The 72089-nt window shown below is 44.2% G+C and overlaps 1 protein-coding gene across 1 annotated transcript; it reads left to right on the forward strand.

Moving 5' to 3' along the window:
• The first annotated feature begins 21493 nt into the window (after positions 1-21493).
• PEX11G (peroxisomal biogenesis factor 11 gamma) lies at positions 21494-52860 on the forward strand. The gene is made up of 5 exons (XM_044268919.1): positions 21494-21686; positions 26759-26947; positions 29166-29344; positions 30796-30846; positions 51230-52860. Exons 1-5 carry the CDS (start codon positions 21624-21626, stop codon positions 51453-51455), a joined length of 708 nt encoding a protein of 235 aa, XP_044124854.1. The 5' UTR covers positions 21494-21623; the 3' UTR covers positions 51456-52860.
• Positions 52861-72089: the final 19229 nt, after the last annotated feature.

Here is a 72089-nt window from a genome sequence, read left to right on the forward strand (position 1 = left end):
CCCACAAGCTCACATTTTGGGTGAAAACAATGTGTTATAATCATTTGGGTCATCTGTGGCAGATTATGATAACAGGGTGCCAAAAAAAAAAAAGGCATAGGTCCTCCCCAAATTATCATAACCAGCCAAAGGAAAACCAAAAGCTGTGGGCTGTCATTATCAGGGTGAGAAGGTCCATGGTTTTTGGCTCCTTTTCAGCCTGGTAATAACAGCCCGGAGCCACCACAAGAGAGAAACCATCACATCAGATGGTTTCAGGCTTGACGGCAACCCGGCTCTTCCCGGCACCCCTGGGGCTTTTGGTACCGGGGTAATTGAGTTGGGGTTTACTGTCAGCACAGTTGTCCCAATCAAAAACACGCTGGCTGACATTAAGACCCTGCCATAGTGATGGGATAGTCTGTACAGAAGCACTTATTACTACCACTGCAAGTATTGAATAGCAAGATGACAAATAGCCATGTTTGTAACCACTTTATTGAAATAATTACTCACCAACTCACGCCCCCATTAACCATTTTTATAAGTAGTTTTCACTTTACTGTTTTGTGCTCTTCCACGATCTAGATGCAGTCGGAGATATAATCTACAAAAAAGAGGAAATTATATCAGTGGGGCATGAAAAAAAAAAAAGATTACTATACAAAGACAGATGGTTAGACATTAAGACAACTTATTTGGTAGAAAATGAATAAAATTATTTTGCCCTTAGCCATCAGTAAGGAGAGATAGTATAAATGGCTTCAGTAATATTGCCCAGTGGACAACATATCTCCCTTATTGAACATGATAAGGGAGTATAATAGTAAACTTTAATCAAGCAAAGCATGTTCTGAATACAAGGGAGTTGTTGTTCAAAGTAGTACCAGCATGGTTGCTGTCCGAGTTGGTTTTTGTTGGGTGAATCAGTATAACCAACATGCTTGTTGCCTTAGGGGGGCAGTTATGAGGTAGGCACTATAACCCCAAACATGCTCATTGCCTGGGGGGGCAGGTATGGGGTAGGCACTATAACCCCCAACATGCTTGTTGCCTTAGGGGGGCCAGTTATGGGGTAGGCCCTATAACCCCCCAACAGGCTCATTGCCATAGGGGGGTTTATGGGGTAGGCACTATAACACCCATCATGCTCGTTGCCTTAGGGAGCCAGTCATGGGGTAGGCACTATAACACCCATCATGCTCGTTGCCATAGGGGGCCACTTATGGGATATGCAGTATAACACCCAACATGCTCATTGCCATAGGGGGCCAGTTATGGGGTATGCAGTAAAAATCTCAACATGCTAGTTGCCTTAGGGGGGAAGTTATGAGTTAGGCACTATCACTCCCAACATGTTAGTTGCCTTAGGGGGGCAATTATGGGGTAAGCACCATAACTCCAATCATGCTTGTTGCCTTAGGGGGGCAATTATGGGGTAGGCACTATAACCCCCAACATGCTTGTTGCCTTAGGGGGGCAATTATGGGGTAAGCACTATAACCCCCATCAGGCTCGTTTCCATAGGGGGGTAGTTATGGGGTATGCACTATAACATTCATCATGCTCGTTGCATTAGGGGGGCAATTATGGGGTAGGCACTATAACTCCCATCATGCTTGTTGCCTTAGTGGGGCAATTATGGGGCAGGCACTATAACCCCCAACATGCTTGTTGCCTTAGGGGGCAGTTATGGGGTAGGCAATATAACCCCCAACAGGCTCGTTGCCATAGTGGGGCAGTTATGGGGTAGGCACTATAACCTTCATCATGCTCGTTGCCTTAGGGGGGCAATTATCGAGTAGGCACTATAACTCCCATCATGCTCATTGCCTTAGGGGGGCAATTATGGGGTAGGCACTGTAACCCAACATGCTCGTTGCCTTAGGGGGTAGTTATGTATACTTATTAGCACCTATCTGCACGTTGCCATAGGGGATTATGAGAGGTAAATAAACAATACAACCATTATGCTCGTTCGCCTAGGGGTGATTTTTACACTTACTAACAGGATGCTGCTGCTGTCGTCTTCTCCGATGCTCTCCGCTGGGAACTCCAAGATGGCGCTCAGTCCGGATGTCTACAAGCTCAAGTTCTCGCGAATCTCGCGAGAACTTGAGCTCCTTCTCTTTGGCTAAGAGTGGGGCGCTGTGATTGGATGCGCTCGCTGCCAGGGAGAAGATTACCACGCCCAGCCGAACTAAAAGGTCAAAGCCTACTATATCCAAGTTGCCTCATTTGCATATGAGGCGACGAAAGAAACGGGGAGCACAGCAGGCGAACGGGGGGTCCGTTTGAAAAAAATAATGTGTCTGGACATCAGTGGCAGCAGCCCCATTAGGTCGTATAAGAATTGCACACAATTTTTTCAGATGAAAAGTCCTCTTTAACCTGCTCACGACCGCCGTACGCAGGATTGCGTTTTCTCGGCGGTCGTGCTCTTCTGGGTGGACGCGCCGGTGCGTCCTCTCGCGAGACGCGAGATTTCCGGGGAAGCCGGCCCGCGCATGCACATTGCGGGCCGGCAAAATTCAAAAGACAATTTCGTCAGCAACCTGCCAGCCAATGATCGCGGCTGGCAGGTTGCTGATTTTTAAAAAAACGAATCAGCAGCCAGATAACCCATCATATTAGTACATATGATGTGGTTATATGGCTGCTGTGCTCCTCTGCTCCTTCTTTTGGTCGGTTGGTTCCAGCAGAGGAGCAGAGGAGCACACATCACTGTGAGTACCCACCAACACCACACTTAGCCCCCAGATCACCTCCCAGCACCCAATTAACCCTTTGATCACCCCTTCTTGCCCCTGTCAATCACTAGTGAAAAGGAAAAAAGTCATCAGTGCAAACTGTCACTTTTTTTTTTTTTCACTGGTATTGACCGTTAGGTTTTAGGTATAGTTTAGGCCCCTTGGTTAGGTAGTTTAGGGATCAGTTAGCGCCCAGCCCACCGCACCGCAGTCCCTTATTCGCTGATTAGCGTATCGCTAATCAGCATTTGTACTTTTATAGTATCTGTAAGTGATCAAAACTGATCACGGTCAGATCTATAATTGTATTAGTGTCACTTTAGTTCGCCCTCCACCCAAAGCGCAGTGTTTGCCCGATCAGGCCTGATCGGTCGCCCACACGTGCGTTCACCCACGCCCGCCCCACCGCAGTGAAAAAAAATTATTATTTTTTTGATCACTGCACATTCACTTTACACGCACTGCGGCGATAAAAAAATCAGTTTTGATATTTTTTATCAACCGCAGCGGCCTCCTGTACTTCGCTATCCTCCCCTTTGTAAGACAGGCTTGCTTTTTTTTCTTGGGTAGTCTCAGGGAATACCCCTAAATTTAGTTGCCCAAATGTCTAACAGGGGGTATTCTTCTGAAGAGGCCTACAGGCTTCTGACCCAGTCGGATGAGGAATGGGAACCCTCATCTGATGAATCTAGCGGGTCAGAATACGAACCTGTAGAAAGCAGTGGCTCTCTGACCCAAAGTTCGGACGAGGAGGCTGAGGTCCCTGATAGCACCAGGCGTACCCGGCCCCGTGTCGCTAGCAGGTTGCGCAGGATCCGCTTCAAGAGCAGCAGAGTGGGGCTGGTGCTGTCGGATTACGTGGTGAGGCATACACCAGCAGCCCAGCCCTTCCTGGACCTAGTACCAGCACTGCCGTACAACCTGGTGAAGGGGAGAGCACCAGAAGGGCAGTTGAAGCTGGTACGGTGGCACGAGCAGTAGTTACCCCGTCGCAGCCACCGCAAAGACGTGCCCGTAGAGCCCCTAGAATCCCTGAGGTGCTGGCAAACCCTGATTGGCAGTCCCCAACTTCAGCCGCACCTGTAGTTTTCCCTTTCACTGCCCAGTCTGGAGTTCGGGTGGAGACAGCTCAGATCGGTTCGGCCCTGGGATTTTTTGAGCTGTTCTTGACTGCGGAGCTCTTGGACTTAGTCGTGGCCGAAACAAATCGGTATGCCACACAATTTATATCCGCCAACCCGGGAAGCTCTTATGCCCAGTCTTTCCGGTGGAAACCAGTCCAAGTTTCCGAAATTAAAACTTTTCTGGGCCTCCTCCTCAACATGGGTCTAACTAAAAAGCATGAATTGCGGTCATATTGGTCCACGAACCCAATTCATCACATGCCCATGTTCTCTGCTGCTATGTCCAGGACACGATTTGAGACCATCCTGCGTTTCCTGCACTTTAGTGATAACAGCACCTCCCGTCCCAGAGGCCACCCTGCTTTTGACCGGCTCCACAAAATTCGGCCCCTCATAGACCATTTCAACCAGAAATTTGCAGATTTGTATACCCCTGAGCAAAACATCTGCGTAGACGAGTCCCTGATACATTTTACCGGGCGCCTTGGCTTCAAACAATACATCCCAAGCAAGCGTGCCCGGTATGGGGTCAAATTGTATAAGCTCTGTGAAAGGGCCACAGGCTATACCCACAAATTTCGGATCTGAGGGAAAAGATCAGACCCTGGAGCCGGTCGGTTGCCCTGACTACCTGGGGAGCAGTGGGAAGACAGTCTGGGACTTGGTGTCACCCTTATTCGGCAAGGGGTACTATCTTTATGTGGACAATTTTTACACACGTGTGGCCCTCTTTAGGCATTTGTTTCTAGAACGGATTAGGGCCTGTGGCACCGCGCGAACTAGTCGCGCGGGCTTCCCCCAAAGGCTCGTTACCACCTGTCTTGCAAGGGGGCAGAGGGCCGCACTGTGTAACGAAGAACTGCTCGCGGTGAAATGGAGAGACAAGCGTGACGTTTACATGCTCTCCTCCATTCACGCAGACACGACAATCCAAATTGAGCGAGCAACCCGTGTCATTGAAAAGCCCCTCTCAGTCCACGACTATAATTTGCTCATGGGAGGGGTGGACTTCAATGACCAGATGTTGGCTCCGTATTTAGTGTCCCGCAGAACCAAACGCTGGTATAAGAAGGTGTCTGTATATTTAATTCAATTGGCTCTGTATAATAGTTTTGTTCTCTACAGTAAGGCTGGGAGAACTGGATCCTTCCTCAAATTTCAGGAAGAGATCATCGCAAACCTCCTGTACCCAGGAGGTTTCGTGGCCCCATCCACCAGTGTAGTTAGCCGTCTACACGAGCGACATTTCCCCAGTGTCGTTCCTGGTACCTCAAACCGACCGCCACCCCGAAAAAAATGTGTCTGTAGCAGGAGTGGAATAAGGCGTGACACCCGCTATTTCTGTCCTGACTGTCCTGACCACCCTGCCCTGTGCTTTGGAGAGTGTTTCCGGAAGTACCACTCACAGGTACACTATTAGCATAGGGATCATCTCACCAGGACAGGCACACAGGGCTATTAGGGCCCATTCACTCACACAGCTGCTGCAAATGTCTCCTTTCACCTGGGACAAAGTGCATAACGCACTTCGCCACATCTTTGGGCAATTTGCGCTTTGCACATTGACCCATGGGGAAGGAGAGGTTTGTCCTATAAAGGTAAAAAAAAAAAAAAAAAAAAAACACCAGTAAGCAAAAAGGTTAATGTTTAGTTCAAAAAGTTTAAGTTTATGTATTCTGTTCCAAAGTTAATAAAATTACTGCGTTGTGGCCTGGTTCTTTCTTATTTTTTTATTTTTTTTACCTTCCAGGTGGACCAACCGATCTACTAGCTGCAGCACAGATGTGCATTCTGACAGAAGCATTGCGCTGCTGTCAGATTACACGCAAGTCGGTGTATGCGGCGCTGCAAGACGAGATTTCTCCTCTGCAGTAACAGATACGTTTGCCGAGGCATACGAGCTGAGGAGGAGGCGGCGTTCCTATGCTTTGGCAAACACTTTGTATATAAAAAAAAAAAATAAATAAATCCCGGCAATGATTTATTCATCCACATCGATTGATGTGAATGGAGAAATCTGGTTTGCCAGGACATACGAGCTAAGTGGGTATGGATGTTGGGCAGAGCTCCTATGTCCTGGCAGACGCCTTTCCCCTCCTTTTTTTTTTTTGGGCAGAGATTTTTTCATCCACATTGATCGATTTGAATGAAGAAATCTCTGCCGTTCATTTTTTTCTTTCAGCCCAGAGGCTGAACGGAAAAAAAAATCTCATTACCTGTATGCTCAATATAAGGAGAATAGCAGAAACTCCTAATGCTGGCCATACATGTAATGATTGCGGAGACCCTCAAATGCCAGGGCAGTACAAACACCCCACAACTGACCCCATTTTGGAAAGAAGACACCCCAAGGTATTCGCTGAGGGGCATATTGAGTCCATGAAAGATTTAAATTTTTGTCCTAAGTTAGCGGAAAGTGAGACTTTGTGAGAAAAAAAAATAAATCAATTTCCGCTAACTTATGTAAAAAAAATACATTTCTATGAACACGCCATGCCCCTCATTGAATACCTTGGGGTGTCTTCTTTCCAAAGTGGGGTCACATGTGGGGTATTTATACTGCCCTGGCTTTTTAGGGGCCCTAAAGCGTGAGAAGAAGTCTGGGATCCAAATGTCTAAAAATGCCCTCCTAAAAGGAATTTGGGCACTTTTGCAGCCTAGATGCGCAAAAGTGTCACACATCTGGTATCGCCGTACTCAGGAGAAGCTGGGGAATGTGTTTTGGGGTGTCATTTTACATATACCCATGCTGGGTGAGATAAATATCTTGGTCAAATGCCAACTTTGTATAAAAAAAATGGAAAAGTTGTCTTTTGCCAAGATATTTCTCTCACCCAGCATGGTTATATGTAAAATGACACCCCAAACACATTGCCCAACTTCTCCTGAGTACGGCGATACCAGATGTGTGACACTTTTTTGCAGCCTAGGTGGGCAAAGGGACCCACATTCCAAAGTGCACCTTTCGGATTTCACCGGTCATTTTTTACAGATTTTGATTGCAAAGTACTTCTCACACATATGGGCCCCTAAATTGCCAGGGCAGTATAACTACGCCACAAGTGACCCCATTTTGGAAAGAAGACACCCCAAGGTATTCAGTGAGGGGCATGGCGAGTTCCTAGAATTTTTAATTTTTTGTTGCAAGTTAGTGGAATATGAGACTTTGTAAGGAAAAAAAATAAAAAATCATCATTTTCCGCTAACTTGTGACAAAAAATAAAAAGTTCTATGAACTCACTATGCCCATCAGCGAATACCTTAGGGTGTCTACTTTCCGAAATGGGGTCATTTGTGGGGTTTTTCTACTGTCTGGGCATTGTAGAACCTCAGGAAACATGACAGGTGCTCAAAGTCTGAGCTGCTTCAAAAAGCGGAAATTCACATTTTTGTACCATAGTTTGTAAATGCTATTTCTTGTACCCAAACCATTTATTTTTTTTACCCAAACTTTTTTTTTAATCAAAGACATGTAGAACAATAAATTTAGCGAAAAATTTATATATGGATGTCTTTTTGCAAAATTTTACAACAAAGTGAAAAATGTCATTTTTTTGCAAAAAAATCGTTAAATTTCGATTAATAACAAAAAAGTAAAAATGTCAGCAGCAATGAAATACCACCAAATGAAAGCTCTATTAGTGAGAAGAAAAGGAGGTAAAATTCATTTGGGTGGTACGTTGCATGACCGAGCAATAAACAATGAAAGTAGTGTAGTGCAGAAGTGTAAAAAGTGGCCTGGTCATTAAGGGGGTTTAAGCTAGCGGGGCTGAGGTGGTTAAAGGATAACTGTCATATTTATATATTTTTTTATTTGCTAGTTTATTAGAGCTTGTCGGGTTTTTCTACTGTTTGGGCATTGTAGAACCTCAGGAATCATGACAGGTGCTCAGAAAGTCAGAGCTGTTTCAAAAAGCGGAAATTCACATTTTCTTACCATAGTGTGTAAACGCTATAACTTTTACCCAAACCATTTTTTTTTTGCCCAAACATTTTTTTTTTATCAAAGACATGTAGAACAATAAATTTGGCGAAAAATTTATATATGGATGTCGTTTTTTTTTGCAAAATTTTACAGCTGAAAGTGAAAAATGTCATTTTTTTGCAAAAAAATCGTTACATTTTGATTAATAACAAAAAAAGTAAAAATGTCAGCAGCAATAAAATACCACCAAATGAAAGCTCTATTAGTGAGAAAAAAAGGAGGTAAAATTCATTTGGGTGGTAAGTTGCATGACCGAGCAATAAACGGTGAAAGTAGTGTTGTGCAGAAGTGTAAAAAGTGGCCTGGTCATGAAGGGGGTTTCAGCTAGCGGGGTTGAAGTGGTTAAAGACTATGTACACCTTCAGAGGCAATATCGGTTTATGATTACATTTTACTCATTTTTGGCTAAAAATTATATTTTCAATTGGCCCTTATTAAAAATATTGAGCCTTTCTTTCACAAAGGATTAACTGTTTTTCTAACTGTGTGCCTCGTACTTTAACTTTGTGCCGGTCATCTAATAAATCTTGGGGGTCATTTATGAAACAGAAATACGCCTCATTTAGGCATAGAAAATGGTCTAAATGTAGCACCTATACATAACTTCGGCAGATCTACTACCAGTGCAGAGCTTTATTAAGACCAGTGTCTAAAACGCCAGTCTTAAGAGAGAAAATCCAGCGGCTGCTAATAGAGCATCTCAGCTCTGTACATAAAAAAAGCTCCATATTTTTATAATCAGATGTTTTTTTTATTGAAAAACAATAATAAACATTTTCTTTTAAAGACATTAAGTACAGGTAGTGGATTTATCAAGCAATCCCAACATAATAAACAGAGAGGGATACATACATTACAGAACATGTAATGAAATATGAATTCAATAGCAACCCCACAACCCAATTTCCCCCCTCCCGGGACAGCCAACCGAGACATATGCCACATGTAGAACCAAGAAACTGTATCCATAGCTAGATATAGTCGCAACGAACACCACATAGCCTGTAGAGCTAAATCCAGATATACGAATAAACAGACGGACAGACAAGCGGACGGCGATAGGCACCCTGCAAACACCCAAACACCCAGTATTGTCAGGTAACAGTAAGTTCTGATCAGAACATCCATAGCGCATCCCTCCTTTCCTTCCTTCCTGTTCCTTCCTTTATTTGTATGTAGATCCAGTTATGTCACATCAAACCCGCAGTGACCAGACCACTTCTCTGGAGGGCCAGCCAAGGGCTGTATACTCCAGACCTGTCAATCCAAAGGCCCCATATACTTTCAAATTTAGAGAGACAGTTGCATTTTAGGTAAATGCACCTCTCCAGCCGAATCATAACATTCATTCTATTTATAAACTGTGTGAGTACAGGAGACACTGGTTCAATCCAGCTCCATATTTTTAATAAAGACCAATTAAAAAAATTATATTTAGCTCAAAATGAGTACGACAAAAAGACTGCCACCAAAGGTGTAGATAGCCTTTAACCCCTTTGCTACCAGCGCCATAACCGAGCTATAGGCAAACATGGCGCCCACTCGCACTTGGAGCAATAGGCAAACATGGTGCCTGCACGCACGTGCAGTAGGCATCATGGCTGGCAGGTCTCTGCGGTAATAATGTCAATCGCGGTCATTAAAGCCTTTAGATGCCATGATCAAGTGAGATCACGGCATCTAAGTGCGGTTAGCAACATCCTCTGTGGCCAGTGACAATGTCAGTAATTGATATGAATGTGCTCAGCATAAGAGGCTGAGGACATTCATGATGCAATTTTTATTTTCACCACCAGGTGGCAAGCCAACATAAGAAATTAGCAATAGTCAGTAATAAATGAATTTTAAAAATCCATGATTGTTCAAAATAAAAAAATTGATTTTTTTGCACTCAAATACGAGCTTCAAAATCAGTACAAAAAAAGCTAAATAAAGTGTTAAAAAATATATATAAAAATGTTAACAATATAAAAAGTTTAAATCCATATAATAAAATTTAAATCCATATAATAAAAAATAAATAAATAACATAAAATATAAAAATCATGGGTATCACCGTGGCTGAAAATGCCTGTACTATTAAAATATATAAAAATATTTTTCTGATGTAATAAAATGTGATCAAAAAGTCACACACACTCCAAAATGGTATCAATAAAAATTGCAGATTGTCTTGAAAAAAAAAGAGCTCCCACACAGTTCAGTAGATAAAAAATTATGGGGTCAGAATTTGGTGATGTTAAAAAAAAAAATAATATATATATTTACACTATTTAGACATAAAAACCTATACATATGGGGTATCACTGTAATCATACTGACCCAAAGAATGAAGGGCATGGGTCAGTTTTGCCACAAACTCAATGCCATGGGAACAAAAGCCGCAAAACTTTGAAGAAACAGCTTTTTTTTCCCAATTCCACCCCATTTAGATTTTTTTTTTACCGCTTCCCACTACATTGTATGCCATAATTAACGGTGGTATTAGAAAGTACAACTTGTCCCGCAAAAAAATAAGACCTCAAAGAGCTATGTGAACGGAAATATAAACGGAAATATAAAAAAGTTATGGCTCAAGGAAGATAGGGAAGAAAAATGAAAACACAAAAATGAAAAAACCTCCAGTATCCTAAGGGTTAATATAAATTCTTTTATGTTCAGTTTTGAGTTTTTTACAATGTGTAGGAGCCCTGACGGGGTCAAAATGTTCACCTTAAGGGTCCATTCACACGTCCGTTTTTTTCGGAACAGATCAGGACCAGTTCTGGACCCATTCATTTTCAATGGGTCCTGGAAAAAATCGGACAACACAATGTGTGCTGTCCTTTTCCGTTGTTCCGTTCCGCATGTCCGATTAAATATAAAACTTGTCCTATTCTTTTCCGCAAAAATCGGATCCTGGTACAATACAAAGTCAATGGTTCCGCCAAAAACGGAAGACATTCGTATGTCATTGCGTATGTCATCCGTTTTATGCGGAATCCGTTCCTGGAAATTAAATCCTGCCCACAGAAATCACTTATTCACATTTTTTTTTTCAATTTTTTTTCAAAGAAATCCAAACAACTTTATTTGTTTTGTGAAATTTATACATGTATCCGTTTTTTGCGGATCCGCAAAAAACGGATGACATACGGAAACATTTTCAGGAACAACAGATCCGCAAAAAACTGACCGAAATTCGGGATATAGAAAAATACTGATGTGTGAATGTAGCCTAACTTGTTATTCTTTTTGTAGCTTTTTAAGTAGAGACCTTTTGAATCCATTTTTTGAGAATATGGTCTTGTATGGTAATTTCATTGATTATACACTCATTGCTGGGGGGTGGGTGAAACAATCATACGAGACTTTGTCAATTGCGTGAATAATAATAGCCTAAATTTAAGATTCACAGTTTCTTTATTATATAATAAAAATCAATTTCTGGATCTGGAGTTGCAGGGTGAATTCGTAAAAAAAAAAAATACATTCTACCATTTTCCGTAAACTCTGAGCTGGGAATACCATTCTCAATGCTATTAGTTGTCATTCTGTCAAACTATATGAGCTACAGTATACCGTAAGGGGAATTTGTTTCAGCTAGAATATGCTCTAATACAGAGATTTTTGATGATCAGTGTCAGGTTATTAATGATTGGTTCACATCTAGAAGTTATGGAAAGAAATTATTAACAATGCCCAAATAAGGACCCAGAATACAAGGAGAAGAATTTGTATAGAACAGTAGTTACATTTTCTACAGCCGAAAGCGAGCAATTTAATCATATGAAATAGGTAACATCTTGGAAATCATATCTGAATTGATGTAGCAGTGAATCATTGGTTACATATGTTTTTTAACAAGTATGTACATTGAGTGTGTATTCATGCCATGAATAAGGACCCCGCGTCCCAAACAGGTTGGCGGATGAACTACATTAAGCTACCATTTTAATTAGGGGTGGGCGATATAGGCGATATTCACGATATGAATTTGTGCAACTATAGAGATTTTGTCTATATGGCATATATCGCCGGACCGCGATATGACCACTGAGCGGTAGTGAATTGAAGAAGCTTCTCATTCACCGCTCTGTGGCCTCCTGATTCTGCAGTCCGCACCGCGCTGTACTGGCCAGGGCCTGGCGTGCACACAGCGCCAGCCCGCTGGCTGATGCTGTGTGTGACATCAGGTCCCGCCCAATGCATGCTGGGAAGAAGACGCGACACCTGCAGACTTCATCAGCCAGCTGCTGCTGAGCACCCAGCAGGAAAGGTAAGTATAATAACAGCGATTCCTCTGGGGGGTTGGAGGTTCGGGGGGGATCTATTTGCAAAAGATGGCCATTGGGCTTATCTGATGGCACTGGCTCTGGGGGACATGTCTGATGATGGCAAATGCCATGGGGCTGATGGCACTGGATCTGGGGGACATGTCTGATGATGGCAAATGCCATGGGGCTGATGGCACTGGATCTGGGGGACATGTATGATGATGATGGCAAATGCCATGGGGCTGATGGCACTGGCTCTGAGGGACATGTATGATGATGATGGCAAATTCCATGGGCCTGATGGCACTGGCTCTGGGGGACATGTATGAAATTTGTGTTTTATCAACACTTAGTCTTCATCTTTACATTGTTTTGAAAAAGATCTATAACACAATACACATATTATATCACGATATAGATTTTAGACCATATTGCCCATCCCTAAAATGTTTTTTCAATGCCAGTGCTTTATTTACTGTACATAGCACTAGTGATAATGTGCTGTACCCAGTGTGGGGATTTGCTCTGGTAGACAGGCTTGCGGACGCAGCATAGAGGTAAAGACAACGTCTTTAACTTAAACAGTTCGGTGTTTATTCACACATAAGGATAAACAAAACAAAAATCAGTTTCAAGCAAAACAGTCACCTTGAGTCTGGTGTTTGTTCACACCACGCAATGCAGAAGTCCTTGGACATAGCAGAAACCACCTGCTCTCACGGAAAACAAGGTAGCAGGCCTTTACCCAGGCCCAAACTCCCAGGTCCCAACACAGAGAGTAAATTCCTATCACCTGACAGTGCTGCCTGTGTTTTATAGCCCAAACCAAGACCCAGCCTGGAACGCGGGGAGCAGCCACCCATCCTGCACTTTGGCTGCTCCCAGTAAGAGCCGGCCCGGATCGGCTTTACAGCCATACTAAATAGCAAAACCATGTCAGCCAGCACTAGCTGCCCCTGACACCTGAAATTACCAGCTCTTACCTCACTGAGGCCAGGAATCTCTGTGACACATACCTTCCATCAATGACGGACCCTTGCGCCTTACTACATACCTCCCCCCTTTGTTCAACCCTGAGGGGGTGAACACTTGCCAAACAGTGTACCCGGAACAGGGCATCCACACTTTCCTGTAAGAGGCCTGCCCTGTGTTCCACTGATAACTTAAAGTTCTGTAATGACAAGAACCATCTGGTCTCTCTTTGGCTTGGCTCATCCACTTGAGAGGGGAGTGGTTGGTCACCAGACAGAACTTTCTCCCCAACAGATAATAGCGGAGAGACTTGAGTGTCCATTTAATGGTCAGGCACTCTCTCTCCACTATAATGTACCTAGTCTCGGCTGGGTTAAGCTTTCGGCTCAGGAAAACAACAGGATGTTCCTCCCCATTGATGTCCTAAGAGAGTACAGCTCCGAGGCCTACTTCTGAGGCATCGGTCTGTACCACAAATGTAAATGGTGCGGCGAATGTAGCAAAATTGGGGACAAACCTCATATAGTACCCCACCATACCCAGGAACAACTTTACTTGCCGAGTAGTGACAGGTCGGGGCGAATTCCTAATTGCCTTAATTTTGTCCACCTGGGGTTTGATCATTCCGCGCCCAATTACATACCCCAAGTCTTTTCTAACCCTATTGCGCACTTTATTGGGTGAGCGGTTAAGCCAGCCTTCTAAAGGGAGTCCACTACAGCCTGTACTTTAGATAGCACCTACTGGGAAAGTCACCTATGGATAACGATATCGTCCAGGTACACCGATGCGTACCGACAATGTGGCCGTAGTACAATGTCCATTAGCCTTTGAAACGTGGCGGGAGCACCATGTAGACCAAAGGGTAATACCTTGTACTGATACAGCCCCTCTGGTGTGATGAAAGCCCATTTTTTCTTGGCAGCCTCCGTCAAGGGTACCTGCGAATACCCTTTGGTAGGGGCCAACACAGAAAAATACTGGGGTTAGCCTAACTTCTCAATAAGCTCATCTACTTGGGGCATGGGATATGTTCATTCAGTGTGTGGAAGTCATTACAGAACTGCAATGTCCCATCTGGCTTGGGTATTAAGACTATCGGACTGGCCCATTCACTTTTTGACTCCTCGATGACACCTAGCTGTAGCATTAGCTGCACTTCCTCCCCAATGGCTTGTCGCCGAGCCTCGGGTACCCGGTAGGGTTTTAACCGGACTTTTGCCTGAGGCTCAGTGATAATGTCATGCCAGATTATGGACATGCGTTCAGGGAGGTCAGAGAATACATCTGCGTTCCGACTAATTATCTCCCTGGCTTCCTGAGCCTGCTTAGAGGAGAGTCTGTCAGCAATTTTCACTGGGGCAACCGCTTCCCTTGATACAGACAGAGGGGCCGAAACCGCTTCCCCTAAGAACCCTGGTCATGGGCTGTCTTCCGTAGAGGTTTCCCTATCTCTCCATGGTTTGAGCAGATTCACATGGTACACCTGCTCCGGCTTTCTCCTCCCTGGCTGGTGTACCTTGTAATCTACCTCTCCAATTTTTTCAATTACTTCGTAGGGCCCCTGCCACCTAGCTAGGAACTTACTGTCTACAGTCAGTACCAGAACCAACACCCGATCACCTGGATTAAAGATCCAGACTCAAGCCTGCCGATTATAGACCCTACTCTGGGCTCACTGTGCTGCCTCCAAATGCTCCCTAAACAGAGGTAACACTGTTTCCATCCGTCCTTGCATCTGGGTGACGTATTTAACAACACTTTTGTACAGTGTGGGTTGTTGTTCTCACTCCTCTTTGGCCACGTCCAACACACCGCGAGGGTGTCTGCCATATAGCAGTTCGAAGGGGGAGAACACAGTAAAGCCCTGGGACCCTTCATGCACTGCAAACATGAGATAGGGCAGAAAAAGGTCCCAGTTCCTCCCATCCTTAGACACTGCTCTTTTTAGCATATTTTTAAACTTTTGATTAAACCTCTCTACCAGGCCATCTGTTTGAGGATGATACACGGACATCCGTAACTGTTTTAGGTGGAGCAACTTACAGAGTTCCCTCATGACCTTGGACATAAACGGGGTCCCTTGGTCAGTCAGAACCTACTTAGGCAGACCCACTCGAAAAAATATCTCCATTAACTCCTTAGCTATGAGGTACCGAGTGGCGTAGTCGAGGATGACCAAGATGTGTTGGTGTCCTCTAGCGGACTTCGGTACTGGGCCTATGAGATCCATAACGATCCGCTCGAATGGAACCTCAATAATCGGGAGAGGGACCAGAGGACTACGGAAATGTGGCTGGGGACTGGTTATCTGGCAGGTTGGGCAATACTTGCAATACTCTTCCACCTCTCTGAACACACTGGGTCAGTAGAACCGCTGTAGAATCCGGTTCTGCGTTTTCTGCTGGCCCAGGTGTCCCTAAAGAACATGTTGGAGGGCTAACTCCAACACGAGCTTGCGATACACCTTGGGCACCACCAGCTGTTCAATATGCTCACCCCGTAGTTGATATACCCGATACAGCATCTCCTGTTGAACCACAAAACGGGGAAATATAGACTTGGCCCCCGGTTGTTGCGGCTCACCCTCAACTACTACTACATTCTCCCATGCTCGGGATAGAGTCGGGTCCTAGTGCTGTGCTGTACCAAAACTATCTCCGGAGACATTGAGGTCTGCCAACTCCGGTCCCGGCGCCAAGTCCTCCATGTCTCCCACCATCACACTTAGCAGGGTTGTCTCCCCCTCTTCCACCGAAGTGATGGTCACCCCAACTGCTGGCCCTTTAGACTCCGGTTCCCAGGGTTTTGGTCTCCTCCTGAACCAGGCCACTCTGCTAGGGTTACATCTTTTTCCCGGGTATAGGTAACTTTTGTATCCGGCTATAGAGCCGGGAAACCTGGGAAGGATCTCCCAATTATGAGTCCATACTGTAATTTTGTGAGTCCATATGCCGGCCACCGTTGATAGAGAGACCAGGGTGGTGGGATAGTCCTTTAAGTCTCCATTAATACACACTACGCCGACCTTTCGGCCAGTATACTCGGCGGGCCAAACTAGGGCAGCTCTTACCAGGGACACCAGGCTCTCTGAATCCAGCAGAGACACCGCAAAAGTGTCCCCCACTTCCACCTGGCATTGTCTATAGTCTCTGAGGCTCCTGTGGCCCACAACCTCCTGGCATATAATGAGTAGCGGTTGCCATAGTTGGTGTCCATGGGTTCACCCCGATGGGGACAGTCGGTCCTTGTGTGTCCAGGTTCCTGGGCTTGGTCTACAGGGGGTACGTCCCAGGTGGGTTTGGCTGTCACCGGCCCCCGGGTCTGGGGTGGAGATTTCCATGGTTTGACAGGCCCTCTGCCAAAAGAACCCCCCTGTAGATTTCTTGTAGCCTCATAGCGCTCCACCAGGTCAACCATCTCCAAGGCATTACCCGGAGACACCTGGCCAATCCAGTGATGGAGGGGGTATGGAAATCCCTCCAAGAGACATAGCAGTGGGCGTCAGTACGTCAGGGTTCAGCCATTTTTGCAAACAGTGTAACAGGTCATAATACTGCGGACTGGTGGGTTCAACGGGGTTAAATTCCCACTGATGCACTCGCTGGGCCAGACCAACACATTCACCCCCAGTCTCGCCAGGATCTCACCTTTTACGGTCAGGTAGTCGGTCGCTTGATCACCGGGGAGATCGAAAAAAACTTGCTGGGGTCCAGACGCCAGGAACGGAGCGACAACCTCAGCCAACTGGTCTTGGGGTAACGTTTCCCTCGCGGCCACCTTTTCGAATACCGCCAGATAGGTCTTTATGTCATCCGAGGGGGTCATCTTAGGGATCTCCGCACGGACAGCTTTCCGTGCATCGTGGATGCTTGCAATGCCATCACATGTTGCAATAGCACGTGGTTAGTTTCCTGTTGCTGCTTCTTAGCCTCCTGCTGCTCGCTGTGCTCCCCAATACCCCCAAATACTATCCTGAAGAAAAATTTGTGCCACCATAGTAATACTGCCCCCTACAGTGCCCCCAACCTTAATAACGCTCCCCAAGAGTGTCCCCATTAGTTTAAGAGCGCTCCAGTATGAATAATACCCTCAGAGAGCCACCACTAGAAATAAGGCCCCCTATTGTTCACCCAGTGGTAAAGCTCTGCTCTCTACAGACCCCTCAGTTGTACTAAGGCACCCCCATAGTGCTCTTAGTAGAAATATAGAAATAAAGCAGATTTATAGAGCCTCCAGTAGTAAAGAACTAGCACCACAGCCCTGCGTTAACACCAGCGCCTGCCCCCGTCAACCCCCCCAGTATTAAAATCATTGGTGGCAGTGGCGACAGGGTCCCATCCCCTTCTCATTGGTGGCATTGGCCACAGGGTCCCCTCCCCTTCTCATTGGTGGCAGTGGCCACAGGGTCCCCTCCCCTTCTCATTGGTGGCAGTGGCAGCTTCTGATCAGGGCCCCAGCAGTGTAATCCTGGGGCTCCGATCGGTTACCATGGCCGCCAGGACACTACTGAAGCGCTGGCTGCCATGGTAATCTCCCTGCTGCTGTGTGTACTATGCACAGTGTGAAGTCCTATTCTCCCTAATAGAGCTCTATAAGGGTGAATAGGACAAGGGATTAAAAGATCCCAGGTTCTGGCACCTAAGGGAGAAAATAGTCATTTAATAAAAAGTAAAATAAATAAATAAAAAAAACATCAACATATTAAGTATAAATCACCCCCTTTCCCAATTTTACATATAAAATATGTAAACAATAAATAAACATATCACATATCGCCCTGTCTGAAAAGTCCAAACTTTTAAAATATAAAAAAAAGTCTTATGCGGTAACAGAAAATAAATAAATAAAAACTGCGTGATTTGCCATTTTTTGGGGGTGTTTTTATTTTTTTCACGTGGTATCGAATGGCATCGAGTATCGCAATACTTTTTTTATGGTATCGAAATCAAATCAAAATTTTGGTATCGCAACAACCCTACCACATACGGTATATCTCATGTCCACCTGAGCCCTGAGGGGGATGAACTGAAGGAGGAGGAGGACATTCACGCACAAGCAATGTATACAGAAATGGGTGTTTTTTCTGCACAAGTGACAGGAGAGGAACAGGAGGAGCATGAGGAGCTGGAGGGCAAAAAGGAAGGCCAGGCGGATGACTCCGACACACGATGGCAGTATGCAGTGGAGATGAAGGCAGTGAGTCCCTCTGAGTCCCTTGTACAAAAGGCCAGATGCACGCTGAGTTGCTTGCATAGTGACAGTTGTATTATCACCATTCGACAGAGGGATGACTACTGGCTTTCACCATGATAGACCCTCGCTACTTCTACAAAATGGGGGCCTTTTTTTAACCTGCTAAGATGGAGGATAAACTCAACTACTATTGAGACATCCTATGCAGTCAGTTGGCTGCTGCCTATGTGCGCCATTGCCTATCCTCACAAAGGTCTGACCAAGGGGCCCTCTGTGCTCACGCTCCACTGTTATGACTTCTGGAGGGAGGGCACCAGCTCCATCAGCAGCAACTTAAGTCTGGAGTCTCTAACAAGCCTTTTTCTTCAGAAGCCTACTGAAATAACCACCCAGCAAAAGCAAGAGCAGAACATGATGCAGAACCTGAAGCAGCAGGTGCTTGCATACTTGGACTGCACCCTGCCACCCCACATCCAAGATCCCCCTGTACTACTTGATTTGTGGCCGCAAGTGGCTGAGTTCGCCCCATCACAAGCTTTCCTGCCTAGCCAGTAGTGTGGCATCAGAACGGGTGTTTAATGCGGCGGGGGAGGGGGGGATAGTTACCCCAAAGAGAACTCGCCTTTCCACTCAAAATGTGGAGGGACTAACCTTTTTAAAGATGAATCAGACATGGATGAGCCAGGATTTCCACAGCCCAATGCCTGATGCATCAGATTTGATCATTCTCGGTCAAAACTTTGTGAAATAAAGACCCGTTTCTTCTGGCAACCTGCTTCAGCCACTATTCTGATACTGCCACCTGCCTGTTGCCTCTGCTGCCATCTTCTCCTACTGCACCCACCACTTGGGCTGTGACTGCCTCTGCTATTTCCCCCCACCTCCCCACTCTGTGACTGGGCTACTATGTTGACTCCTCATGCGGTTGCCACCATCTCCACTCTGTAACTGGGCCACTTTGTTGACTCCTTATGCAGTTGCCACCCTCAACACTCTGTGACTGGGCTACTATGCTGACTCTTCATGCGGTTGCCACCTAACCACACTGTGACTGGTCTATTGTGTTGACTCCTCATGCGGTTGCCACCTCACCACTCTATGACTGACCACTATGTTGACACCTCATGCATTTGCCATCTCATCACTCTGAGACTGGGCCATTATGTTGACTCCTCATGCGGTTGCCACCCTCCCTACTTTGTGACTGGGCCCCTATGTAGACTCTTTATGTGGTTACCATCCTCACCACTCTGTGACTCGGCCATTGTGTTGACTTCTCATGCGGTTACCATCCTCACCACTCTATGACTGTGCCACTATGTTGACTTCTCATGCGGATGCCACCCTCCCCACTCTATGACTGGGCCAACATCTTGACTCCTCATGCGGTTGCCACTTCACCACTCTGTGACTAACCACTGTGTTGACTCTTCATGCGTTTGCCACCTCACCACTCTGTGACTGGGCCATTATGTTGACTCTTTATGCAGTTACCACCCTCCCTACTCTGTGACTGGGCCACTATGTTAACTCCTTATATGGTTACCATCCTTACCATTCTGTGACTGGGCCATTGTGTTGACTTCTCATGCAGTTGCCACCCTCCGTACTCTGTGACTGAGCCACTATGCTGACTCTTCATGTGATTGCCACCTAATCACTCTGTGACTGGGCCACTATGTTGACTCCTCATACATTTACCATCCTTACCACTATGTGACTGGGCCATTGTGTTGACTTCTCATGCAGTTGCCACCCTCCCTACTCTGTGACTGGACCACTATGTTGATACCTCATGCTGTTGCCACCTAATCACTCTGTGACTGGGCCACCATGTTGACTCATCATGCGGTTACTAGAAGACGCGAAGAAGTGACATCACCACTGCACTCCACTCTCGCTGTGTCCTCAAAAAGCAGAGACAGTTGAAAGCGGGAGGTAACTATAGAAGGTGAGATGACTAATGCACTAATGGCTGGCTGTGATGCCCTTGGTGAGATCAGTGAGGGTTGACAAGATCTGACAGTAGGACTTACCTCAGCTGTACCAGATCTGGCAGGAATGTTTTGGTGGCTGTCCCACGACTGTAAGGTATGACTATGGTGCAGTGAGATTGGCTTACATCAGCTGTGGTTGGTCTAGGAAATGGGTCCATCAGTACTATCTTCCATGATCTTTTCTCTTAGCCTCTCCCTATTCGATCACTATTTACGTTAATTTTGAAGCATTATACCAGTGATTTCTGGGGTGGGCAGTCCACAGCAATCAGCCATTGAGAGATTGGCAGCCACAGGACCTCACAGGGGAGGCTAGCAGAAAAAAGAAACAGTGCAGGAACATTGAAGATATGGCTATGAAGACACGCTGCCCTTTGTATTTATTTCTGTGAGGACCAGCCAGGTCCTCTTTATGAAAGCTGTCTTTTTGTTTTTAATTGTAACATTAATTTGGTACCAGACAAATAATATTATATCCCATGATATTAAGGGTTTTCCCATGTAAACAAAAAGGTTGGTATGACGGGAAATATTCGGTGTTTGTCTCACCCCACATACAGGGCATCATTTATCAAATGTAAAGAAAAACTGGCTTAGTTGCCTTTGACAACCAGTTAGATTCCACCTTTCATCTTCCAAAGGAGCTCTGAAAAATGGATCTGCTTGGTGGCAATGGGCATCTAAGCCACGTTTCATTTACACGTTTTGATAAATCTTCCCCTGTAATAGTAAGCGTTTTAGTCAGAACTATCAATACAAAATTGCGACGCATTAACAATTCGGGGGAGATATTGGTGTAAAGAAAAAGTGGCTTAGTTGCCCATAGCAACCAGTCAGATTCCACCTTTCATTTTCCAAAAAATGAAAAGGTGGCATCTGATTTGTTTCTATGCTCAACTAAGCCACCAGTTTTGATAACTCTCCCCAGCAAATTACCATCGACCACTATTAGCAATTCGCGCTACGGCTTTATGTAATATAAAATAGTTTTCCAGTGTTCCTTGTGATCCACAGTGACGGCTTTCTATGCTGCAACTATCTGATTGGCCGCCCTAGATAACAGCTGCTCATCGTCAACGGTTTGGACTCTGAAAGATTGCATGCAGACTAGTGACGTCACTAGAACTGGCTGTGGACTCCATAGCGCTCCCAGCGGCTGTTCAGTAATCCTGCATGGAGACGGCAGAGCTAATAGGGCCGCAAGACGTCTTTTTCTGGGCGGGGCCTGCGAGAAGGAGGTTTGGAACGCAGAAGACTGAAGTCCAATATAGTGCAGTAGTTGTAATAGCTACACGTATTAGGGACTTCGGTCTTCAGCTGCGTGGGGTCGTGAATATTACTGTGCAGGTGCCTGGACTGGTAGCATGGCAAAGGCGGTAACTACAGTGGTTAATGTCCTGGAATCATACAGGGGCAGAGACAGGATGGTGAGTGGGTACTGTCAAATCTTAGTATAGCCTAAATACAATAATACATAGGAGTGGTGGCGGGTGCACCAGTAATATTGTACAGAGGATCTGTCTACTGTACTTAGGGCAACAGTTTGCTATTTGCCCCCACAAACCCTTCCCACTTCTGAATGGGAGATGGGCTGTAAAACCAGGTTCTCACCCCAGAATGCTGTCTGCAATGGGAAAGTAATACGTTGCTAATGTCGCTACCATGTGACAGCATTGCCCCTCGGGTGTGTTCACACATGGTGTATATGCTGCAGTGTTTCACAGTACCAGAAAAGAGTTTCCAACAACATCACTGCCTCACTCTCTGGGGAAAGCAGACTCAGTATGTAACCTGACCCGCAATGCGGATCTTAAAGCTGCAGTATGTCTGGTTTTTTAGTATATTTCCTCCATGGATTTTACCCTTTGCAGTGTGGAGTGTGAAACCTGTGGCAAACCCTCAGTGTTTAAAGGGATTGTCCAGGTTCAGAGCAGAATCCCAGGCAGCCCCCTCACAAGCATCGGAGCAGTTCATGCTCTGATGCTCTCCCTTGCCCTGCGCAGGGCAAGGTCTCTTTAATTTATGATAACACACTGCTGGGCGGAAGCTTCCGCCCAGCAGTGTGCCCGTTGACATCACCAGCTCTGATGGGCGGGCTTTAGCTCTGCCCTAGCTGATTTAAAGGCTAGGGCAGCTCTAAAGCCCACCCATCAGTGCCAGTGATGTCACTGGGCTCACTGCTGGGCGGAAGCCTCCGCCTTGCAGCCCAAAGGAGAACCTGGTTCGTCACCGAAACTCCACAAAATGCCTTTACCCTGCGCGATTCAGTGCAGGGCAAAGGAGAGCATCGGAGCATTAACTGCTCCGATGCTCTTGTCAGGGGGGCTGCCTGGGTAAATTTATGGTCAGCCAGTTTCATAGGTATAAATCAGACAGACAGATGCCCTTTAAGCTATAAATAACACAACAAACACGTAGATTTTGCTACTGCAGAATTCTGACAGACACGAGGAATATCGACAGCGGACCAGTCTATGTACTGCTGGGTGGTTGCGAAGCCTGATAACCAGCTCCTTTCTGGTAAAGAGGCTGAGAAAATTGCTGGATCCTTTGAATAGACTCCCTACTAGGGTTTTTCGCGATGCCAAAATTTTGATTCGATTTCGATACCATAAAAAAGTATTGCGATACTCGATACCACGCAAAATAAATAAAACACCCAAAAAGCCGTGTGCATTCCATATTTTATGGAACGTCCAGCCCATAATAGAACAGTCCTATTCTATTATTTGGGGGGACAAGGTGACTAAAATGGCAAATCTTTTTAATTTTATTTTATTTTATTTTTTGTTACGCTGTTCACCACACTGGAGATTTTTTAAATATTTTAATAGTTTAAGACTTTTTCAGATGTGGCGATACCTAATATGTTTATTTTTTATTGTTTATATATTTTTATATGTAAAATTGGGAAAGGGGGTTATTTAAACTTTTAATATTTTTGGTGTTCTCTTAACTTCTTCTCTAATAACAACTAGCCACCTAAGCTAGAAGTTTTGTCACATTCAACCTAATAGAGCTCTGTTAGGGTGAATAGGACTTTACAATCTCCCTCCTGCCTTGTGCTTTGTGTACACTGCAGCAGGGAGCTCACCATGGAAGACTTTAGTAGGGTCCTAGTTGCCATGGTAACTGATTGGTGCTCTGCGATTTCACTGCTGGAGCTCCAATTTAGAAGTTGCCACTGCGCCACCAATGAAAATAATCCCTAAATACAAATCTAGGCGGCAAGTGACAGCTGTATCACACGCACCCAGCCTCAATGACCGGGAATGCTGATGCCGCCGAACTCTGTCAATTACCTCTCAGGTGCTGTGGTCAGCAAGTGATACAGCCAGTATCTGCCGCCTACTTTTGTATTTAATGTAATTATCTTCATTGGTGGCCAGTGGCAGATTCACAGCTCCCTCCTCTTAGTGGCGGCCCTTCACAGTGGGGAGAGAGGGACTCCCTTCCTCCTTCTCCCTTGTGCCGACTCAGGAGAACATGGTACGCGCCGCCCTCGGCGCTCACCATGTTTTCTAAAACAGAAAATCCTGGTATGGTATTGATCCAGATGTAAAAGTATTGATTGGGTATCGAAAGTTCTATACCCAGTGCAACCCTACATTCTACTATTACTATTAATTATTAAAGAACTATTCATTCCATGACGCTGTACATATGATAAGAGGTACACATGCATAATACAAAACAATTGCAATAAGCATGAACATGATGAGTTACAAACTGGTGCAGAAGGAGAGAGGACCCTGCCCCCTAGGGCTTACAATCTGCAAGGTGTGAAAGGAGAAGACCACGGTAGGTGTGGGTAAAGCTGGTCATGGTGGTATAATTTGAAGAGGTGGCTTTTCGGTTTCTTTTGAAGGTTTCCACTGTAGGTAAGGGTCTGATATGTTGGGGTAGAGAAGTTTTGGAGGCGATTGTGGGAAGAGGTTAGAGAAGGAGGTCTTGTGAGGATCGGAGATTACGTGTGAGGATGTATCGGGAAAGTAGCTCAGAGATGTCCGGAGGGGACAGGTTGTGGATGGTCTTATATGATTGGAGGAGAAGTAATGGAGGGAGAGGTGGATTAGTCAGGCAGCAGAGTTGAGGATAGATTGGAGGGGTGCGAGGGTGCTAGATGGAAGGCCACAGAGGACCGTGTTACAGTAGTCTAGGCAGGAGATGATGAGGGCATGGTTGAGGAATGCATATATTCAAGATATTTTTGAGTTGGAGGCAGCAGGTAGTGGAAAGGTTTTGGATATGCGGTTGGATGAGCGGTCAGAATCAAAGGTTACTCCAAGGCAGCAGACTTGGTCGACCAGGGAGAGCATGTGGCTATTGACCATGATGGATAGGTCTGCTGGGGGGAGGGGAGGGTTGAGTGAGATGGGGAAAAGTTGATAAATTCTGTTTTATCCATTTTGAGTTTTAGAAAGTGAGAGGAGAAAATGGCGCATATACAAGATAGGCAGTGTGGGATTCTGGAAAGTAAGGTGGTGATATCTGGCCAGCGTCTCATTAGCATAAAAGTGACACTAAAATACATGGGACTCTATGAGCTGTCCCAGGCCTAGATGGTGTAGATTGAGAAGAGCAGGAGTCCTAGGACAGAGCCTTGAGGTTCACGAGCAGAGAGGGGATGACACATGGAGGTGGTATACAAATGGGAGACATTAAGGGGGTAGTTTATTATCCTGAAATACGCCTATATTAGGCATATTTCAGGCACAGATTGCTGCACAATGGTTAGTTGTGCCACAATCTGCGACTTTTCCCCGCTCACGTCACGTCTAAAAAAAGTGGGCGTGGCGGGGAAAGGAAGGACCAGCAGCCCCCTCTCATTCATCATTTTCTACGCCTGTTTTAGGGTGTAGAAAATGGTCTAAATGTAAGACAGCAAGGAAGCTAGCTTACATTTAGACTGGTGATGGATGCTCCGAAGTTATGTCGAGGCCGGCGCAGATCCACCACACGATATAGGGATTATTAACACCGAGTGGAGTTGGAGTCATTAGAAATGTACCGACTTGGGCTCCAGCTTAAAAAAATAAAAATATCTGTTATTAGTATTGTGTAGTAAGAAAAATCCTGATTTCACCATTTTTCTACGGGAAATCTATTACTAAATTATTGGCTATTTATGAAGGATTCGGAGTGTGAAAAATTCAGGAGTCGAAGTCAGAGCTTTGGCTTACTGACTCCACAGTCCTGGGGAGAACAGTCCCCCATTCTCGTGACCGGCAAAAGCCCCAGCGGTCGAACCCCGGCCATAATCATTAGCATTTTTTTAAAGAAGTGCTGGAAATTTCAGATTTCCACAGATGGCTTTCAGCAGTGGTCACATAGGCATCAGCAGTCTTTGTAGCACTGTATTGACAAGTTAGGCTGGTTTCACACGGGTGTTGCGGGAAAAGGTGCGGATGCGTTGCGGGAACATGCACGATTTTTCAGAGCGAGTGCAAAACGTTTTAATGCGTTTTGCACGCGCGTGAGAAAAATCTGCATGTTTGGTACCCAAACCCGAACTTCTTCACAGAAGTTCAGGTTTGGGTTAGGTGTTCTGTAGATTGTATTATTTTCCCTTATAACATGGTTATAAGGGAAAATAAAAGCATTCTTAATACAGAATGCTTAGTAAAATAGGGCTGGAGGGGTTAAAAAAATTATAATAATTTAACTCACCTTAATCCACTTGATCGCGCAGCCGGCATCTCTTCTGTCTTCTTCTTTGCTGTGCACAGGAATAGGATCTTTGATGACGTCACTGTGCTCATCACATGGTCCAATCACATGGTGAGGGACCATGTGATTGGATCATGTGATGTGACGTCACCACAGGTCCTTAGCCGGCAGCTCAACATTACAGAAGAAGACAGAGATCCGCAACTACGCGATCAAGTGGACTCGGTGAGTTAATTTTTTTTTTATTTTTAACCCCTCCATCACTTTTTTACTTTGCATTCTGTATTCAGAATGCTATTATTTTCCCTTATAACCATGTTATAAGGGAAAATAATACAGATCGGGTTCACAGCCCGATCGTCACCTAGCAACCATGCGTGAAAATCACACTGCATCCGCACTTGCTTGTGATTTTCACCCGGCCCCATTCACTTCTATGGGGCCTGCGTTGCGTGAAAAACGCAGAATATAGAGCTTGCTGCGATTTTCACGCAACGCACAAGTGATGCGTGAAAATCACAGCTCATGTGCACAGCCCCATAGAAATGAATGGGTCAAGATTCAGTGCGGGTGCAATGCGTTCAACTCACGGATTGCACCCGCGCGGAAAACTCGCCCGTGTGAAAGAGGCCTTACAGTTTGGATTCTGCAGGTGTCTTCATCATGGCAATGATAGTTAAACTGGAATCATTCCCACTAATATACCCAATAAACTGGAGCTTCACATACATGCAATGTATTTTCAGGTATGATCTGCTGGAACTTTTATTTTGGGAGTTTATAAGGACATGTTATTGGTTACTTTGTTTTTCTCTTTCTCTCATGTTAGATACGGACGCTATGTTATGGCTGCCAGCTGCTTGGCGGAGCCATTACACAGAAGTATGGAGAGAAGCAGCAGTGTGGAATGAGCCTTCTCATTGTGGCGTCTCAGCTGAGCCACTGCAGGACGGTACTGAGATTATTTGATGACCTGTCCATGGTGGCCTACTCACTTCAGTATGGTCTAGGAAAGAAGGTTAGTTGATCAATGTGTACATGCTGTAGATCAGCAGGCACATCAGTTCTGTTGTGTCTGTGCTGTCAAAGGAAATCATATATTGTATGGTTCATTTCCACTATTTTGTTTTCCTGGTTTTGGAACATGAACAATTTTTTATTTATTTTTTGTTGGCACCTACGCTGTAGAGTACTGTTATAATGATGTCATGTCCGCAGAGACTGCAGTAGTCACAATTGGACATCACTATGCATGGCATGCCATTGTGGCAGCAAGTAAACAACAGAGCACACTTTTTACATGGTGTCTGGTGGCATTTCACCAGAATATTTTTTATTTATTTTTTAAAGGGAGGGGTTGTCTCACTTTAACAAATGACATTTATCTGATAGACAAAGTTAATACAAGGCACATTCTAATGTATTATGATTGTCTGCATTGTCTCCTTTCCATCACATTATACACTGCTTGTTTCTATGGTATTGAGCCCCTAGGACGGAACTCAGTGCCGGAAAAGAAAACCGCTAGTGTGAAAGTACCCTAATAGCAATACATTGGTAAGTGCCTTGTATCTAATTTTCTGGAGTCGTTCTTACTGGATGTCCTATCTGTTCTTTTAATATTGATGACCTATCCTCAGGACAGGTCATCCATATCAGATCAGAGGGGGTCTGACACCCAGCACCCCTACCGATCAGCTGTATAAAGAGAAGGCAGGTGGTGTGTGCACGTGAGGATAGGTCATCAATATTAAAAGCCTGGAGAGCCCCTTTAAAGGGATTCTGTCATCAGAAATGAGGCCTATAACCTAAACATATGGCGATGTCCCTAGTAATACACTGAATCCTAAAGTGACTTTATCAAATGCGCCTATGGCTCTATAATCATAAACGGGTGTATATCACCTGTCACTCACTTCAAAATGCTCACTTCAGCCAGATCCCGCGCGTGCGCACTAGGTATAGGGATCTGGCTGAAGCGAGCGGACGTTAGAGAGGCGGCGATGAACTGAGGGTGGCGGATCTAATGAAAGGGAGGGCTGCGATTTCACTTCAGAGGGCAGCGCTGGGCACCTAAACGAGATGGCTGCAGCCGGGCACCCTTCACCATGAGACATCCCCTTGGACACATTTTGAAGTGAGTGACAGGTGATGTAAACCGTTTTTTTTATGATTATAGAGCCACAGGCGCATTTGATAAAGTCACTTTAGGATTCAGTTTATTACTAGGGACATCGCCATATGTTTAGGTTATAGGCCTCATTTCTGATGACAGAATCCCTTTAAATTAACCCGAGAATCTCCATTTACATCAGCAGTGTGCATCCAAGGCTTCTGTTGGGAGAAAGTTTAATGGATGTCACTGAGCGGCATTAAAAATGGAAACCCAAGCAAGTACTACCAAATGTGGACCTTCCTTGTAATGGAGGCCTATGGGTCTATGAGCCTAGTAGCTTTCCCAGAGCATGTGGTAAAGGTAGACTATAAACACAGTGTGAAAAGACCCTTAGTAATATACAGGGGGGAATGTATCATGATGCAACATTTTGAAGTCCATTTTGATTTCACTTACAGTTGGCAGACGGTGTGGCAAATTTATTAAAAGCCCCCCCCTCCAGCTGTTGTGGTGAGAAACCTGTCTCCAAATGAATTACTAGACCACTCCCACATTTATGCCACTTTTCAAAAGTGGCGAGGATGGTGTAAAATGGCAAAAAGTCAAACATTTTGGTGGAAAACAGCACTTACATCAACATTTGCGACTTTTGTAAGCCAGTTTTCCGTCACACAAATTTGATACGTTCCCCCAAAGTCTTTAAATATTCTTCACCAGGAATGACCTTGAGTGCCCGATTCCCTGATCATTAGTAGAAGGAACAAAGCTTATATCTGTCAGTGGAAACCTGTTGGATCCCTCTCTTAGGCTGGAGCAGAAGGGTCGGTGGTGTGAGGCAACACATTGGAATGAAGGAAGCAAGCAAATCTCCTAAACCATGCTACTGATAGTATACGGGGACTGTCTTCGTCTTATTGCCTGAATAGCATTTCCTTGTTCTCTTCATACACGTCACTCTATGTCAACTGTTGCTGTTGGTCCTTTCTGTAGGTCCATGCATCTTATCTACATAATGTTGCTAGGCATACTGCGATGTCAATATTTACATTTTTATTTTTTTTATAAAACACGCACAAAAGCAAATGCATTCCCTAAAATCTCCTTGGTTATATAACATTAGGAAAAAGACTGTCTCATCAGGTGGATCTCTGTCTTGGGCAACCTATTTGACCAGCTATACTATCCATGTGAGCATATGGCCTGGGCAGCAGATGCTGGAGTTATTCACATCAAGTCTGATAAGTGGTGGACAGCCAGCACAGCCTTTTGGGGTCTTTCACTTATGGTGGGAATTATACGGTAGGTCATCTCACACTCTGGTTATCTTGTAAGTGTTGTTTTTCATGGGCTGCTGGCCTAACCTGCAGCAGTTTTGGCAGCGGAACTGCACAGTTCTTTCCATTGTGTACAGACGTGGCCAATAGTTTTGAGAATTACATAAATATTGGAAAAGTTGCTGCTTAAGTTTTTATAATAGCAATTTGCATATACTCCAGAATGTTCTGAAGAGTGATCAGATGAATTGCATAGTCCTTCTTTGCCATGAAAATTAACTTAATCCCCAAAAAAACTTTCCACTGCATTTCATTGCTGTCATTAAAGGACCTGCTGAGATCATTTCAGTAATCGTCTCGTTAACTCAGGTGAGAATGTTGACGAGCACAAGGCTGGAGATCATTATGTCAGGCTGATTGGGTTATAATATTTGTGTCATTCTCAAAACTTTTGGCCACAACTGTACTATGGCAGATAACTGTCCATTGAAGTGAAGGGGAGCAGCTCTGTAGTTACCAGCTCTGCACAACAGATGGCACTGTGTAGTTCTGGCGCCAACTTCTGAAGACTTAGCTACTGCAGACCAGCTAATCGGTGAAGTGGTGGGGAGTTAGACCCCCGCCAATAAGATGGGCCATTTCCAATGTCCAATTGCCGGGGGTCCTACACCCCATGCCTCATTGCTCAGCTGTTTCAGGGTAGCTCATGCTCTGGAACTGTACTATCCATGTGTAGTGAATGGGAGCAGAGCTGCATTAACCAGCTCCATCCGCTACATAATGGAAGGAGCTGTATAGTTCTGTCCCTGACTTCTGGTGCTAGAGCTACCCCAAAACACCTGATGCAGGTGCAGGCTGTTCAGCCTCTGATGTTGATGGCCTATCCTGAGGATAGGCCTTTTATTATCTATGTTGCACTTGGAGTTTGTCACCCTACTATCAGACATATGGCCTAACAGTTCAGTTGGCCATATGCGTAAAATAACTGTCACTTGACAACTCTCTCTCCTCAACTCCTCCTGCTGATACGAGCATGCATGTGTATTTTAAAGGGGAACATGGAAACAAGCAGTAGAAGACCCTTCTGACAGCAGCTTATCTGTCATGCCCATTCATCATTTCCCCCTGATGTCTGTTCCCGTATGGATTGGCAGAATCCACTGAAATGAATCTAATATGTATGGGCAGCCTTACTCGCCTCTTGGTTCCCACAATGGAATGCCCTGTGGTAATAGGAAGCTAGTATTCTATCTCAAATGCACAAGAATACTTGGCATAGAAGTTTTGTTGCAGCCTTAACTGTAAAATGTAGGTATTTTGTATATTGTAGTGAAACTTTCCTATAGGGGTTATTATGACGTTTGAGGAAATAATAAGAAAAACACTATTTCTAGGCTCAATAATAATCATCTCAAAGTGAATTAGACTGTTAAATCTATCCAGCTGACATTATTCTGTTTGTCTTTTCATGCATAGATCTTTAAGAACGTTACTAAAGCTAAGAGGAAGCAAAGGAAAACATTCCAAGTACGTTGAATATGTCTGCAAGCTGTTTTATGCATTGTGCCAACTTTATCATTGCAGGAGTTGTCTCATAATGAAATGTTAATTTATTCTGTTATATCATGCAAAGCAGTTTTCAGTTGGAGTCATATGAACAAAATGCTCCTATATCTAGATCAGGGGTGCACAACCTTTTTTGGTCTGGGGGCCGCATTGTCACATTGCTCTATTTCAAGGGGCCACAAATAAAAAATATAAAAAAGTAGATCGGTGCTCATTTGCATCGGCTTACTACACAGGCCAATGTAAAGTGACTGGGGAGAAATGATGGCTATCACAGTCATTCCTCCTTCATCTAGTTATATTGATTATTGGTAGCACATCCCTAATTACACGGAGAGATGTGCGGCACGGTTATACTGGTCAGATATCAGGAATGAGCGTTCCTATAAACACTTGTTCCCAGTAATTGACCTGAATATATCAGTGTATTAGGGGCTTAAAGGGATTTCCCAGTAAAGATAAATTTCAAACACGTTCCTGCAGCATGGTCCCTGAAACCGAAGAGTTAAACTTACCTGCTCCCTGGCGCTCCGGTCCTCTGCGCTGCCTCCATCTTCCAGTCCCTAAGCTGTTTTCACTTGGCAGTGCGTGCCCATGGTCACATACACCTCTCAAGCAACGATTGGCTTTAGCGGTGATACAGCCATAAGCAGCATGTCACCACTGAAGCTAGTCATTGATAGAGATGTCGCGAACATAAAATTTCCGCGAATGTTCGCGAACGGGCGAACCGCCGTAGACTTTAATAGGCAGGCAAATTTTAAAACCCACAGGGACTCATTCTGGCCACAATAGTGATGGAAAAGTAGTTTCAAGGGAACTAACACCTGGACTGTGGCATGCCGGAGGGGGATCCATGGCAAAACTCCCATGGAAAATTACGTAGTTGATGCAGAGTCGGGTTTTAACCCATAAAGGGCTTTATGGCGAAACCAACCTCGCCACTGGGTTTTGGAGAGGCCTGGTTGCCAGCCTCTTGCCCCAGGATTATGGCCCATACTAACTTTGAAGGAGAAGACCGACCGGCCGCACAGCTTAAATCTGTGGAACTGTTTTGGGCAGGAAAGCCATGCTTGCGGCCGGCCAAATGTGACTTCCATGGAATTCGGGAACCCCTGCCCGGATCTGGGTGATTTTTTTTGGGATATGTTGTTCACCCAGATCAGAGCTATCAATTGATTTATACATTATGGGGTTGTGTGGGGGGTTTGAGGTGTTTTCTGTGTGTTGGGAAAAATGTGTGTTTTCTGTCCGTGAGTGATTAAGTTTGGTAATTGTATTTTGTTGATTGCGTCTCAGACAATGCCAGTGTGTTAGTTAATTGCGTCAAAGACAATGCTCATTGTATTTTGTTGATTGCGTTACAGACAGAGGGAAGGGGGGTTTGTGTACAATTGCTGGGAAGGTTTCAATACTGTAAATGCATGTGATTGGCTAAAATATAAACTGTCACAGTCTTCTACAAGGGCCCCAGGGGGAGTGTCCCTTGCTAGGAGACCTGCATAAAAGGCTCAAAAATAACCCATTAAAGAGTTGCTGTTTTACATTCAACATAGAGCCTCGTCTCATGTGTGTGGGGATTGCTATACGTGTATACTCTCCTGGCTATTACTTCTAGCTCTTGTAAGAGCTGTTCCTGGCTCCTGTGGTGGTTTTGGTGTATAGCGGAGTGCTTGGAGTCCTCAGGAAGCACTGGGAGCATTCATCAACGGAGGTACCCGGTCGGGGTGCTAGGAGATCCGTTACAGGCATAAATCCCCTAACATTCCTAAATTGTTTGGAATAACGTTCTTTAAAACATCAGGTATGAAGTTGTATCGATCAGGTAGTGTAAGGGTTATGCCCGCTTCACAGTGACAGACCAAACTATGACAGACCAAACTCCCTGTTTAACGCACCGCAAACAACTGCAAACAGTCCATTTGCACAACCGCAAACTCCCCATTTGCACAAGTTTGGATACCAAGCTAGCCATGTCCCGTTCCTTGTCCTCACTGACGTTATTGAAGGTCTCTTCCTCCACCCAGCCACGTACAACACCAAGGGTGCCCGAAAGGTGACAACAAGCCCCCTGGGACGCCTGCTGTGGTTGGTCTTCCACCTCCTCAAAGCCACCTTCCTACTCTGACTCCTCTTCTTCAGACTCCTCTCTCTGCGTTGCCGCAGGTCCAGCAATGGACGACGACAAGGCTGCTTCTGGTGGTGACGGTGACCACAACCCTTCCTCTTCATGCTCATCTACGGCCTGATCCAGCACTCTTCGCAGGGCACGCTCCAGAAAAACCGCATATGGGATGAGGTTGATGATGTTGCCTTGGGTTTGACTGACCAGGTTTGTCACCTCCGCAAAAGGACGCATGAGCCTACAGCCATTGTGCATGAGTGTTCAGTAACGTGGCCCAAAAATACCCAGCTCCGCAGAGGCTGTCCTCTTCTTCTTTTTTTGATTTAAAAAAAAAATCTGTTCTTACCAGTTTAATCTCTGTTTTGTCCACTATCAGGGGCCGGTGTATGGAATAGATTTTAGGAATTGGGAGATGGAAAAAGATCCTTGGTTGGTCCTCCTACTTCCAATTTGGGGCACTGCGCGTGCAATGTACTGTGCCACCCTATATGAGTGGTGTGTTAAGTAGTACTATTCCTATCAGTTTAATCCCTGTTATGTCCCCTATCGGGTGACGTGTATGGAATAGATTTTAGACAACCGCAAAGAGTTGTCAATAGTTGACACACTCATGACATAAATGTTATTCCAATCTTGGTGTAGCGATGACTGTGCTTGTGCGCACGTTTGGGAGATTGCAGGTGATGGCGGTTTTTCAAAGCCTATGGTCGTGCTGAGGTAGTTCAGTGACAGTTAAGTGACCCAGAAAACAATGATTCTGCAGTGTGGGCCCATTGTTGGCCTAGTAGGCTTTAATGATCACCTTAGATGATCACAAAGAAAATGAATATTTTTTTCTATGCAAAATTATCCAGCTGATCACTTTTGGTCTGTTCACAATGAAGCAACGACCTTATCATCTGGGGTGTGCCAACATTGCTATTGCCAACACACTCATAGAGGTGATCGCTTCATTGTGATATGCAAGCCCCTTCACCACAACAAGGTAACGATCACGAAGGGTAATTGACACATTGCAGCCACAGTGCAGCACCAGAGGCCAGAAAAATTAGGCATGTACACATGCCTGAAAAACTAGGTATTGTTGCAGCCGCCGGAAAAAAATTATGTTTTCCAGGCAGAAAGTGCACTAAAACATTGCGGCTTGAACCCTCGCTGGTGGCGGAGAAGTCGCGCAAGTCATCCGACATGCAGAGATTAAATACAGCAGCGTGTGGACCATTTTTAGCCCAAGGCATCTCATCAGGCCTTTTTTAGTCAAATGTATCGCCCACGGTCAGTCCCTTCGGGATCCATGCCTCATTCATCTTAATAAAGGTGATGTAATCTATGCTTTTTTGACCTAGGCGACTTCTCTTCTCAGTGACAATACCTCCTGCTGCGCTGAAGGTCCTTTCTGACAGGACACTTGAAGCAGGGCAGACCAGAAGTTCTATCGCAAATTGGGATAGCTCAGGCCACAGGTCAAGCCTGCACACCCAGTAGTCAAGGGGTTCATCACTCCTCAGAGTGTCGATATCTGCAGTTAAGGCAAGGTAGTCTGCACCTGTCGGTCGAGTCGTTCTCTGAGGGTGGACCCCGAAGGGCTGTGGCGATGCGTAGGACTTAAAAAGCTCTGCATGTCCTCCATCAACAACACGTCTGTAAAGCATCCTGTCCTTGCCGGCATAGTCGTGGTAGGAGGAGGATTACTTTCACCTCTTCCCCAGTTAGATTCCCGTTGTGCTGTGACATCACCCTTATACGCTGTGGAAAGCATACTTTTTAACTTGTTTTGGAACTGCTGCATCCTTTCCGATTTCCGGTAATTCGGTAACATTTCAGCCACTTTCTGCTTATACCGGGGGTCTAGTAGCGTAGCCACCCAGTACAGGTCGTTCTCCTTCAGCCTTTTTATACGAGGGTCCCTCAACAGACATGACAGCATGAAAGAACCCATTTGCACAAGGTTGGATGCCGAGCTGTGGTTGGTCTTCCTCCTCAAAGCCACATTCCTCCTCTGACTCTTCTTCCTCAGACTCCTCTTCCAGCGTTGCCGCAGGTGGTGACCACAACTCTTCTTCTTCTTCATGCTCATCTACGGCCTGATCCAGCACTCTTCGCAGGGCAGGCTCCAGGAAGAAAACAAATGGGATGATGTCGCTGAGTGTGCCTTCGGTGTGACTGACTAGGTTTGTCACCTCCTCAAAGGGACGCATGAGCATACAGGCATTGCGCATGAGCGTCCAGTAACGTGGCAAAAAAATACCCAGCTCTGCAGAGGCTGTCATAGCATCCCGGTCATACAAATACTCGTTGACTGCCTTTTCTTGTTGGAGCAGGCGGTCGAACATTAGGAGTGTTGAATTCCAACGTGTCGGGCTGTCACAAATCAAGCGCCTCACTGGCATGTTGTTTCGCCGCTGAATATCTGAAAAGTGCGCCATGGCCGTGTAGGAACGCCTGAAATGGCCACACACCTTCCTGGCCTGCTTGACGACGTCCTTTAAGCCTGGGTACTTATGCACAAGGCGTTGTACGATCAGATTCAACACATGTGCCATGCACGGCACATGGGTCAACTTGCCCAAATGCAATGCCGCCAACAAATTGCTTCCGTTGTCACACACCACTTTGCCGATCTCCAGTTGGTGCGGGGTCAGCCACTGATCCACCTGTGCGGACAGGAGCGCTGGTCCGGTGTGACTCTCTGCTTTCAGGCAAGTCAACCCCAAGACGGTGTGACACTCGTATCCGGGATGTGGAATAGCCCCTGGGGAGCTGGGGGGGTGCAGTTGATGTGGAGCAAGACGCCGCAGCAGAAGAGGACTCAGCCGAGGAAGTTAGCGAAGAGGATGGAGTAGGAGGAGTAGAGGAGATGGCAGCAGGCCTGTCTGCAAGTCGTGGTGGTGTCACCAACTCCTCTGCAGAGCCACGCATTCCATGCTTGGCAGCCGTCAGCAGGTTTACCCAATGCGCAGTGTAAGTGATATACCTGTCCTGACTGTGCTTTGCAGACCAGGTATCAGTGGTCAGATGGACCCTTGCCCCAACACTGTGTGCCAGACATGCCATGACTTCCTTTTCCACAATAGAGTACAGGTTGGGGATTGCCTTTTGTGAAAAAAAAAAATGTGGCCGGGTACCTTCCACTGCGGTGTCCCAATAGCTACAAATTTTTTGAAGGCCTCAGACTCCACCAGCTTGGTAAAAGCTGGCGGGCTAAGAGTTCCGATAAGCCAGCTGTCAGACGCCGGGCAAGGGGGTGACTCTGTGACATTGGCTTCTTACGCTCAAACATTTCCTTGACAGACACCTGACTGTGGGCAGATGAGCAGGAACTGCTCAAGGTGAGGGGCGGAGTGGTGGGTGGTTGAGAGTGGGCAAGGAGGACAGCAGTGGTTGACGTGGCTGAAGATGCTGGACCAGGAGGAGGATGGTGGCTTTGAGTTTGTGTGCTGCTTGTACTCGTGATCATGTGTTGATCCCATAGGCGTTTGTGATGTGAGATCATGTGCCTTCGCAAAGCAGTTGTACCTAGGTGGGTGTTGGACTTCCCACGACTCAGTTTCTTTTGGCACAGGTTGCAAATGGCATCGCTGTTATCAGAGGCAGACACACAAAAAAAATGCCACACTGCTGAGCTTTTCAATGACGGCATTCTGGTGGTGGCAAAAGCATGCATTGATTGGCGTGCTGTCTGGCTAACCCCGGGTGCCGATACATTCTGTCTGACTGTGCCACTAGCTCCTTGCGACGACCTCCCCCTGTTTCCAACTCGTCTCCTCCTCCTCTCTGTCTCCCCATCTGAACTTTCCCCCTGTTCTTCTTCTCTTTGAGCGGGCACCCACGTGGCATCCACGGACACATCGTCATCATCAACCGCTTCACTTGTATCTGACACCTCAGCAAAGGAAGCAGCAGCGGGTACAACATCATCATCATTATCATCATCATCATCACACTGTACGTCCATGTGTGTAATGCTGTCTGACTGAGACATATCCATGTTATCTACATCCTCTGGCAATAATGGTTGCGCATCACTAATTTTCAACTGATGTGTAAATAACTCCTCTGAGGGATCAAGTGAAGCAGCTGTGGTGCTAGTGTTGGTGGTGGCGGCAGTTGGGCGAGTGGTAACTTGAGAGGTGCCCGAAGCTGAGCTGGAGGAGGATGGTGTGTCAAGGTTCCGAGAGGAAGCTGTAGAAGATTGGGTGTCCTGTGTTAGCCAGTCAACTATGTCCTCAGAACTTTTCGAGTTCAGGGTACGTGGCCTCTGAACACTGGGCATTATTCTAGGGGGATTGGAAATCACAGCACCACGACAGCCCCTGTGGGGTGGCCTGCCTCTGCCTGTCATTTTTTATTTATTTTTTGATTAGTGGTACTATGCGTGCACTGGCACTACTGAGCGGTGGGCACTGGCAGTAGTGGGCACAGTACACGCTGTGGGCCTGACACACGCTAGCAGGCAACTGCATTTATATTACAGAGAAAAAATTGTTTTACTGTTTTAAATGCAAGCTACTGTGCCACCAGATATGAGTGGTGGGCACTGGCAGTAGTGGGCACAGTATACGCTGTGAGCCTGACACACACACGCTGGCAGGCAACTGCAATTAGATTACAGAGTAAAAAAAAAAAAGCAGACTGATGTACTAGCCCTAAAAAGGGCTTTTTGGGGTGCTGTCCTTACAGCAGATCAGATGAGTCTTTGAGGACTGCAGTTGACACTGAATACACTGGCCTAGCTATCGATTTCCCTATTAAATCAGCAGCATGCTGCACTCTCCCTGCTCTTACTAACACTGCAGCTTCCGAATGAATCTAAGATGGATGCTGTCCTTGCTTTTTGATAGAAGGTGGGAGGGTCTGGGAGGGAGGGTCTGCTGCTGATTGGCTGGAATGTGTGCTGACTGTGAGGTACAGGGTCAAAGTTTGCTCAATGATGACAAATAGGGGGCGGACCGAACATCGCATATGTTCGCCCGCCACGGAGAACGCGAACAAGCGATATTCGCCGGGAACTGTTCGCCGGCGAATAGTTCGGGACATCTCTAGTCATTGATTGGAGCGGTGTATGTGACCATGCCCATGCACTGCCAAGTGTGAACAGCGCGGGAAACGGAAGATGGGGGCAGTGCAAAGTACCAGGGCCGTATGTAGCAGGTAAGTATGAATCTTCTGTTTCAGGGTAAATGCTGCAGGATGTTGTTAAAACATCATTTTTACAGGAAAAACTCAGAAAAGTGGCGACATTTCCTTCCATCCTGCCTCCTATTCATAAATCAGTGCTTTCCTTTACTGCAGAGGACGGTGCTTATTGGTTATTACCACCTCCTGCCCCCCAGTTACAGGCGCCATATAATAACCAGTAAGCACTAGTGGGGAAAGCACATATTGGTTAACACTTTAATGACCAGGCCTGAACAGACACTTTTTTAGTGATTTAGCGCCCGTGGTGCTTTAAACGGTTGGAACTTTTTTGTTTTTTGTGTTGGGACTACCAAAATAACTTTTTTACTTGGGTCTTATAATTTTATTTTTTTGTTTTATTGGGGGGGGGGGGGGGGAACTGTCGAAAATTTAATTTTTTTTTTCAAACTATAGCTCTTATTCTTTAAATATGGAAACTGACACCAAAATAAATAAATATAATTAGTTCCCTATTTTGTTTCAGTCGTTTGGTTATATAATGTACAGTTTCACGTGAATAGGGCGATAATGGTGGCGGTTTTGGTTGGTGTGGGTGTTTTTTCTTTTGGTGTGGGTGTTTTTTCTTTTATTTATTTATTTTATTTTTTATTTTATTTTTTTACTGTATTTATTTAAGGCTACTTTTACACTTGCGTTTTTGATTTCCATTTGTGAGATCCGTCTAGGGCTCTCACAAGCGGTCCATAACGGATCAGTTTTGCCCTAATGCATTCTGAATGGGAAAAAGATCTGCCCAGAACGCATCAGTTTGCCTCCGTTCAGTCACCATTCCGCTCTGGAGGCAGACACCAAAATGCTGCTTGCAGCGTCTTGGTGTCCGCCTGACAATGTGGAGGCAAACGGATCCGTCCTGGCACACAATGTAAGTCAATGGGGACAGATCCATTTTCACTGACACAATCTGGCACAATAGAAAACGGATCCGTACTCCATTGACTTTAAGTGGTGTTAAGACGAATCCGTCTTGGCTATGTTAAAGATAATACAAATGGATCCGTTCTGAATGGATGCATGCGCCTGAACGGATCCGTCTGTGCAGATCCATGACTGATCTGCACCAAACATAAGTGTGAAAGTAGCCTTAGTAACTTAATTTTTAATATATTTCTGTTACAAAGTATATCCCCCAAGAGGTCATAAAAAGACCTTTTGGGGACACTAAACACTCTATTATTTTTCACCTTTTGTTTATCTTTCTTTTATTTGTATTTTTTGTATTATTTTTTTTATATATTTTTGCCACATAGGTCCCCCCCAAGAGGTCAAAAAAAGACCGTTGGGGGACAATCAACACTCTATTATTTTGCACTTTTTTTTTTTTTTCTTTTGTTGTTGGGAGACTACTTTGCAATTTTTCCTTTATTTATTTTTTTATTTTATTAGTATTTTTGTAATTTTCTTTTTTTTGCCACACCATATTTTTTATTTCATTTGTGTTTTATTCTTTGTTTTCATTATATATTTTTTTTTTTATATTTTATTTTTTTTTTACCTTTTTTATAATATATTTTTTTCACATCATTTGTCCCCAAGAGGTCACTGAAAGACCTTTGGGAGACAATAGGAGATTTTTTTTTTTTTTTTTTATATTTCCACTGTAACTGGGGCATCCAAAATGTACCAAAGAAAACTGTTGGTTGAGGTATGTAGCTATAAAAAGGAGTTTAGCTGTTTACTGCCATAAGCCTCTTTTACATGGTCAGTATTTAGCATCCGTACATCCGGAACCTACAGAGAAAGGAGATAATGGAAAGATTTGTGCCTCTTCTGTGTTTTGCACCCATTCTTGGTTTTTGGCTCACAAATACAGATGGAAAATACTAATCATGTGAAACTGGTCATACTGAAAGGGGGTTGGGCAGCTTCCAGGCACCTGTGATAGTATTTGTCTCTAGGAGAACATAGGGTTAGAGATGTATTACACTGCATTTATTAAACGATTGCTAGGAAGGAAGAGTTCCTTTCCGGCAATCACCTGATTGTCAGTGAAGGAGGCTGGATTTCCATGCATCAATCTTCTCCACAGTATGGGGAGGAGTGATCACTAATGTTAGTGCTTGTCTCCATACAGAATTATTAATTGCCTGCAGCAGAGCATGATTAGATGGCACAATCTGCTGCTGGCAAACAATTTTTTTAGCTTGCATAAAAGATGTGATTGCCCTATGAACGAGTGTTTCACTTCTTCATACGGTAATCAGCGCCACCTTTACATCAACAGATCATCGATAACGAATGTTCCTCCGACCGCTTGTTATCGATGATCTGGCTGGTCATCTGTCGGGTATACAAAGCAAATGCTTTATATAAATATAAAGAGTTCAATCGAGAACCTGATTATTTTGTGCAATCAGCAAAACAGGGTACAAGCGTCTATGCAAAAATATAAATGATTTATTATACAATAGGTTAAAATACAAACAAAAATGAATCGACATAAATTTCAGTAATATACAATGATGTGCAGTACCCAGAATTCACCACTATATGATACCAACAAAACACTACTCAACCAACACAAGAATATGATGCAATACAGCTTTAAATCTGTGAGAGATATACAATCAATGGATTATGCGGAAAACTCAATCAAGAAGATGACAGATACGAGCCCTTGCTCCGCCCAAAAATTATGACCAATCTTTCAGATAATGGTAGTATTGCAACAAAACTTATAAATTATTGGCTTGATATCAAACTAGGGAATTCAAAGATTCCCAACAAAGAGTTTCTCCAATATTATCCCCTTGTTTCAGTTATATGCATCGTAACTGAAATCAGAGAAAATACGGATATAGCAACTAACGTTACACGTCCGCAAGTGAGCGGGTATCTGGCTAAGTATCAAGCCAATTAATTTAGATCAATACTACATAAAACAAAATATACATTACCCAAGGGTCAAGTGATGTGCAGAGTCTTGGGGCAGCCAGCTCTCAAGAGTTTTTCCCGATAATCCAAATGATTCTCCAGAGATCTATAATGTTTCTCTTTTTTTCTTTTTCTTCCTCCCTTTTTTTTCCCTATTTTCTTAACCCAAAACTTATCAGATGAACACACCCTCCGAGTTTGGAACTTTCCAATCATTGTTGGAGGGGTGTGTGCATTGATAAGGAGCATGACGTCATAATACTACCCAGAATGCAATTTTGCTACTGATGTAGTATTAACCGCTTATATCTAGATGGCACTGTTGTATAAGCAATAAGCATCATACCATTAAGGGTTAACTCATACATGCCTAATATTTTCAACACTTCACACCTCTGACATCTGGGGCCTTGTCTCAGGGCTGAGGGACAAACTTTGATACATGAATATATACTTTGAGGAACATCTAGACCATTCTCACACTGTGGAATTCATGTTCAGATAGGAAAAACAATGAAGCCTCAGAATCCGCAGGTGCGGTGTATCTTCTAACTTTCTAAATGTATAATATATTGTTACAATAACAGTAGCTTTCAACAGCACAGTAATCTTCTCATGGACTTACTTTGGCCTACATGACACTTCATACAAAACAGTGAATATAAATCAACATTGCTCTTAAAGGCAATGAATACTCATTATAACTAAAATAAGTAAGTATAACTGTTTACACTTATGAAAAAGCACAACACATCGGCCAGTGTAATACTGCACTTAAGCATGCTGAAATCCAGCATAAACAATCTTAGCTTCACCTTCAGCAGACATCATGCGACAATTGAGCTGTCCCCATGCACATCACAATAACCTCTTAGGGACCAAACGTTTTCTTCCTTTTTTCATCGTCGCCTTCCAAGAGCTATAATTATTAAAAAAAAATCTGTCTATGTAACTGTATGAGGGCTTGCTTTTTGCAGGACAAGTTGTATTCTAATGGTGCCATCTTGGGGTACACATAACTTTCTGATGAACTTTTATTAACTCTTTCTGGGAGGGAGATGGGGGAAAAAAGTAATAGTGCAATTTTTTAACGTTATGAATTTTGTGGCGTTCATTTTTCGGCGTAAATAACAATAATAATAATCTTCTCAGTACAGTTATAGTGATGCCAAATACATATAGGTTTTGTTACGTTTTACTACTGTTCAATAAAACCCCTTTAAACAAAAATATAAGAATATCTTTTTTGCATCACTGCATCCCAAGATCCATAACTTTTCATTTTTTTTATTTTTTTTCTTTCTATGGAGTTGTGTGTGGCCTTGATTTTGTCAGGATGAGGCTACTTTCACACTAGCGTTCGGGCGGATCCGTTCTGAACGGATCCGCTCATAATAATGCAGACGGAGGCTCCGTTCAGAACGGATCCGTCTGCATTATATTAGCAAAAAAAAGCTAAGTGTGAAAATAGCCTGGGACGGATCCGTCCAGACTTTCAATGTAAAGTCAATGGGGGACGGATCCGCTTGAAGATTGAGCCACATTGTGGCATCTTCAAACGGATCCGTCCCCATTGACTTACATTGAAAGTCTGGACGGATCCGCACGGATCCGCACGCCTCCGAACGGCCAGGCGGACACCCGAACGCTGCAAGCAGCGTTCAGCTGTCCGCCTGTCCGTGCGGAGGCGAGCGGAGCGGAGGCTGAACGCCGCCAGACTGATGCAGTCTGAGCGGATCCGCCTCCATTCAGACTGCATCAGGGCTGGACGGCTGCGTTCGGGTCCGCTCGTGAGCTCCTTCAAACGGAGCTCACGAACGGAAACCCGAACGCTAGTGTGAAAGTAGCCTGACTTGTAGTTTTCATTGATATCATTTTGGTGTAAATAACACTTTTTGATTGCTTGTTAAGTTTTTTCGATGGCATCTAACTAAGCGTCAATTTAGGCTTTTTTTATTTTTATTTTTTACGGTGTTAAGCGTAGGGGATCATGACATTTATGTATTGTGGGTCATTACAGATGTGGCAATACCCAACATATGGAGGAGATTGTATTTTTGCAGTTTTTTTTCATAGAGAATGTATTTTCAATGGAAAAAAAAGCGTATTTTTTATTTAATATTTTAGAGCAGGAGTGTGGCTCTCATGTGAGAACGGCGCCCCTGCTCTCTGCTTCACGAGTGACCCGTGCAGCGCTTAGACTGGGCCACCTTGAAAATGTTCCTTAGTTACCGCCGTAAAAAGGCGTTTTGGTGGTCACTAAGGCGTTAAAGGGGTTGTGCCAAGCTTATATATGCATACACACTGCTACAAGATACATTTTCTATGGGACTGCTGGAGATAGCTATCTCCAGGGCTCCCTTAGAGAATGAATAGAGTGGCAGTGCAAATTTTAGACCTGCCGCTCTATTATAATATATATATAAATATAATTTTTTGCGGATAGGATGTGGACCCATTCATTTCAATGGGTCCGCCCAAAAACGCGGACAGCACACAGTGTGCTGTCCGCATCAGTATGTCTGTTCCATTGCTCAGCAAAAAAAAAGTGCATGTCCTATTTTTTTTCTAGTTTGCGGACAAGGATAGGCATTATTACAATGGAAAACGGAACGTCACCTTTTTTTTTTTTTTTTTGCGGATCCGCATTTTGCGGACCGCAAAACGCATCCAGTCGTGTGCATGTAGCCTAACTGTCTATACAGAGATAACTGTTAGCCATGGATAGGACTACCTCCTTGATTTTACAGTTACAGGTTTTACTGAATGCCCTTTGAATCCAGAGGCAAAAAAGCAGACTGGTTTGAGACCTGCAGTTATACAAGCTGCCAACTAACGCAAGTTTGTGAGCATTTGCGTGTTTGATTTCCAGTGTGTGTTTGTATTAAAGGGCTTCTGTCAGCCCACTAAACCGTTTTTTTTTTGGGGTTTACTAATAATCCCTATACTGCGAGCTCCCTATACATAAGTTAAATAATCATTTTGGTTCAGTAGAATTTTATAAAAAGCTATTTTTAAAATATGTAAATTACCTTGCTACCAGCAAGTAGGGCGGCTACTTGCTGGTAGCAGCCGCATCCTCCGATCCTAATGACGCCCCCTCCGCATTGTGATTGACAGGGCCAGGGAACGGAATCGTTCTCTGCTGGCCCTGCCTGTTTGCAATCAAAATCCGGCGCCTGCGCCGCGGCCGTACCTATCTTCAATGTGCGCAGGCGCACTGAGAGGCGGCCGCTCCATCCTCAATGCGCCTGCGCCGGGTGTAGATGTGACGTCATCGGCGCAGGCGCATTGAGGATGGAGCGGCTGAGCGAGCGGTCGCCTCTCAGTGAGAGCTATTTGGCTTCGATCATGGAAGGGTTACCAGGGGTCTAAGGCCAGACTCTGTGCCCTTCCGTGTGAGGGCGATAGATTATTTGAGTCCTCCCTGGATGACATCTTGGAGAAGGCATCCGACAAGAAAAAAGGTTTTCCGGTCCCTCAGAAGACTCCCTTTTTTCGTAGACCCCAGCAGGGCTTTAGAAAACAGAGGGGTAAGCCATATGATAGGAAGGAAAGGGATAGATTTCCAAGAAAAACTAGCGGCTTCCTTTTCAAAACCCAGGATAGCAAACCAAAGGACAAGCAATGACGCCAGACTCCAGGTTGGGGGAAGACTCTCTGCCTTTCTCCCGGCTTGGGCGAACGTCACCCAGAACAAGTGGGTTTTGGGGGGGATAGCGGAGGGATTCAGGTTGGAGTTCCTCTCTTATCTCCAAGTCTTTTTCACCCATCCTCCAACTCCAAAGGATCCTCTAAAGTCCACAGTTCTGGAGAGAGAAGTTCAGTTATTGTTGGACAAAGGGGTTGTTTGCCAAGTCCCAAAGAAGGAGGAGGGCAGGGGGTTCTACTCCCCACTGTTTTTAATAAAGAAACCCAACGGTTCTTTTCGGATGATTCTGAACCTAAAACGGCTAAACAAATTCCTGAGATACAAGAAGTTCCGGATGGAAACTATAAAGTCGACTTTAGACCTGTTATACCAAGGTTGCTGGATGGCAAGTATAGACTTAGAGGATGCCTATTATCACATCCCAATTCACTCTTCCTCCCAAAAGTATTTAAGGACGGCTGTTCACGTAAAGGGTGAACTTCTACACCTGCAATACAGGGCACTTCCGTTTGAGGTCTCTCAAGCCCCGAGAATTTTCACCAAGGTCGTGGCAGAGATGGTGGCATTCCTTCGATCGTCTGGGATAGTAGTTGTACCTTATCTGGACGATTTTTTGTTCGTGGCCCAAACAAGGGAGCAGTTACAAACAGAGCTCGTCCTGGTGTGCTCTCTGTTGAAGGATCTGGGATAGAAGATGAATCAGGAGAAGTCTTGTCTAACCCCTTCGCAAATTTGCACCTTTTTAGGAATGCAGCTAGATTCCACGGCTCAGAAGACATTCCATCCTCAGAAGAAAGTGTCCTCAACAATAGAGCATGTGTGGTTCCTTTTCCGGTCCTTCCGATGTTCCATCAGAGAGGCGATGGCAGTACTGGGGCACCTGACGGCTACAATTCCAGCCGTACCATTCGCACAGATCCACACAAGACCGTTACAGTCGGACATCTTGAAGAATTGGAATGGTCTTCCTCAAACACTAGAGGAAAAATTTAATCTCTCCTCCAGAGCAAGGTACTCCCTTCTGTGGTGGACGTCCGAGAAGAACCTCTCGGTAGGAATGCCTTGGTCCTTCATGGAACCCATGTTGATAACGACATATGCCAGTCCGTGGGGTTGGGGAGCTCATTCATGGGGAAAATACTGGCAGGGAAGATGGGATTTAAGAACCCGAGACTGCACGTCAAATTACAAGGAGCTCAAGGCGGTAGAAAGAGTACTAAAGGTGGCAGTTCCAGAGGTCTCCAACAGGAAGTTGGTCTTCTACTCAGACAATTCAACGACAGTGGCCTATGTAAATCATCAGGGCGGAACAAAAGTACCATCCCTAATCTTCCTCTGCCAGGAAATTTTCAAAATAGCGGAAGACAGGAACCTGACCTTATCCGCAATACATTTGAAAGGGAAAGAGAATACGGTGGCCGACTTTCTAAGCTGAGTACAGTTCAGTCAGGCAGAGTGGAGTCTGAACGATGAGATTTATTCCCAGATTGTAACAAAGTTTGGGACCCCATCTATAGACCTCTTTGCCACCCGGAAAAACAGGAAGACAAAGAGATTCTTCTCCCTAAATTATACAGAGAATCCTACAGCGGTAGACAGTCTGGCTCAGGATTGGAGCCAGGAACTCGGCTATGCCTTCCCACCTATTTCCCTAATTCCGCAGGTTCTGAAGAAAGTGTGGAGGGAGGGAGCCACCATAATCATGGTAGCCCCCAAGTGGCCCAAGAGAGTATGGTACTCCACCCTCTTAAGCCTAGACAGAAGCCCTCCCTGGGTGATCCCTCCAAGGGAGGATCTACTCTCCCAGGGGCCCGTATGGCATCCCAATCCGGGGATTCTTCAATTGGCAGTATGGAGATTGACAGGGACATCTGGTTGAAGAGACCCTTCTAGGTAGTAAAAAAACTTCAACAGCTAGGAAGTATAATGGGGTTTGGAATGTCTTTTCTTCCTTTCTAGGTTCTAGCCCTGATCCATTTCGTCCTCCAGAAATCCCTAAGATTTTAGACTTTTTACAAGCGGGCTTAGACAAAGGGCTCAAGGCCTCCACCTTAAAAGTCCAGGTGTCGGCCTTGAGCTACTTTTTTGACTCCCAATTAGCAATCCACCCGTGGGTCAAGCGTTTCCTTTCTGCCGCTGCCAGAATCTGTCCTTCTGTTAGACCTCTTTCCCCTCCTTGGGACCTGAACAGGGTCTTGATGGCCCTAACCGATAGACCCTTTGAGCCCTTATTAGAGGTCCCTATTGACATCTTATCCATTAAAATGGCTTTCCTCCTGGCTATTACCTCTGCTAGGAGGATCTCGGAGATCCAGGCCTTCTCGGCATTTCCGCCCTATACGATCATCCAGGATAACCAAATAGTTATCAGGCCCCTGCCTTCTTTCCTTCCCAAGGTTGTCTCCGATTTTCATAGGAGCCAAGACATTGTGTTGCCTTCCTTTTTTCCTAACCCCTCCAATAGCTTGGAGGAAAAGTTTCATTGCCTGGACGTTAAGAGATGCCTGTTAGTCTACTTAGATGTTACGGCTCCTTGGAGAAAGGATGAGAACCTCCTGGTCCAGTTTTTAGGAGGAAATAAGGGGAAAAAAGCATCCCGCAGGGTTATTGCTAGATGGGTGAAGATGGCCATAGCTAGAGCTTATATTTCCCTGGGTCTCCCCCCTCCTTCAGGTTTTGGGGCCCATTCTACTAGGGCAGTGTCTACCTCGTGGGCTGAAAGAGCGGATGTTTCTTTAGCCCAGATTTGCAGGGCGGCTACCTGGAGCTCCCCGCATACCTTTCTTAAACATTACAGATTGCAGCTTCATCATGGGTGAGGGGAAAACAACATTGCTTACCGGTAATCGTTTTTCTCGATACCCATGACGGCACCCGATATTTCCCTCCCCAGGTAGATATATATTTATATATATGGCATTTTGCCAGGTCTATATAAAGTAATATAGCTATAAGCAGCAAAAAAAAAAAAAAGGGGGGGGTCTATGACCCTTTGCCACTTCTCTCCGGAGAACAATTTATTTCTTCCACTGGTGTTGGGTGGAGGTGTGTCCTTTTTATCTTCTCAGGTTTCCTGTCCTGATGGGAGGTCCTGAGTCGCACAGGGTGCCGTCATGGGTATCGAGAAAAACGATTACCGGTAAGCAATGTTGTTTTCTGGAGTATAATAATATTACAGGCTATAGGTACTAGAGAGGGGTCGTTGATCCAGGGAGTTATCCGATTGTCTGATTGGAGTCGGGAAATTGCCTTCTACCTCACAGGTTTGTTTTTTTTGTTTTGTTTTTTGCCTTCCTCTGGATCAACTTGCATGATAACGGGCTGAACTGCGTGGACAGATGTCTTTTTCCGGTCTTATAAACTATGTTACTAATCCTTTCCTACAAATCTACATATCAATCTGCTTAGCTCCGACTTCTCTATAACATGCTGCCTGCAGACTACACTGCATTTTCATAGTGACAGGTTCCCTTAAAATAGTTGTCTCACAAAGACAGCTGGCGTGGCTCTTATAGGGTACATAGACAGAGTTTTTTTGTTTGTTTTTTATGAGGAGATGTGTTTTACAAGTGTTATCTGAGCAGTAAATGTGATAAAATAGCTTAAAAATGTGATTCTCATCCTTTTTCTCTGCTGCTACTTCGTGGCCCTGCCCACCTGTGCTTGTTTTCCTGGATGCAGCAGGATATCCTGTGCACACATCACCACTGTAGCCAATCACTGGCCACAGTAGTCACATTCTGCATACTGCTGAGGCCAATGATTGTCTGCACAGTGACCTGGTGTATACAAAACATCTCTACTGCAGCCAGGAAGATGACGGCAGTGCTGCAGGGTTGGAGCAAGGTGTGGAAAGGGAGAAATTTTTTATGTATCTCTTCATCTGTTATTTTATCGCATTTACAACTGCTGCCTGGGTTTTTATTAAACTCATTTTAAGTCTTTCAGCTAGTAACAAAAACGTAAACGTAGCTTCTTAAAAGCTGCTGCTATTATTCACACATACACTACTTACAAAATGTTAGGGATATTTGACTTGTGGGTGAAATTTCAGGATGAACCTAAATTGCACTCTAACCTTTACAGGTGACCCTAATGTGACTCTAAACTTTTGAATGCTTATGTCCAAATGTTCAATGTTTCAGTATTTTTTGCACAACTTGCTGTTCTCTAACAAGGAGCTTAACGGCAAAATTCACAACAGGTGTTTGATCCACGAATCGCCCAATAAATTTCCTGGTTCAATTAGAATTGGTATTTAAACAGTCCTCTTCATCATGCTAGGCGCAACCTAACAATTGATTAACACTTTCTCACCATTACGAGGCTTCAAGCAGGATGTTCTCAAAAGGAAGTGGCCACTGAGCTTAGAGTGTCATCAGCGGGTTGCAACAGAGAGACTGGAAGAGTCACAGAAAGGCATAGAAGTGGACGTCCTTTGGCCACATCCCACGCTGATGACTGCTTCATTGTGAATAATGCCCTGCAGAACCGGATGATAAATGCCACACAACTCCAGGCGCACTTAAGGGAGATGAGTGACACTCAAGTGTCACGTCAGATCATTCAAAATCGTTTATAGCTGCGTGTTAGACGACCTGACCACACCACCAGACACAGGCGTCATTGCCTTGCATGGGCCAGGGAGCATCTACACTGGACAAGGGACCAGTGGACCTCAGTACTGATCATTGATGAAATTCGATTCACTCTGAGCAGAAATTATGTCCACAAACAATGTTTGAGACGTCGAGGAGAGCGCTATATTATCAGCCACTGTTGTTACCGGACGAGCCTTTGATGGTGGTGGTGTTACAGTGTGGTCAGGTGTCTCTAGTCAATACAGAACCGCCCTACACTTTGTAAATGCTACAGTGACAAGCCCATACAATTTGAATAACATCATTAATCCAGTTATTGGGCTCTGTATGAACAACACAGGCCTAATTTCATCTTCATGGACGACAATGTGCCAACTTATCGAGGTTGAATCATTAGGGAACAGCTGTTGGAGACTGGGGTACCTCAAATGGAGTGACCTACACTTTCTCCAGACCTGAATACTATTGAAAACCTATGGGATCCTCTGAGTCGCCATGTAGAGGCTCGTAACTTTAAGAAGAGTGGGATGATATGCCTCAGCAGACAATAAGTCGACTTGTGAACAGCATGAGATGTCATAGTCAAGCAGTAAATGATGCTCAAGGCCACATGATAAGTTTTTTAAACATTTTACATTTTTTGTGGGGGTATACACACCACTGTTGGCTTTTTCAATAAATTATTTGAGATAAGGAAATCACCATTGCATGCGAATACGTAAATGCCCTACTTACATGATATATCACTGTGGCGTTTTCCATAAATTTCACCTGAAAGCCAAATATCCCTAACTTTTTAGTGTATATGTACTGTATGTAAATCTTTCCAGAGATTATCAGTAATCCCATTGCAGACAGTGCACCCTCGTTGTCTCATGGCCAATAGCATTACATTGGAATCGACAATTGAGTTCAACTAGAGGAATGCAGAAGACACTAAAGAAAGGAGGGTTTATGGGGCAGCACTGGGGTGCTGAGTTCTAATCCAACCAGCAGATATATACATGTTGTGTGTGTGTGTGTATATGTGTGTGTGTGTGTGTGTGTGTGTATATATATATATATATATATATATATATATATATATATATATATATAGTAAGGGATCGCTCTCTCAAGCAGAGCAGCGATAACAGATTCCTCCTCAGACAACAGAGTTAAAGTCCAAATGGTGCTTTATTTTAGCACTTCAATAATCCAGTTGTATCGACACTGGGTGAAGTGAGGTTCCAGCACCCCAAAACACAAACGCAGCAAAATAAACACCTGCCATCTGGGCTCTACCTAATACATAGGTCTCCTTATCTCATCTCTAAAGCTCCATTCCCACACTGGGTATCCAGCTCTGACACTCAGCAGGTCAGCTTTACCAGGCATAAGTCCCACACCAGGGGAGAGATCTGGCTTCACTCAGCCATACGGTCTAACAGCCCTCATGGATGTGACCACACCAGCCTCTCAGGCTTCCCACTCTCTAGGGTCACTTCCTCTCCCCAGACTTATACACAGAGGGTTGTTTTATCCCTCATTAATTATTAGACCGCCTCACCTGCGATCACCTCAGGTTAAAGAGTATATGTGCAGTGGATGGGGTGTGTCCCACTGCCAAACCTACCTCACAGTCCAAATAAAATCCAGTCCATATAACTTTAACAAAACAGCTCCAGCAACTACTTTTGCTGAAGCGAGTGCATTTTTTCTGCACCTCACTTATCTCACCCAGCTAAGGTATTTGGGTGGGATATACACTCCCACCACGATTATAGAGTACACATTACTACAATATATATAAATAAATAGTTAAGGATGGAAGCCAAGACCCTTTACTGAGTTATATCTTTGTCTTTGGTCCAGAATATTTGCGTTGCATTCTTTTGACAGTATTTTGTTTTGCAGGGGTGATCATCCAAAGAGCCGAGGAGAAATTAAGTTCCAGATGAGATCAGAACTTTTGTGCATTGTCAGCTGTCTCTCTGATCTAGTTAATGCTATTCACTGGATGCCCCCTGGTTTTCTTTGGGGGGGATGCTCTCCCACATGGTTAGTAGGTCTGATGGGAACAATTTCTTCAGTAATTGGAATCTACCAGACTGCTGTTGGCGGAAGTTCTGCTGGAGTATAAAGTCAAAGGCAGAGAGAGAGAAGAGGACACAGTGGATGACGATTTCCTACTGCCCAATTGCAATAATGTCATGCTAGTCATGGACTCTAGGCTTGGGGTTTGTGATTAAAAAGGTTGTCCTGGACTAGAAAAACATGCTTTTTCCCAGAAACAACATCACTCCTGTCCACAGGTTATTTTTGATATTACTGCTCTGCTTCATTAATGCGAATTCAGTTGAGCTACAATACTACACACAGACTGTGGACTGGTGTGGTGCTGTTTTTGGAAGAAATGTGCCATCATTTTCTGATTATGGACAACCCCTTTAAGTTGTTAGTCTCTGGCTTAGTATTCTTATTTCTGGACTTAGATTAATGCTTACTTTAGTCAAATCGTACCTACTAAACAGAATCTGTCGATTTTACATTGTTATCTATGCTATAGATTATGGGTCAGCAACGTTCGGCACCCCAGCTGTAGTGAAACTACAACTCTCAGCGTGTTTCCTTGTCTGTTCTTGGAAGTTCCATAGAAGTTAATGGAGCATGCTGGGGGCTGTAACTCTCACTTTCTCAATCACAGGATGTCAGCCGTATTTATGGATTCATCTTCCCTATACTGAGGTCCCCTGAAGAACTAATAATTAACTGGGGAAACATGTCAGCTATTCTAAACAAGTTGGTCACATGCAGGGCAAGGCCAACCAAAAGTAGGGTCACCCTTGGGGGAGGTGCGTTAGCTTTAGCAGAATTATATGCTAAGATTCATCAGTTCTGGGCTCCTGATGCCAGAACGATTTGACTCCACATGACTGAACTGTAAGACAGGCCAGGGGCATCCACTGGATGCTGTGACCTCATTAGTGTGTAATTCCAGCCATCAGATATCGTGTTCCCAAAGTGACTGCTGCTCATTATCGTTTATGTCATATCAGTAACACTGTTTAAAAGTTTTGGATATTCTTTTACCTGTTGTAATAAAAGTCAGGTTCTGTGCTGTGATGACATGCTGGGGGTTGCTGACCCCTGCTATAGATTCCATGTATCCTACACCCTCTTGTAAGGAATGGACGGATTTTTCAGTAGGAATCATGGCTCAGTACATACGTGACTAGGATACCTTGAGAGATTTACTTGAATATTGAAATCGGATGAGACCACTTGAACGCGGTGAGTGGTCATAATATAGGATATTTTTGTCACTGCTTTGCACATTGTCCACTTGATTGGAATAACTGACATATTATATCTCTGTATTGATAATCCATTTTTTAAGCCTTGGAGATCAGAGACTACATTGGGCACTAGACCTGCACTATGACATGTTCTGAATACTATACTGCTGTGGTAAGCTGTAGTAGGCACCCCCTTATACACTGGAAATTAGAACGACATTCAGTTATTAAATTTGTTTAAAAATATAAGTTGCTGGGATTTTGTGCTTATTTCATAATTTTAAGAAGCAATATGTTTTTCCAGACAGATTTGTGTAACTGATCACTAAAAATCTTTTTTTATATGGTGAAAAAAATAATCTTTAAATATAATTGCCACCAGATGGCAGCAGTTTCTAAATGTTCACATTCACTCTGTTTGACTGCATTGTGACACCAATTGAAGTAAAACTCCAGCCAGAAGAGACAATTTTGCATTGCCATATCTTTTTCTTTCTGTATTGATGGTTGAAAGCTCTCTCCAAGATACACCACAGGATGCTAAAAGTTGTGTATAGCCCCCCAGATCAGTGGTTTGAGTAGCTGTATTCTTGACATCCTTAAAGGCTACCATAGAGCTCAATGCTATGGTTGTCGACATCTTCCCATTTTTACCCAGGCAGCCTCATGATATGTGATGTGCCAGTCTCTCCATGGAGAAAGCTAGGCGGAAGCTTCCACCTAGCAGTGTTGCCGGTGATGTCACTGGCACTAATGGGCAGGCTTTAGCACTAAAGCCCGCCCATCAGACCCGGTGACGTCACCGGCAACACTACAAGGCGGAAACCTCCACGCAGTAGTGTTAAAAACATAAACAAGCAGCCCTTGCCTTGCACGATACTCACAGGGCAAGGGAGCTCTGAATCCAGACAACCCCTCTAACAGATTACTTCCTGCCGCCTGTACAACCGCTCCCATTTCTGTATGCTTTTTAAGCGCAAACACATAAATATACAAACCGGATTCCCAAAAAGTTGGGACACTATACAAATCATAAATAAAAACTGAATGCAATGATGTGGAGGTGCCAACTTCTAATATTTTATTCAGAATAGAACATAAATCACGGAACAAAAGTTTAAACTGAGAAAATGTACCATTTTAAGGGAAAAAAAATTGAATCAGAATTTCATGGTGTCAACAAATCCCCAAAAAGTTGGGAAAAGGCCATTTTCACCACTGTGTGGCATCTCCCCTTCTTCTTACAACACTCAACAGACGTCTGGGGACCGAGGAGACCAGTTTCTCAAGTTTAGAAATAGGAATGCTCTCCCATTCTTGTCTAATACAGGCCTCTAACTGTTCAATCGTCTTGGGCCTTCTTTGTTGCACCTTCCTCTTTATGATGCACCAAATGTTCTCTATAGGTGAAAGATCTGGACTGCAGACTGGCCATTTCAGTACCCGGATCCTTCTCCTACGCAGCCATGATGTTGTGATTGATGCAGAATGTGGTCTGGCATTATCTTGTTGAAAAATGCAGGGTCTTCCCTGAAAGAGATGACATCTGGATGGGAGCATATGTTGTTCTAGAACCTGAATATATTTTTCTGCATTGATGGTGCCTTTCCAGACATGCAAGCTGCCCATGCCACACGCACTCATGCAACCCCATACCATCAGAGATGCAGGCTTCTGAACTGAGCATTGATAACAACTTGGGTTGTCCTTGTCCTCTTTGGTCCGGATGACATGGCGTCCCAGATTTCCAAAAAGAACTTCGAATCGTGACTCGTCTGACCACAGAACAGTCTTCCATTTTGCCACACTCCATTTTAAATGATCCCTGGCCCAGTGAAAATGCCCGAGCTTGTGGATCTTGCTTAGAAATGGCTTCTTCTTTGCACTGTAGAGTTTCAGCTGGCAACGGCGGATGGCACGGTGGATTGTGTTCACTGACAATGGTTTCTGGAAGTATTCCTGAGCCCATTCTGTGAATTCCTTTACAGTAGCATTCCTGTTTGTGGTGCAGTGTCGTTTAAGGGCCCGGAGATCACGGGCATCCAGTATGGTTTTACGGCCTTGACCCTTACGCACAGAGATTGTTCCAGATTCTCTGAATCTTCGGATGATGTTATGCACAGTTGATGATGATAGATGCAAAGTCTTTGCAATTTTTCGCTGGGTAACACCTTTCTGATATTGCTCCACTATCTTTCTGCGCAACATTGTGGGAACTGGTGATCCTCTACCCATCTTGGCTTCTGAGAGACACTGCCACTCTGAGAAGCTCTTTTTATACCCAATCATGTTGCCAATTGACCTAATTAGTGTAAATTGGTCTTCCAGCTCTTCGTTATGCTCAAATTTACTTTTTCCAGCCTCTTATTGCTACTTGTCCCAACTTTTTGGGGATTTGTATTTTTCCTTTAAAATGATACATTTACTCGGGTTAAACGTTTGATCTGTCATCTACGTTCTATTACAAATAAAACATTGACATTTGCCATCTCCACATCATTGCATTCAGTTTTTATTCACAATTTGTTTAGTGTCCCAACTTTTTGGGAATCCGGTTTGTATACCAAAATATTATATCTATCTATTAAATTGATATTTTTTCAAGGTAGATGTATATAGCTATATAAACGGTTGCATATGTTTGAGGTTTACTGTGTGCACTGTTTTGCAATATCTTTAGGCCAGATTAGGCTATAACACAAGCTGTCAACTGCAGCCTTTGGCACCCGCTCAGGTACTGAGGCTGTATGGCAGGTGTCAAAAAGAGGTTAAACTGGCCACACATAGATATCGTCCATGTGCTGTCTTGTTTATATTGCATAGCCACTGACTTGAATGGGTTAGTGTTTTGTGAATATTGGACCAAAATAGTGTATTCTGTCATTCTCTCTGCCCTGACCGATGGTCCATGTGGAAAATCGCTTGCGTGAATTGGCCCATTAAAGGGGTTGTCCAAGTGATTTTTATTTTTTTTTGTTCTTTTTATGTTTCTAACTAAGCAAATGTATGGGGTTTTTAATTCACTCACTTCATCTACAGTGGCACTGTTCTCCTAGTTAGCTGAGCGTCACATGACTTGTGATGCCAGCTTCTTTCCCTGCTCTCATGACGTTCAGTGCACAAGGGAGCAGGTCTGTGAAGTGATGCCCCCTGCACTGCCCTATCTGCTGGCTTAGCTGTCTGCACTCCCTCTGGATTCTTCAGCACAGTTTAACCCATTGTTCCATAAGCAGCACAGATGCAGGTTTGGAGACTCTGCCTCACGTACTGAGCATCTGCACGGTTTCCTCTTCTCCAGGCACTGAAGAGATAAATGCTCTGCACTGGATATTCCCTTTCTCCTTACCCTTCAAAAACAGAGCTGACAAAGACTGCACTCCTGATCAGCCTGCCTGTCCCATAGGCTGATTTTAATTAGTCTCAGTATAAGGCTAGGTCTACACGACGACATTTGACATGTGTAGTGCACAACTACACTGCAACATTTGTCACGCAACATTTTGTTGCACCAATGTCATGCGACAATTTTTATAATGGCAGTCTATGGTGTCGCACTGCAACATACTGCGACGTGACAGTTGCAGAAAAATCCTTGAATGGATTTTCTGCAACTGTCGCGTTGCAGCAAGTTGCAGTGCGACACCATATACTGCCATTATAAAAATTGTTGCGCGACAAATGTCGTCATGTAGACCTAGCCTAAAGCTGTGGCCTGCTCTCACTACATTCATTGGAAGCTGTCTGGCACAAGGAAAGGTGTGGCGTGGGCTCAGCATGCATGTTTGTACCTGCATCCCTTGTAAGTAATGGAGGCCATTTTGGCACCAAAAATGGTAAAAGTGAGAGTGGATCCAACACTTCCTGAACTTTATGGCGGCCATTATACAGTCTTAAAGCTTTTACAGTGTATTCAATAAGGCCTTCAGATTCACGCTGTGTTCCTGATTTGCATGTCTGCTCTTTACAATTCAAGCAGTACTTTGATGGTTTCACTACTGTGCATGCTGTATAAGCATCAGAAATGTTCAGCAATTGCATTCAATTATACCAGTATCCGTGCGGTATTCCCAGGTGCTTTCACATGGTGTACAGAACTTGAACCTGCTGACTTTGCAGCAGCAGCAGAACCACTTGCTTGAATGAGACCTTTGTTTCTCCTACTTTCTGGTAGAGGCTTAAATTTAGGATTTTCCTAAACAGCATGCTGTTCAGTTGATTTGTGAGTTAATTCTAAAAAGACCTTTTCTGTTTCTCCTTACTATTCACGATTAAGACTTGTCATGCAGCCAGGGTAGCCGCTAATTGGTATTACATTCTTCCCACAATACTGTATTTTTCTGCTCAAAGAAGAAAGGAACATGCATACAGAGTTCATATACAAAGGAGCAGATCTCTGCATAATAAGCCAATTATTGTATTATTTATAGACGTATGGAGAACACTGAATGCTGTAAAGTCTAGGAATAATTTGTTTAGGCCTCATGTACACCACTCTATATAAAAGCAAACAGCAGATCCGCAAAATACTGATACTGGCCATGTGTATCTCACAGTTTCTCTGGGCCCCATTGTCAAAATGCCTATTCTTGTCCGCAAAATGGACAAGAATAAGACGTTCTGTTTTTCTGCTGGACAACGGCAAGGACACCAAGATATGGACAGCACGTGGTGTGCTGATTAGTTTTTGTGTGCCCATTGAAATGAAAGGGTCTGCATCCAATCCACATAAAATGCGGATCTGATGCAGAAACAAATACTGTCATATGTATAAAGCCCTACTTGGACATTTTTACGCCCCTTCACGCAACTATTTTTGCTCCACATCTGACCTGCATTTTTTTCGGATTTGACTTATTCACTTTAAAGTGGCTGCAAAAAAATAAAATAAAAATACGGCGAGCACACCCTCTACTGTTCACCATGTCTGATCCACAGGCCCTCAAAAAAAGATAGAACATGTCCTATTCTTGTCTGTCTTGCGGACACCAATAGGCATTGTTACAATGGGTCCACAAAAAAATAAAAATAAATTATACAACACAGACATCACATATTTTTGGCAGATCTGCTTTTTTGTGGACCGCAACATACATACACTATTAAAGATGCTAAAGGTGCCAGGATAATTGACTGCTGTTTTGTACACATTGGACGCTTTTTCTGTTTCAAACCTGCAGCGATGATTTCCTCTTCATGCAGCCAATACAGGTATACACTAGATTCCAACTTTCACCCATTTGTTCCTATGTTAAAGCATAACTATTATGTTTTATACTCAAAAATAAAACATTTCAGTACAGGAAAGTTTGTAATATGCATAGTTTATTAGGGGAAAGTCGCATCTTCTCCAACCTTCTGTAGTCCTCTGTCCCTGTTTGCACATGGAGAGAGAAGATATACATTTAGAGAACCACAGAGGAAAGATAAAAGACCTGAAATATGCAGATTACATACAACAATACTGGCTGCTCTAATCTAATGTATATAACATGAAAAAGTATGTGGGCATCTTACTATCATGCCTGGGCTTATTGGACAACCCATTCTAAATCCATAGGTATTAATATGGAGTTGGCCCACCCTTTGCAGCTAAAGCATCTTCCACCCTTCTAAGAAGGCTTTCCACAACACTTTGAAGTGTCTGGTGCGCTCATCAATCCAGAAGATATTTTTTTTAGGTCAAGCACTGATAAATGGTATGAGAAGGTACGACTCAGTGTTTGATTTAGTTGAGGTCAGGGCTCCCTCAAATAAATCAAACCTCATTTTTATAGACCTCTGTTTGTGCTTAGGGCAGTCATGCTGTGACAGAAAAGAGACTTCCCCAACTATAGCCATGTAGGGAGGATGTAAGTGACTAAATGTCTTTGTTTGCATTACAATTATCCTTAAAGGGGTTCTCCGGGAATTAGGAAAATGAAAATACTTAAATGTTACTTTACTATAAATATATTTCCAAATATCTTTCATTAGTTATAATGGCTTTTGTCTGGGGAGCAATCATTAGGAGAAATAAAATGGCTGCTGTCTTATTACTGCACACAAAACCTGTCCTAATCAAGCAGGAGGACAAATTACTTCACAACTCTGAGTTAATGAATTGCCTGACAAAACAAGCCATTATAACTAATGAAAGGTATTTGGGGATATATTTATAATAAAGTAATATTTAAGTATTTTCATTTTCTTAATTCCTGGAGAAAAGCAGCTGCACGCTAGTATCCCTCTGCCACCCAATATTACAGTAACCTCTATGGGGGGAATTTATCATGAGGAGAATATTTTAAGTCTGTTTTGCTTGATTCTGGTTTGGAGTACTTTATGCCACATTTATCAAATGTCACAGTTTTTTTTGATAAATGTGTCTTTTCCTTAAACTTAACACTTCTGTCTAGAGAAGCTACTTCAGTTTTTCTACTCCACCCTCCTCCTGGAGTGAGACTGCACATTTTTTGGGACTTTTAAAAAAAGTTGCAATGATAAAACTCATTAACATAGCTAATCACTAGGGATGTCCCGATACCATTATCTTAAGACAGAGTACGAGTACCGATACTTTTATTAAACTACTCACCGATACCAATTATGGTGTGGTAATGTTTTTACAGCAAATTTCAATTTAATTTAGTCATAGGGGAGATTTATCAAACCTTGTGCAAAGAAACAGCTGTGCAGTTGCTGATAGCAATGAAAAAAAATAAAGCTGGAATTTGCTTGCTATGGACAACTGCTTTACTTTTCCTTTTGTACAAGGGTTAATAAATGGGCATATAACATTATAATGTTTCCCAACCAATGTGCCTCCAGCTGTTACAAAACTACAACTCCCAGACAGCCTTATTTTATTATTCACTGTTTGTCTGTTTTAACATGAAATGGAGAGAAATTAACAGAATTTCTCCTCCATTTCATGCACCATACCCACCTGGCCTGCTGCAATCCTTCCCATGCAGATGCACCAGAGTACTGGGAGGAAGTGGCTTTAACTCCCTCCCAGTGCTAGGCAATTGTATGGGACTTGAAACACCGCCGCACAGAAGTCCCGCCCCCACGCTGCCATCCCCACGCTGATCGGCTGGCAGCAGTGCCGCCGCCGCCCGGAAAAAGATGGGACACACCGCCACCGCTGATCTGGGGCATGAGGTATTGGCGACATCTGCACCAGTACAAGTACTCATGCAAATGTCCGGTATCGGGACATCCCTAACTGATCACATCCACTTTTCCACCCATATTACAAAACTTAGTGCTGTTAAAATGTAAAAAGTCGCAAAATTTTCTGCACAAGCTAAAATGTTGTCCAATCAAGTGCAAAAAAGTTGCAAAAGCCCTATTTTGCTACTTTTTGATGCCAGAATTTTGGAGTGAAGGTATGAAAATTCAGAGCTAATATCTTTTTCTGGGCATCCACCATACTCTGTTAGTGAAATGTGCTTCATCACTCAAGAGAACACATTTACACTGTTAAGAGTTCAGTGGTAGGTGGCATGCATTACATATGTCCAGCCAACGTTGGACATTGTGTGTTATCTTAGGGCATGTGTGCAGCTGCTCAGCCATGGAACCCCATTTCATAAAGCTCTTGACATGCAGTCCTGATGAAGCTTCCTGAAGCAGTAGTGAATGATGAATCACAGAATAGGCATGTCATGAACCTACCGTAGTCCTACCTCTTTACAAATCACTAGTCAGACCACACATGGAGTACTGTGTACAGTTCTGGGCTCCTGTGAACAAGGCAGACATAGCAGAGCTGGAGAGGGTTCAGAGGAGGGCAACTAAATTAATAACTGGAATGGGTGGACTACAATACCCAGAAAGATTATTAACATTAGAGTTATTCACTTTAGAAAAAAGACGACTGAGGCGAGATCAAATAACTATGTATAAATATATCAGGGGCCAGTACAGAGATCTCTCCCATCATCTATTTATCCCTAGGACTGTGGCAAGGTTACATCCTCTGCGTCTGGAGGAAAGAAGGTTTGTACACAAACATAGAAGAGGATTCTTTACGGTAAGAGCAGTGAGACTATGGAACTCTCTGCCTGAGGAGGTGGTGATGGTGAGTATTGGAGTCAGGAAGGAATTTTTTCCCCCTTAAGTGGGGAAAATTGGCTTGTACCTCACAAGGGTTTTTTGCCTTCCTCTGGATCAACTTGCAGGGTAACAGGCCGAACTGGATGTCTTTTTTCTGCCTTATGTACTATGTTACTATGATAAAAAAAAAGACTTGGAGGAGAAGATGAGATGCAGGTCACAGTATTGAGCCAACTCTACATATAGGAGAATACAGCACCACATACCTCAAATTCTTTCATCTTCATCTCGTCTCTACGAAGTATGTTACACAGACACGTTAGATTTCTCATAATTTGGGTCATTTATCAAACTGGTGTAAAGTAGAACTGGCTTAGTTGCCCATAGCAACCAATCAGATTCCACCTTTCATTTTCCAAAGGATATGTCAAAAATAAAAGGTGGAATCTGTTGCTATGGGCAACTAACCCAGTTCTACTTTACACCAGTTTGATAAATTATCCCAAAGGTCCCTATAGTGTCTACAGCAGTTATAATGTACCCTAGAGTGCCCCCAGTAATAATAACACCGTATATTGTGCTCCAGGTAATATATCCTGTATAGTGTCCCCAAAAATAATGTCCCCTAATAGCAACGCCCCCATACTGCCCCCATACAGTAATTTCCCCCACACTGCCCCATACAGTAATTTCCCCCACACTGACATCATATAGTAATTTCCCCCACACTGCCCCATATAGTAATTTCCTCCACACTGCCCTCCCATGAAATAATTTGCCCCCGCACTGCCCCATATAGTAATTTCCCCCCCCACACTGCCCCATATAGTAATTTCCCCCACACTGCCCCCATGATTAATTTGCCCTCCCATGAAATAATTTGCCCCATGAAGTAATTTCCCCACACACTGCCCCCCATGAAGTAATTTGCACCCACACTGCCACCCATGAAGTAAATTCACTTGAATGGGTCCACAATCCAGGAGATATGGTGCGGAACGGAAGTAAGGATCGGCAGCACTACGGAGTAGTGCATGCACTACTTTTTTGTGGTGCGGACAGTCAGATGTGGATCGTGGACCCCATTCAAGTGAATGGGTCCGCTTTCTGCATGCGGCGGCCCCAAGGTCGGTGCCAGTGCATGGCGGACCGCAATTTGCGGTCCCCAGCATGGGACCGACCGGCACACCTTCGTATGCATGAGGCCTTAAAGGGAGTCTGTCACCACATTTCAGCATATTAGACCGATCAAATAGGGTTATATGATCCACCCAGAACTTAAAAACGGTACCTTTGTTGTAGAAAACTGACTTTTCTTTTAGCCGAAAATGAACTTATAAGATTATGTTAATGAGCCCTCTCAAGTGCCCAGGGCGGTCTCTCAATCCTCGGAGCCCCAGGCAGCACCTCCTAAACGGCTCATAACCCCGCCCTCCGTGCGCCTCTGCCCGCCCGTTTACTCCCCTCCCCTGTCCTTTTCCACTGCGGCTGTGCGGTCCAAATCGTAGCGGGCGCATGCGCAATGCGATGCCCGCTCCTGGCAGGGCATCGCAATACCTACTGCGCACGCGCCCGCTACGATTTGGACTGCACAGCCGCAGTGGAAAAAGACAGGGGAGTAAACGGGCGGCCCTTTAATGCAAGTACCCAGCTTTCCTATAACCCAACAATGCATTCACACACAGCTATTCATATCCACACCCAGAATTGCACTAAGAGAGACAGAGGCATTTGATAAACTAAATTTGCCCAATACTGGCTAATAATGTACATTCATCTTAACAGCTCTCCTACAAACATGTTATAACAAATGCAAATTCAAGTGCAAAAGAATCAGTGCCAGATATACACCACAAAAATGGCGTATATCTGGTCATAAATGATCCCCAAACTTCATACTTTATGCAGCTGCTAGTTAGTCTGTCTGTCCCAGCATCAGCAGGTCAGTATCTGGATAGACGCAGGCAAAACCTAGTCTCTGTTCGGGTGACAAGTTTTTTTTAGCGAAATCCGCTATTCAGGCAATACAGCAGGGCTCCAAATTAAGGTATAGTTGAGCAGCTCAGAGGAAACACACAAGAGACACAAGGTTTGTGTACGCAAAGGAGAATCCTGTTTTTTAGGGTATGGCCCTTTCAGACGAACAATACGGATTAGGCCTGGATGTGTTCAGTTAAAATTTGCGCGATTTCGCAAGCAAGTTCAGTTAGTTTTGTCTGCTATTGCGTTCAGTTTTGCAATGCGCATTGATGCGTTGTTCACACGCGTGATAAAAAACTGAAGGTTTACAAACAACATCACTTAGCAACCATCAGTGAAAAACGCATTGCATCCACTCTTGTTTGCGGAATCAATGCGATTCACTTATATGGGGCCAGGGCTGCGGAATCAATGCGATTCACTTCTATGGGGCCAGGGCTGCGTGAAAAACGCAAAATATAGAACATGCTGCGATTTTCACGCAACGCACAAGTGATGAGTTAAAAACAATGCTCATGTATACAGACCTGTTGAAATTAATGGGTCCGGACGCAATGCATTTGCATCACGCATTGCACCCACGCGGAAAACTCCCTCATCTCAAAGGGGCCTATAAGGTAAGTTTTTATAGGGGGAGAACAATACGGCTTTATGCCAAGCTTTTGAAGCAAGTGCACAAGCAATATGTTAATATCATGATCATATAGCTGACCATTCTAGCACAAATCATACCTTATCTACTAACCTTGAGTACTCGGCTAGGACTTCCTACGAAACTGCTCATGCGAAGGTTCATAACTTTAGTACATAGCAGATATCATAATGAAGTTAAAGATTAAATTGATTCCCTGAACAAGATGGAGTCTCTCACACAGTAATATGAATACTGTGGGCTAGGTGCCATTCATCAACGTAAAAATTCATCTGCCACGTTCTAGCCTGTTTTGCCAAATTATCTAGGTGTTTTTGTAATATTTTACAAAGAAAATTAGTTTTAGGTGCTCCACACAATTTTTATGTCATTATCAAAAACACGCTACTCTTAATCTCATCCACAAGATCATTGATAAAGAGAGATTAAAGATCCTTTTGGTACCCACTGCTAAGGCCTCTTTCACACTTGCGTTGTCCGGATCCGGCGTGTACTCCACTTGCCGGAATTACACGCCGGATCCGGAAAACCGCAAGTGAACTGAAAGCATTTGAAGACGGATCCGTCTTCAAAATGCTTTCAGTGTTACTATGGCACCCAGGACGCTATTAAAGTCCTGGTTGCCATAGTAGTAGCGGGGAGTGGGGGAGCGGTATACTTACAGTCCGTGCGGCTCCCGGGGCGCTCCAGAATGACGTCAGAGCACCCCATGCGCATGGATGACGTGCCATGCAATCACGTCATCCATGCGCGTGGGACGCCCTGACGTCACTCTGAAGCGCCCCGGGAGCCGCACGGACGGTAAGTATGCTGCTCCCCCGCTCCCCGCTACACTTTACCATGGCTGCCAGGACTTTAGCGTCCTGGCAGCCATGGTAACCATTCAGAAAAAGCCAAACGTCGGATCCGGCAATGCGCCCGAAACGACGTTTAGCTTAAGGCCGGATCCGGATCAATGCCTTTCAATGGGCATTAATTCCGGATCCGGCCTTGCGGCAAGTGTTCAGGATTTTTGGCCGGAGCAAAAAGCGCAGCATGCTGCGGTATTTTCTCTGGCCAGAAAACGTTCCGGTCCGGAACTGAAGACATCCTGATGCATCCTGAACGGATTTCTCTCCATTCAGAATGCATGGGGATAATCCTGATCAGGATTCTTCCGGCATAGAGCCCCGACGACGGAACTCTATGCCGGAAGACAAGAACGCAGGTGTGAAAGAGCCCTAACTTTAGCCTGTTTTGATTATGTACCATTTTACAACTGTTTTATGTCCATTAACCGGTTCAAATCTGTAGCTTCTGTACAAAGCTGTTGTGTAGTACTTCTGTTATTTTATTTTTTATATCACATCACCTGCATGACCAACATCCAAACATGCACTTGCCTCATTATAGAAGCCAAGCATGTTGGTCAGACACAACCTTTTTTCATGAATCCATGCTGGTAATCAGTTATTTAAAAGGCTTATGTCCTGTGAAAAATGATGTACTATATGCAAATGTGCCTCCAGGAGCAACAGGGGTATTGCCTTTACACCTAGAGACTCATCTCTTTCTGCAACTGACGTGCCCTCTGCACTTTGACTTTAGGAGAAGTCAGGGCCATGCATCATGTTGTTTTCACTGCCTGGCCCTGTCGAAGTACAGAGGGTGCAACAATTGCAGAGAAAGCAAATCCTCTGGATGTTACAGTAATGTCCTCATGGCTCCCAGAGGTTCATTTGCATATATTAAAACTAAATTTTTCCCAGCAATGCGGGCACATATGAACATGGGACCAACACGCATGTCTCCAGGTGCCAAGTACACATGTAACAGGTAAGCCAGTTTCATAGGTACAAATCTGCTGGCAGGTGCCCTTTAATTTTTTCAGCACTATATACTTTTGCAGCTCATCTCTTTTAATACCTTCAAATATTTTACATACCACTGATGTCAAACTTACTGAATGGTAGTTACATCGTTCCTCTTTTTAACCTTTCTTAAAAGATAACTGTCATATTTTTATTTTATTTGCTAGTTTATTAGAGATAGGCATGTATACCTGAGTTAGTCTGTCAACGATTGTCCAGCAGCGCCGCGGCCTTCTCACTGTTTACCGCCGGGCCGCCGGCCCACTGACGTCACGACTAGTATCAACTAGCTTGGGCGGGGCTAAGCTCTGTTCACTTGAATGGAGCTTAGCCCCGCCCACGCTAGTTGATACTTGTCGTGACGTCAGTGGGCCGGCGGTAAACAGTGAGAAGGCTGCGGCGCTGCTGCCTTCTCAAACAGCTGATCGGCAAGGGTCCCGGGTGTCGGACCCCAGCCGATCAGAAGCTGATGATCTATCCAGAGGATAGATTATCAGTTAAATGAAAGTGCAGAACCCCTTTAATGTCCCCTGTCCCTTTCCACTACTCCCTTAAAAGACCGTTGCTAGGGCTCATCTGTCTCTGGCTAGGAAGACAGAGGGCTGGTCCTTCACACTGCAAGCCTGCATTAGGCTTCAGAGTGAGGAGGTGTGTCTCTCAGTAATCCAATCTGATTGGCTGTCAGGAAGCTGCTGGATACAGCAAGTTTGTATGTGACCTGAGGGAATGCAGTTTTGGTCTCCGAGAACTCGCAGAGGAGCCATCTTGAGAAGATCCTCATACTGTAAATGTTTAAACAGCCGTAACTAAGGGAAAAAGTCAAGGAAAACAATGCTATGTGAAGAATCTAAAGATTGCTTTATTCATAATGCTGCAGCAGTAACATAAGCTAAAATTGATTTTATGATGAAAACATGACAGTTACCCTTTAAATATTGGTACAAGATTATCCGTCCTCTGGATCAGACCCTGTTACAGTAAGTCTAGGGGCTCTATTACACTGCACAATTTTCAGGCCAATTATTGTGAACTAGCATTCATAGTAAGCTTATTCACGATAATTGGCCCATGTGGCTGATCAGCCAATGAACAAGCAAATGCTTGTTTGTTGGCTGCTGGACATCTTTCATCAGGATGAAACAGGCCCGATTATCAGCAGCAAATCTCCCTTTGTACTCAGAGGCGTGCCACCAATATTCAGCAGAACTGAATGAGGGAGGAAGAAATGCAGAAGCTCTAGTTCCTCTCACATTCAGTTTGCATCAGCCTGTGTAAACAGGCCGGTGCAAATGAGTGCCAATGGATGTGGATCATCCATGTACGCTTGCTGTGCCCAAAACATTGGGCAGTATAATAGAGCCCTAAAAAGATTAGACAAAATAGTCTATCAATTACTGAGCTCTATTCCCTCAGTACCCATGGATGCATTCTATCTAGGACAGGGGCTTTATCAATTTTTTACTTGCTCAGATCTAGCTGTACTTCTCCTTGTGTTAAAGGGGTTCTGCAGTTCTTTTAAACTGATGATCTACCCGCTGGATAGATTATCAGCATCTGATCGGCGGGGGTCCGACACCCAGGACCCCTGCTGATCAGCTGTTTGAGAAGGCAGCAGAACTGGCAGTAGCGCCGCGGCCTTCTCGCTGTTTACCGCAGGCCCAGTGATGTCACAACTAGTATCACTGGCCTGGACGCAGCTAAGCTCTAGTCGTGACATCACTGGGCCTGAGGAAAACCGAGAGAAGGCAGCGGCTCTCCTGGAGCGTCGCTGCCTTCTCAAACAGCTGATGGCCAGGGGCCCCGGGTGTCGGTTCCCCACCAATCAGATGCTGATAATCTATCAAGAGGATATATCATCAGTTTAAAAGAACTGCAGAACCTCTTTAAGATATTGATATTTGGCAGAGAACACTGTCTACTGCCCACTGAATGAAATCTTGTATTCACTGATGAACACAGGCGAAAAGAGTTTTATATCTCTACCTTCCCTTTTTTCTTTGCAATTATATTTTCATGGTCAGGGGCAGATTAGCCATAGATCTTATAGGGAAATTTCCCGGTGGGCCGATGCCCAGGGGGCTGCCCAAGTCCTCAACTCTCCCGCTGGTTGGGTACACAATGAGTTCTCAGCAGTACTCATGTACCCTGCCAGGAACCACACATGCCCTCCTGAATTCAACTGCTGTGGCCCACACCTCACCTCCTAAGGCTGCTTTTCCATATTTTAATTAGAAACAATTGGAGGAGGAGGACAGAAAATGGCATCTATTGATGGCCACCACAGAGGGACAGCTTTTGGGGCAATAATTGGTGCTACACAGTAGTATATGGTTCTGATGGGAAGGTATTTTGCTCTATGGCAGGGGCGTAACTAGAAATGCCTGGGCCCCACAGCAAATTTTGTATGGAGCCCCCCGCCCAATTTTTGATATACTATTTTTACCCCCACCTGTCCTTTTTTATTTTTGATAAAAATCTTTTTTATTTATATGCAATTTACCTTCCTAACGTGCCCAAAGAGCTGTCCCTCCGGCCGTTTGTGCCCAGCTGCGTCCATTATCGCTAAGCCCAGCGCCGCCCCGCTATTAATTAGTCACTGCTGTCCTCGTCTTTATTTTTTTTCTAAGTGTGCCGTAGTCTCACGCATGCGCCAATGTTACTCACGTGTGGACCCGCGCGGTGTCCTGGCAGCAGCCTAAAGTAATGTAATCGCGCATGCGCTAGAAATTTGAGAACGCTGGCGCATGCGTGATTACACTACTTGAGGCTGCTGCCAGGACACCGCATGGGCCCGGACGTAAGTAACATCAGCGCATACGCGAGACTACGGCGCACTTAGAAAAAAGACGAGGACAGCAGTGAGCAATTAACAGCGGGGCGGTGGTGGGCTTCGCGATAATGGGCGCAGGGACAACCTCTTGGGCACGTTAGGAAGGTAATTTGCATATAAATAAAAAAGATTAAACTTGACTGACACGCTGTCGGGCGCCGGGCCCCTTGTCAGCCCGGGGACCCAAAGCAGCTACTTTCCCGGTAGTTACGCCACTGCTCTATGGTATTGCTGACTCCACCTAATTGCTTGTCCTGCCTTCCATCAGTTTGAGCCCGGCAACAATACGGGGCCACTTTTAGGTTTATTACCATGGCCACTTTAGGTTCCCAGTCTACCCCTGTCCATGGTTATCTTTTAGAGGACCAGTATTATATTTTTTACATTTATTTTACAGTTATAACATTTCTTATAATTTATTTCAATGACATTAGTGATTTATATTTCTGTGGCTAATTTAGTCAATTTTAACTTATGTATATATGTAGCACTTGAAGTATCTTACATAAAAACAAAAATGCTTTATTAGAAAATCCTTTTAAAAGAATAGATGGTGACTAGCTTACAATGATAAGTAAAAAGTAGGTTGAAAAACTGTGTCCATGGTATAATTGCTGCAACCTGGTGATATGACCCTAAGCCTCCCTGCACTTGGTAGGGTAGGGGTGTATAGTTGCAATATTATGGGGCAGCGGCATCCATGGGGTTAATAGAGGGAGGGGGCTCCCTCTCTCCACCATCAGGGCTATGGTTGCCATGGCAACTAGACGCTTTGCAAAAGCGTCTGCTGTTACCACCTACAGGGCATCTAATTGTATTATACTTTGCAATGCAAGAGCATTGCAAGTATAGTACAGCTATCAGCCCCACTGGGTTTTCAAGATCCAAGAGGGACTTGATAAAAAAAAAAGTAAAAAGAAATAGCCTTTTCCTATATAAAAAGAAAAAAAATCTACACATATTTGGTATCAACGCGTCCGTAACGACCGTCTCTATAAATATATCACATGATAGACCCCGTCCGATAAACACCATAAAAAAATAAAATATAAACTGTGTAAAAAAAGCCATTTTTGTCACCTTACATCACACAAAGTGCAACAGCAAGCGATCAAAAAGGTGTATGACCCCCAAAATAGTACCAATCAAACCGTCACCTCATCCCGCAAAAATGGTTATTTAAGACAATCGCCCAAAAAATAAAAAAGCTATGGCTCTCAGACTATGGAGACACTAAAACATAATTTTTTGGGTTTCAGAAATGCTATTATTGTGTAAAACTTAAATAAATAAGAAAAAGTATACATATTAGGTTTTACCACGTCTGTAACGATCTGCTCTATAAAACTGTCACATGACCTAACCCCTCAGATAAACGCTGTAAAAATAAATAAATAAAAACTGTTCCAAAACAGCCAATTTTTTGGTCACCTTGCCCTATAAAGTGTAATAATGAATGATCCAAAAATCCTATGTACCCAAAAATGGTACCAATAAAAACCTTAACTCTTTCTGAAAAAAAAGAGCCCCTGCAGAAGACGATCGGCAGAAAAATAAAAAACATATGTCGTTCAGAAAATGGACACACAAAAACATAAAGCAATTTTGAAAAATTAATTATTATGTAAAACTGAAACAAGCAAACAAAGAAAGTAGACATATTTGATATCATTGCGTTCGTAACAACCTGCTCTATAAAAATAGCACATGATCTACCCTGTCAGATGAATCTTCTAAAAAAAAATTAAAAATTTAACTGTGCCAAAAGTTACCTTGCCTCACAAAAAACTTAACATAGAGCAATTAAAAATCATATGTACCCCAAAATAGTACCAATAAAACTGGCACCATATCCTCTAGTTTCCAAAATAGGGTAACTTTTTGGGAGTTTCTACTATAAGGGTGCATCAGGGGGGCTTTAAATGGGAGATGACATCTAAAACTAGTTTTGCAAAATCTGCCTTCCAAAAACCATACGGCATTCCTTTTCTTCTGCGCCCTGCCATGCGCCCTTACATCAGTTTACGACCACATGTGGGGTGTTTCTGTAAACCGCAGAGTTGAGTTTTGTTTGGCTGTTAACCCTCCACGTGTTAAAGAAAAAAATGTAATAAAATGGAAAATCTGCCAAAAAAGTGAAATTTTGAAATTTAATCTCTATTTTCCTTTAATTCTTGTGGAACACCTAATGGGTTAACAAAGTTTGTAAAATCAGTTTTGAGTAACTTGAGGGGTGTAGTTTCTACAATGGGGTCATTTATGGGGGGTTTCCACTATGTAAGCCCCACAAAGTGACTTCAGACCTGAACTGGTCCTTAAAAAGTGGGTTTTGGAAATTTTATTTAAAATTTTAAGAATTGCTTCTAAGCCTTCTAACGTCCTAAAAAAATAAAATTACATTTCCAAAATGATGCCAACATAAAGTAGACATATGGGAAATGTTAAGTAATACATATTTTATTAGGTATGACATTCTGTTTTAGAAGCAGAGAAATAGAAATTTTGAAAATTGTGAATTTTTTATATTTTTTTTAAATACATTTGGGATTTCTTCATAAATAAAGGTGAAATATATTGACTCAAATTTATGACTATCATGAAGTACAATATGTCACGAGAAAACCATCTCAGAATGGCTTGGATAAATAAAAGTGTTCCAAAGCTATTACCACATAAAATGACGCATGTCAGATTTGTAAATTTTGACTTGGACACTGGGGCATCAATGACCCTTGGTCATGAAAGGGTTAAGGACTACTGTGTGTGTTGGCAGCAATTTAAAGTGCAGATTTGCACTTTTTTTTTTTACAAAAAAAATCACTTCATTGGCTATCTTAATAGAAGGTGTCTGCAGTGACGTCTGACATTTGTGCAATACGTTCTGTGTATCAGGGGCATAGATAGGAAGAATATCAGTGAAAACAGTACCCATTTTTTTTGTCTGCGGCAGAAACAGTTTATCGCAGCACATTGCATTTCTATACTGTCTGAGTGCTTCAATCCCATATATTGGGAAAAAGGGAAAATCAATATATATACAAATTTCACTGACTCAGCACCCAGTTTTTTTGTCTGCAGCAGAAACCGTTTATCACAGCGCATTGCATTTCTATACCGTCGAGTGCTTCATTCCCATATATTGGGAAAAAGTGAAAATCAATATAAATACAAATTTCACTGATTCTGCACACAGTTCTCGTGTTTGCGCTAGAACCCATTTATCACCTTTATGTCGAGGAGGAGCATGCGTGCGGACGCAAGCAGCTGACGCGAGCACCTCTCTCCTGAATGGTGAGCTCCCAGCCATTGTGAGACTCCGCATCAGCTGTGGACCTGCCGATTCCCTAAAGCGAATGCTACTGCTGCCGCTATACGGCCACCCTGCTTCCCCTGGATGGAGTGCGGGACCGGAGTACAGATGAATATTGGAAGGGATAGAAGGAAGATCGCCACTCCGGTCTGAAAGCTGGTTTCTCCCCTCCCTCCCTCACCCTCCGATGAGAACGGGAGTAAGGTGAGACGTGCAGCTTCTAGTGCCGGAACGGAATCTGATGGCTTGACAGGCTCCTGTACCGAGGTGAGGCAAGCTGTTTTAAGGGGTGATATCTAGGGGGAAATGAGGACACCATTAAAAGCGGTTCTAAAGATTTCTTCATAAATAAAGGTGAAATATATTGACTCAAATTTACGACTATCATGAAGTACAATGTGTCACGAGAAAACAATCTCAGAATGGCTTGGATAAATAAAAGTGTTCCAAAGCTATTACCACATAAAATGACACATGTCAAATTTGTAAATTTTGACTTGGACACTGGGGCATCAATGACCCTTGGTCATGAAAGGGTTAAGGACTACTGTGTGTGTTGGCAGCAATTTAAAGTGCAGATTTGCACTTATTTTTTTTTTTTTTACAAAAAAAAAAATCACTTTATTGGCTATCTTAATAGAAGGTGTCTGCAGTGACTTCTGACATTTGTGCAATACGTTCTGTGTATCAGGAGCATAGATAGGAAGAATATCAGTGAAAACAGCACCCATTTTTTTTGTCTGCGGCAGAAACAGATTATCACAGCGCATTGCATTTCTATACCGTCTGAGTGCTTCAATCCCATATACAAATTTC

This window comes from Bufo gargarizans, chromosome 1 (genome assembly GCF_014858855.1).
Source record: "Bufo gargarizans isolate SCDJY-AF-19 chromosome 1, ASM1485885v1, whole genome shotgun sequence".
Taxonomy (NCBI): Eukaryota; Metazoa; Chordata; class Amphibia; order Anura; family Bufonidae; genus Bufo; species Bufo gargarizans.

Coding starts and splice junctions, on each gene's coding strand:
- PEX11G (XM_044268919.1), top strand. CDS start 21,624: ATGGCAAAGGCGGTAACTACAGTGGTTAATGTCCTGGAATCATACAGG. Junction 26,948..29,165: donor AGTATGGTCTAGGAAAGAAG/GTTAGTTGATCA, acceptor ATATAACATTAG/GAAAAAGACTGTCTCATCAG. Junction 30,847..51,229: donor AGCAAAGGAAAACATTCCAA/GTACGTTGAATA, acceptor TTTGTTTTGCAG/GGGTGATCATCCAAAGAGCC.